At 38.4% G+C, this 72089-nt stretch overlaps 2 protein-coding genes across 2 annotated transcripts; both read left to right on the top strand.

Annotated features, from left to right (window-relative positions):
• Window positions 1-25516: 25516 nt before the first annotated feature.
• On the top strand, window positions 25517-29007 carry LOC120523306 (stromelysin-1-like). The gene is made up of 6 exons (XM_039744516.1): window positions 25517-25711; window positions 26163-26392; window positions 26567-26715; window positions 27459-27584; window positions 27926-28087; window positions 28821-29007. The coding sequence occupies exons 1-6, from the start codon at window positions 25568-25570 to the stop codon at window positions 28832-28834; spliced, it is 825 nt and encodes a 274-aa protein (XP_039600450.1). The 5' UTR covers window positions 25517-25567; the 3' UTR covers window positions 28835-29007.
• Window positions 29008-40306: 11299 nt separating this feature from the next.
• LOC120523304 (collagenase 3-like) lies at window positions 40307-70736 on the top strand. Its single transcript, XM_039744514.1, has 10 exons — window positions 40307-40476; window positions 41975-42225; window positions 44989-45137; window positions 45224-45349; window positions 49474-49635; window positions 51300-51492; window positions 53772-53902; window positions 59646-59805; window positions 66498-66601; window positions 69491-70736. Exons 1-10 carry the CDS (start codon window positions 40321-40323, stop codon window positions 69592-69594), a joined length of 1536 nt encoding a protein of 511 aa, XP_039600448.1. The 5' UTR covers window positions 40307-40320; the 3' UTR covers window positions 69595-70736.
• Window positions 70737-72089: the final 1353 nt, after the last annotated feature.

Below are 72089 nucleotides of genomic sequence, written 5' to 3'. Positions count from 1 at the left end.
AAGTATTCTAAAGGAGACTGTTTAACATCATAACCTTGGTTTATTGTTATTGTTATTATTGCATTAGGGTTTACTATGCTTATTTAGGGCCACTTTTTAACACCATTTCCTGGGTTTACTGTCTTAATATTTCAAGACTGTTGATGATTATAATTTATGCTTATAGTCTGTCGATGATTATATTTTATGCTTATAGTATTTAGACTTTATCGGCAATAGATATCTCTACTTTTTAATCCTCAAATGCCGCTAATTATAACTTCCAACGTAACAATAGGCTGCATGGCAATAACTTGTAGTAAAATTGGAAATTAAGGTTAAAGCTGTCTCACTTCCTGTTAAGACTACAAAATGACATCAAAAATTCATAATCAATGTCTCCATGATCGGACAGTTAACTTTGTGAGCTGGAATGTTAAAGGCCTGAATCACAAATTAAAGAGAAAGAAAGTATTCTCTCACCTGATAGGTCTACACAATAAAATAGTATTTTCATAGGAGACCCACTTATTAAGCAAAGATCAGTTCCGGCTGCAAAAAGACTGGACTGACCAAATGTTCCATTCCAGCTTTACAAAGAAAACTAGAGGTGAGGGAATTCTTATACATAGAACAGTCATATTTGTAACATCAGATGTAGTATTCCTGAAGGTAGATATGTAATTGTCATGGGCAACTTATTTAACTGTAAATTGATTTTGATAAATGTTTATGCACCCAATGTCGATGATAGGGAATTCATACAAACTGTATTTGCATCTATTCCCAATGTGAACACTCAGAAAATTATAATGGCTGGGAACTTTAATTGTGTTTTAAATCCACTCAGATAGGTCTCCTGTCACAGGGAGGATGACATGTAACACTGCAAAGACAATTACACAGTTTTTAACTGACCACACCCTATCAGACCCCTGGAGGTTTCTAAACTCAAACTCAAGAGCATATTCCTTCTACTCACCAGTGCATCATTGCTACTGAAGAATTGATTATTTCTTTATAGATACTAATTTCTTGCCAGCAATTAGAACTTGTAAGTACAACGCTATTGTTATTTCTGACCATGCCCCTCTGATCTTGGAGCTAAAATCATTATGCCCCACATGCTCATCTCACAGATGGCGTCTTAACCCACTTCTATTAGCAGATGAAAACTGTACAGAATTTATATCAAAACAAATCAGTTTCTTCCTACAGACAAATACATTCTCAGAGGTCTCTGCAGGAATACTCTGGGAAACTCTAAAGGCCTTCTTAAGAGGACAGATTATTTCAGATCTTTCCCACAGAAATAAATTAGAAACCAAGAAGGTATCAGAGCTAACCAGCAAAATTACTAGAATAGATCAAGAAAATGCCAGTTGTCCAAGTGAAGCTCTTCATAGGAAAAGACAGGGTCTGCATTCAGAGCTCAACCTCTTAACAACCAAAGAAACTGAACAACTCATTTTTAAATCAAGACATCATTACTATGAACACGGAGAGAAAGCTAATAAGCTCTTAGCTCAACAAATCCACAAGCAAGAAGTTTGAAATACAATCCCAGCAATCACCAACACGAACAAAGATAAAATCATTGACCATAAAAATATAACACACACATTTAGAGACTACTATAAATCCTTATATTCTAAAGAGTTAAAAGAAAACAAAACACAATCTAATGCATTTCTGGATACATTACAGATACCACAAATAGATACTTTTATTGCAGAGGAATTGGATACACCTCTGGTGCTATCAGAATTACTAGATGCTATAAAGTCACTTCAGAGCTGGAAAGCAGCAGGCCCTGATGGCTACCCTGTCAAATTTTATAAGAAACTAGCAAAATACCCGCGCTTCGCAGCGGAGAAGTAGTGTGTTAAAGAAGCAATGAAAAGAAAAAGAAACATTTTGAAAATAACGTAACCTGATTGTCAATGTAATTGTTTTGTCACTGTTGTGAGTGATGAGTGTTGTTGTCATATATATATATATTTACACACACACACACATAAACATATATATATATACATATCTATACATATACACATATATACATTGTGAACGCTGGCCCCGGCACAGACAGACGGACATCATATTTTGCACCCAACACACTTTATTTCCACTATTTACCACTACAAACAGTCACGTGCACTCACAAAACCCCAGTGCCTTCTGCACTGATTCCCCCAAGTCCAGGGCCCACAGTCCTGTGCCTTGCTTCCTGGCCGCCTCCTGTCCTCGCTCTCCAGCTCAGTCCTTCTGCCTCCCGACTTCCACCAATGACTGGAGGGAGGCGGCCCCTTAAATAATGCCCCGGATGAGCCCCAGGTGTTTCCGTCTCTAGCCACGCCCAAGCGTGGCGGAAGTATCGGCCGTCTTCCTGGCAGCTCTCCGGGCGCCACACAAAGCCCCCGGCACTTCCTGGTGTGGCGGAAGTGCCGGGCTCCCGGGATAATTAGGCACCGGGGCGCCGCCTGGCGGTGGCCACGGGTCCCTACAGGGCTGGGCTTCAAAGCCCTGTACCCAGGCCCCTGCCTAACCAGGACGGACGCCCCACTCTGTCTGGAGGAGGCACCGCCTCCTTCGGTTCTCTCAGCGCCCCGGCCGGGCTCCTGCCCCGACCGGCAACCGCGACGGGATAAACCGCATCGGGCGCCGCCTGGCGGTGACCACGGGCCCCTACAGGAAGGGCTTCCATGCCTCAACCCGTGGCCCCTAACAGAACCAGGACGGACGCAAGGGGTCTGGAGGAGGCACAAGCCCTCCTCACGCCCTCCTGGCGCCCCGCCGGGCTCCAGCCCGCCGGGGCCACAGTGCCCCACCGCTAGCGAGGACACGGGTCCGAACGGCACAACCCAAAGGGCAGCACGCCCCCAGCGAGGGTCCTACTATGTCCCCAGGGTCCAACACGGCACCCTGGGACATCTGTTCGGCACCTCGCCGGGCGCAAACGCCCCTGTGGTCTGCGCCGCCGCCTCGCTGTTCCCCAGCGGGTCACTGTAGGCCTCCCGGCGGGAGCACTCCGCTGAGCGCCCGCTCCAGGCGGGCAGGTCCTCGCCGACGCCGGCCTCAGCGCTCGCCGGGCTTCGGGCCTGTAAAATAAAGAAAAAGAGGGCCAGAAGCACAGCCAGGACACTCATCCCGAAGCGCCGGCCGGTCTCCGATCGCACCGTGATTCCTGCCCTCCGACAGCCCCCAACTTGCCTGCTGGAGTCCTCCGCCGCAGGTTCCATGCCGTCCGCTCGCCGGGCTCGCACCGCCTCGCAGGCAGCTCGCCCATCCGCCTAGGGATCTCCTCTGCCCGCACAGAGGACGGCCTTCTCCGACGCCGCACTCCAGCCAGTTCTTCCTAACGGAGGAACCGCATTCACCCTTCGTTCCTCCTTTCTTGACGCGCTGACGGTCTGGGTCTGAGCACAGCGAAGCTCAAATCCAGCCCCGCTGCGCCCAGGCAGAGCGCAGGTGGAGACAGCTGCAGGCTTGAGCGCAGGGCGCTAGGACCCAGGGCACTCAGCAGCCCCATCCTACCAGCCCCTGCATATTCAAGCTCCTCGCCGCTTAGCTGTCTGCGCGCCCAAGGCCCGCTGTTGGGAAGTTGCCTACTGAGCCGCCGTCCGTAATCGGTCACGCCATGTTCGCTAACCCCCACTTGCTCTACGGGACGGTAATACTCACCACCCCGCCGTGTTCTGCCGGCCTCCGTTCCAGCGCGCGCCGATCCTCCCCTCACGCTGGGCGCCTCTCCCGACGCGACTGCCTTCCCGCCAGCTGCTCACACTGAGCGCGAGAACACGCAGCAGTTCTAAGGACGGCTTGGCGGGCCGGGACTCCTCCGACACACGCCGAGCCGCTGGTGGAGAGAGAGACAGACGCCGGTGGGCTTACCTGTTCATCAGCTCCACGCGACGCTTGCCTCCTCTGGGCCACTCCTCTGGCCCAATCGGGTCTCGGTTTGGCACGACTGGCATTCCTTGGGCCCGCCTCTATCAATCATCGGCGGGCACGCAAGACACACCGCCAATCCGCGCCTGTCAGCTGGCGGGACATCCGCCCGCTGCCATCTTGCCTCCCTGTTCGAAAAGCGGAGACGCGGCTCTTCGCGCTGTGACTGCGGCGATTCCTGAGCCGCAGCGCTCCAACCGCAGCCTCTTCGCTGCCTCCGCCGCCGCTGCCGACAGCCCGTGGCCCGGCGTGCCTCGCCACGGACGCGGATCCGTTCGCCCCTCCCTGTCGAAACAAAGGTAAGTCCACCCGGCGGGCCGGCGATTGCAGGGCAGGGCACTCACCTCCCGAATCCCGCCATGCCTCGGCGTGGCCTTCAGCGAAGCAACGCCGGCCTGGCTGTCCGTCCCGACAGCGCGACTTTCGAGCCCGCTGGCGCCCGGGCGATGTCGGGTCCTCCTCCGCACCCGGGAAAGCTATTCCGCTGTCCGTGGCGGTTTCTGGGCGAACGCCCGCTGGGTTAGTGCGGCCGCCTCCCGCCAGTGTGTGGGGTCCGCTGCTGCGCCGGGCTGTTCACAGAAATTGAATGTTTGAACCCAGGTCCCCGCCTTGTCCCAGGCGGAGCATCCTGCCGACCACGCCACTGTGAACGCTGGCCCCGGCACAGACAGACGGACATCATATTTTGCACCCAACACACTTTATTTCCACTATTTACCACTACAAACAGTCACGTGCAGTCACAAAACCCCAGTGCCTTCTGCACTGATTCCCCCAAGTCCAGGGCCCACAGTCCTGTGCCTTGCTTCCTGGCCGCCTCCTGTCCTCGCCTCCAGCTCAGTCCTTCTGCCTCCCGACTTCCACCAATGACTGGAGGGAGGCGGCCCCTTTAAATAATGCCCCGGATGAGCCCCAGGTGTTTCGCTCTAGCCACGCCAAGCGCGGGCGGAAGTATCGCCGCCTTCCTGGCAGCTCTCCGGCGCCACACAAAGCCCCGCACTTCCTGGTGTGGCGGAAGTGCCGGGCTCCCCGATATACTAGCACCGGGCGCCGCCTGGCGGTGGCCACGGGTCCCTACAGGGCTGGGCTTCAAAGCCCTGTACCCAGGCCCCTGCCTAACCAGGACGGACGCCTTCACTCTGTCTGGAGGAGGCACTCGCCTCCTCCGTCCTCCTCCAAGCCCCGCCGGGCTCCTGCCCCACCGCAACCGCGACGGATAAACCGCATCGGGCGCCGCCTGGCGGTGACCACGGCCCCTACAGGAAGGGCTTCATGCCCTCAACCCGCGGGCCCCCAACAGAACCAGGACGGACGCCCCCTCGGTCTGGAGGAGGCACAAGCATACATATATATCTACATATATACACACATATACATACATACACACACATATATACACACAAATACATATATAAATATACATACATACATACACACACACATATATAAACATATATATACATATACATATATATCTACATATATACACACACAGCTATTTCGTATCAGTGCAATATGCTGTTTGTTAAAATGGTTGACTCGCCTACGCAATAACAAATCAAATCATTCAGTTGTCTTTGCTCATATGTCATTTTAGAGCTGGACGCCTGGCATCTTTTTTGGCCACAAGTTCGTTTCTGTTTGGTGTGAGGTTCTGTGTTGTGGAGATTCTCAGGATGGATTGCAGGTGCTCATCAGTGAGGCGACTCCTGTGTGCTGTTTTGTTAGTCTTTATCACTGAGAAGAGCTTCTCACACAGATATGTGCTACCAAACATGCACAAGGTTCGAGCCGCATGTAGACGGACTTTTTGTTCTTCAAAGTCACCAAAGCGCCCGTGCAAACTCAGTGCAATAACTCTAGTAAGCGGTAAGTGTTCGGCAAGGCAGCTGAAGCGCTGCATTATGGGATCTGTAGTTTATTGTGTTACCAGCGCTTCATATACCCGGCTTTAATAACAATAATACAGTATATAAAATGATCTCGGGTCGGATATAATTACACGCCGGGTCGGATGTGGCCCGCGCCCTTGAGTTTGACACATATGGACTAAATAGAACTTGAAAAGATATATTTTTCAAATGTGATCGCAATTCAGATAGAGTTGACGCAAGACTACAGCCTGCATGCCTCAATAAGTCATCCTCCCTCGCTCTTACTTTTTACCGCTCATCTAATGAATACACTGAGTATGGCTTTACCAAAACAATCATTGATGGCTAATAAAGTATCCATTATTCGAGTATGTAGAGGATATATATATATATACATATATATATACCCGCATCGCAGCGGAGAAGTAGTGTGTTAAAAAAGGTAGAAAAAGAAAAGGGAACATTTTAAAAATAACGTAACATGACTGTCAATATACAGTATTTGTTTTGTGAGTGTTACTGAGTGTTGCTGTCATCAAGGATTTGATTATCATTATTTCTTTCAATCAGGTTCGTATTTGTAGGATGTGTTGTGTTCAAGTTACATTCCGTGTTTGTCAATCGCTGTAAAGATGACAGGTTTCATTCATCGATTCGTTTCTTACTGCATCAATAAACAGCTCGTCTTCTTCTTTATCTGAGACCTGACACACTGCATGCACTGGTTTTTTACACTGTCTTCCTTTAGCGCACATTGACTTTTTCCACCGTGTGCTTTGTTTCCACAGTAGCTGCATTTATGAATATGCTTATCAGACGCTTCATATTTTTGCTGCCTTTTCAATTGTGTAATTCGGTTTTGTTCAGCTCTTTGGAACTGTTGCTTTTGTCTGTGCACTGCGCCAGTTCACGTGAGCCACTCGGTGTACTTGCATCGAAGGTTCCCAGCTGTGCTGGTGCCATCTCGTGCTATGTCCATAGCTTTATTTAATGTTACCTTAGTCCTGGCACTTAAAACTTTCTCTCGCAGTTTCGCTGAGTTTGTGTCAGACACCACCCTGACCATCTCATCTTCCTCTCCATAAGCACAGTCCTTCACCCGTGAATATTTACCCGTGGCAGTTTGCTATTGGATTGCCGCTGACGGACGGCCTTATATGGGCAGGCACTAAATTACAAACGCCAGCGCAGCCTGTCTATGAACTTAATTTAAAGTGTAGGTTTACATCGTGCTTTGTTTCCGAAGTAGCAGAACTCATGAATATGGTTGTATATGTCACTCGCTCGCTTCTTATTGTTTCGCTGCCTTCTCAATTATATAATGCATGTTTTCTTGAGCGCTTTTTTGAGGTCTTCCTGGTTTTCTATGTACCGCGTGATTACGTGGGAGGCGTGATGATGTCACACGAAACTCCGCCCCCACGGCGTTGAAGCTCATCTCCATTACAGTAAATGGAGAAAAACTGCTTCCAGTTATGACCATTACGCGTAGAATTTCGAAATGAAACCTGCCCAACTTTTGTAAGGAAGCTGTAAGGAATGAACCTGCCAAATTTCAGCCTTCCACCCACACGGGAAGTTGGAGAATTAGTGATGAGTCAGTGAGTGAGTGAGTCAGTGAGTGAGTGAGTGAGTGAGTGAGGGCTTTGCCTTTTATTAGTATAGATTCACCACTCAGCTAGGTCCACTCTTATTAGAAACATTTACAAAAGCTACAGACAATCAAATTCTACCTCAAACTCTTCGCCAAGCAATAATCACCGTCTTTCCTAAACAAAACAAGGACATATTACAGTATGCATCATACAGACCAATTTCACTTCTAAATAATGATGTTAAGATACTCTCCAAAGTTCTAGCTAGAAGGATGGAAAAACTGGATTTATTAAAGGCCAATACTTAGCTTCCAATCTCTGACGCCTGTTTAATGTAATATATTCACCTGCAAAGTCAAACATCCCAGAATTATTATTATCGTCGGATGCAAAAAAAGCATTTGATATGATTGAATGGAACTACCTTTTCACTACATTAGAGAAATTTGGGTTTGGCCTGAATATTTGTGCATGGATCAAACTACTGTATACCAATCCAGAAGATTCAGTTTGTATTAACAACATTTTCTCAGACTACTTTAAACCAGAATGTGCTACCAGACAAGGATGCCCCTTGTCACCACTGCTATTTGCAATCGCCATTGAACCACTGGCAGTCCACTGTCGAAATGCTTATCTGATAAAGGGGATCATCAGAGAAGGACTGAAACAGAAAATTTCTCTATATGCAGATAATATGGTTTTGTATATATCAGACCGACAAAATATTATGCCTGCAGTCTTAACAGCACTTACATAATTTCAAAAGATCTCTGGTCTCAGAATTCATTGGAATAAAAGTGTGCTCTTTCCAGTGAATTCTCAAGCATGCCATATTAAATTGGACACCTTCCCTTTGATTATTGCAGATCAGTTTAAATACCTTGGGGTAAATATCATAAGTAAAAATAAAGCTCTTTATCAACAAAATTTTGCCATCTGTATGGAAAAAATTAAGCAAGACTTGCATAGATGGTCAACCCTCCATCTCACTCTAGCTAGAAGAAATAACATTGTTAAGATGAATATCCTTCTTAAGCATTTTTTTTATTTCAAAACATTCCGATACACATGAATAAATCATTCTTTAAGCAATTCGATTCAACCATAACCTTATTTATTTGGAACCTAAAACATCCACGTATCCAAAGAGTGACTCTACAAAGACCTAAGACAGAACATGGCATGCCTCTAACTAACTTTCAGTTTTATTACTAGGCAGCAAACATACAAGCTATAACAACTTGGACACAAATAGATGAACATACACAGGCTTGGTCCGCAATAGAAATAAAATCCTGCAGTACTTCTCTATATTCCCTACTTTGTGCCCAATAAATTCAAGTTATCACCAATATACTAATAACCCAATTGTGCTTCACTCACTCTGAATATGGAACCAATGTAGAAAGCATTTTAAGATGGAGAATCTTTTATCTGTGACACCTCTGCATGAGAACCTCCTTTTTCAACCCTTGCAAACATATGCAGTTTTTAATATATGGAAAAAATTTGGGATTAAATTGCTTAGATATCTTCATATAGACAACATCTTTGCATCCTATGAACAATTACATTCCAAATTTAATTTCTTTCACTATTTTCAAATTTGAAACTTTGTCAAACAGAACCTGCCCAATTTTCCCCATCTCCCACCTTCCTGAATGCTGAAAAAATTATTGCTCAGTCTTGAGGACTCAGGCAGCATTTTTGCAATATATAAAAATATTTTACAGTCCCTCCCTTTCAAAGATCCAAGAGGACAATGGGAAAAGGATCTCTCACTCAACATATCAGAAAAGGAGTGGAAGGTAGCAATACAGAGAATTCATTTGAGCTCTATATGTGCAAAGCATACAATTATTCAACTCAAAATTATATATCGAGCACATCTGTCTCGCTTGAAATTATCCAAAATGTTTCCAGGGCAAGATCCTACCTGTGAATGCTGCAATCAAGCTCCAGCCTCACTGGGTACAATACAATACAATACAGTTTATTTTTGTATAGCCCAAAATCACACAGGAAGTGCCGCAATGGGCTTTAACAGGCCCTGCCTTTTGACAGCCCCCCAGCCTTGACTCTCTGAGAAGACAAGGAAAAACTCCCAATAAAAACCTTGTAGGGAAAATGGAAGAAACCTCGGGAAAGGCAGTTCAAAGAGAGACCCCTTTCCAGGTAGGTTGGGCGTGCAGTGGGTGTCAAAAGTAGGGGGTCAATACAATACAATATACAGAACAGAACAAATTCCTTAAGACAGCATAATAATAAAAATTTTAGAATTACGGTTTAACAGTAGATGATATGACATAATTAGGTTTGGATATTTTTAGAGTCCTGGAGACCTCATCCATCTAGCTGCCTCTCCATTTGGCCATGCCACGGCTGAAACGTTGCTCCGATGAAAGGACCCCTCTTTCCCATGATTCCTGTGATCCTCCATCAGGGATGACTTTACCATAGGCAGGCAAACAACTTGGCAGGTGGGCCGTGGCACCAATGGCCACATTTGGGTACCGAGAAAAGAAACAGAATAGGTGAGGGTTAGTATTCAAATATAATTATCATGTTACTTATGTTATAGTGCTAATGACTAACAACAGAGATGCAGTATGTACAGTTAATCAGCAGCTCTAGTCAGGATATGCTAAACTGAAGTAGTGAGTCTTCAGCCGGGATTTAAAGGCTGAGACCAAGGGGGCATCTCTTATGGAAGCAGGAAGACCATTCCACAGTTTAGGGGCCCTGTAACTAAAAGCTCGACCTCCCACTGTTATTTTATTAATCCTTGGAATCCTAAGCAGACCGGCATCTTGAGATCTTAATGTGCTCAGGTTTGTAAGTCATGATAAGTTCAGACAAGTAAGCGGACCTTGGCCATTTAATGCTTTATATGTTAAAAGGAGGATTTTGAAATCTGCCCTAAACTTAACTGGGAGCCAGTGTAAAGATTTAAGAACTGGGGTTATGTGTTCATATTTTCTTGTTCTTGTAATAATTCTTGCAGCGCATTTTGGATTAACTGGAGGCTGTATAGAGAACAGTTTGAACAGCCAGTGAACACCGCATTGCAGTAGTCAATCCTACTAGAGATAAATGCATGAATTAATTTCTCACAATCCTGTTTATTTAGAAAGCGCCTTAATTTCCTAATATTTTTAAGATGGAAAAACATGTTTTGGACGACTTTGTAATATGCTTTAAATGACATGCTAGAGTCAAAGATAACTCCTAGATTGCGGGCTGATTCAGTAAAATTAATTGGGATTCCAACTGAGTTAAATGACGACAAAATATTGCTGTGATCAGCGTCATTCCCTCCAACAATTAACATCTCTGTTTTATCTGTATTTAAAGACAAGTAGTTCTCATTCATCCATTCCTTTAATTCACTAACACAACTAATTAAAGACAACATCGGAGAAACTTCATTTGATTTAAATGAAAGGTATAACTGGGTGTCATCTGCATACGAGTGAAAATTAACATTATGTTTCCTAATGAGAGATCCCAGTGGAAGCATGTAAAGTGAAAACAGTAAAGGTCCCAGTACTGAGCCCTGCGGACACCATATTGAACTTCTGTGTATAATGATGGAGTACTGTCTGCACATTTCTGTACATACTGGAATCGATTTGATAAATAAGAACTGAACCAAGCGAGCACGGGCCTGTAAGCCCAACATCGTTTTCTAGCCTGTGCAGTAAAATAGAATGGTCAATGGTGTCAAATGCTGCACTTAAGTCCAACAACATAATTACAGTGGAATTTCCTTCATCAGAGGATATCAGAATGTCATTTACAACCCGTGTTAGTGCCGTTTCTGTACTATGACCAGTGCGAAAGCCAGACTGGAATTTCTCAAATAAATTGTAATGTGTAAGGTGTGACTGAAGCTGACTGGGACTACTTTTCTAGTATTTTAGAGAGAAATGGTAAATTTGAAATAGGCCTATAGTTATTTAGTATGTGTGGGTCTAGGTCTGACTTTTTAAGTAAAGGTTTAATGACTGACACTTTTAGTGCATCAGGTACGGTGCCATGCAGTAATGAACTATTGATAATGGTTAAAATAGGCTGCAAGAACATCCATTGCACTTTTACTAGTTTTGTTGGCACTGGATCTAGGGAACAAGTAGTGGGCTTCATTTTAGTAATTAAAGTTAAGACTTCCTGGTGAGTTACAGGATTAAAATTATTAAAGTGCTGAATGCAATGTGACACAGGGTCTGCTAAGCTAGTATTTGGTTTGTACTGTGATGCTGAGATCTGGGATCTTATATTTTTAATTTTCTCATTGAAGAAGTTCATAAAGTCTGTACTGCTAATATCTGTTGGTATTTTGCACTGTTGATCTGAATTCCCATTTGTTAATTTAGCCACTGCTCTAAAAGTACCCTAGGATTTTTATTATTGCTATCTATTAATGTAGAATAGTATTCTGAGCGAGCTTTAAAGAGGGCTTTTATATTTATTACACTCTCTGTCCATGCAATTTGAAAGACATGTAGCTTTGTTGTTCTCCATCTGCTCCAGTTTTCGACACTCTAATTTAAGAGCTCGAGTATTTTCATTAAACCAGGGAGAGTTTCTATGTGCTTTGATCACTTTTGTTTTAGGGAGCCACTGTGTCCAGAGCATCTCTCAAGGTCACATTATAATGTGATGTTAACTGATCTAAATGGTTTTCCACAATTACACTCGACTTACTCAAGGTATCTATAAATTTTGAAGCAGAATTACAATCTAGATGTCGCACTGTCTTTGTTTTAATCTGAGTGCTGGCATGGGCAGAACTAAATCAAACGTAATTAAGAAGTGATCGGAAATAACTACATTTAATGGAGTAATATTTAAATTTTGAATTTCAACTTTGTAAGTTATAATTAAATCTAATGTATGGTTATGATTATGAGTTGGACCTTTGACAATCTGACAAAATCCTACTGAATTTAACAAATAAGTAAAACATTTGCTAAAAGTGTCAGTTTCCACATCAATGTGTACATTAAAATCCCCATCAGAACTACGTGATCATAATTTATAGCCAAATCAGACAGAAGGTTGCTAAATTCAGTCATGAACAATGAATATGGCCCTGGTGGTCTGTAGACTAGCACTATAATTGTGTTGGAATCTGTTTTAATATTTAAAATGAATGCCTCAAAGGATGTAAAGTTGCCTAAATTTTTAGGAGTGATTTGCATTTTGTTACAATGAATTATTCCAAGGCCTCCTCCTCGACCAGAATCTCTAGACTTATGAAGGAACGAGTATCCATCTGGTGACGCCTCAGCTAGGGAACAGTGTCACATTTACTAAGCCAGGTTTCAGTAAGAAGACACAGATCAGATTTTGTACTTAATATATATCATTTACCAAAACAGCTTTAGTGCCAAGAGAGCGAATGTTCAATAAACAGCATTTAAAACTGCATGGTTCTTTCTGAACTGCTGATATATTTTTCGTTTTAATTTGAATTAAATTTCTATTACAGATGCCCCTGGTGGAGTGTCTGGTTTTATCCCTTGGTCTAATTATACACCTTATTTTTGGTTATCAATTAATTTATGGTTTGTATCAAGACTAAATTTACTGGATGCCCCACAACAGGGATTATGGGTAACAGCTTCAGGAAAATAACAGGTGGGATAAACAACAGCCTGTGATTTAAGATCACATGACTGCGGCCTGGATGGTGCTCTAATCAGTCAACCAGGCAGTTTTGCTGCCATATTTTGGGATAATACATAAGATCCCTCCAGTTAGGATGAAGACCATCTCTTCTGAAAAATCCAGGCCTTTCCCAAAAATCATCCCAATTGTTCACAAATGCTATGCTTTTATTTGCACACCAGGTTTCTAGCCAGCAGTGAAAGGAATGCAATCTACTATAAATCACATCCCCTCTATATAATCTTGGTAAGGGACCAGATACAATTAAATTCCGACATTTTGTTTTAGCTTTGGTGCATAGAGAGATGAAGTTCGCTTTAATACCTCAGATTGCTGTAAATAAATATCATTAGTGCCGACATGCAGCAATAAGGTAGATACTTCATCGCCGGCAACACGGTCCAATGCGGCCTTTATGCCAGAAATCTTGGCCCCTGCAAGGCACTTAACATTAACTGCTGGTTTAACATAGTTTGGAATTCTAACATTCCGCACTATGGAATCGCCAATTATGAGCACTTTATTATTCTCAGTTTCCACAGGCGCGCTGCGGAGAGCTGAGAACCTGTTCTGGGTCCGAATTGGTGACCTGGGTGCTGGGGACTAAATTTTGGATTCTTAGACCCCCGTCTTACTGTTACCCACTCGCCCTGTGGCTGAATTGGTGCTGCTGATTTCGGCCTCGCACTGACTACAGTGGGACCTGGAGAGACTGAAGCCGAATCAGATGTAGCCGAATTGTCTAAACAAACCGAGTCGATCCAATTTTCGGTTTGCCTAATCGCTATCAGATTCCTAACGCGGTCCTCCAATTTGCGTATTTTCCCGACCAACTCTAAATTAACTAAACATTTTTGGCAGGTGAAGCTATCTGCACCGTCGGCCGGAAAACCTGAGCTGTACATACTGCAGGACACACAACATATAAACGTGCCCTCGATGGGCAGAGAGCAGATAGAACTTACATTAAATGTTGAAGTCATCTTTGCCGTTTTTATAGGTGCTCCTGCGCTTTCCGTGTTGAGCTGAATCACCGTCGCTTTAAGTTTCCACCACCCGCTAAGCGATCGACTTTAATTTCTCACTGCCGGTTATTTCTACTGGTCAGCTGCCGGCTTTACCTCAGGTGAACTTGCTCGGGTGCTTTCGAAGGGCTACGTGCCTGTGGGAGACGCCGCCGCTCCTCTCTGCTTCCGCTCGCTGATCTGCTGATGGGTCACATGTTTTGGGCCTGCACCAAATTAACATCATTCTGGACAAAAATTTTTAAGTTCCTTTCAGACAGCCTTGGTGTCACAATCCCTCCTAATCCACTAACAGCTGTGTTTGGTGTTCTTCCAGATGGACTTAAAGTGGAGAAAGACAAACAAACTGTGATTGCCTTCACTACACTATTGGCACACAGACTTATTTTGCTAAACTGGAAGAATCCTAACTCTCCTCTTTTAAGTCAGTGGGTAACTGATGTTTTATATTATTTGAAATTGGAAAATATCAAATTCTCAAATTCTCACTTAGAGGATCTTTTTCAAAACCTGACAGGATCTAATCAATAATGTTTTAGAATAAGCTATTAAAGCACCGAGGAAGTAAATTCTCTCCCCATTTCTTTTTTTCTCCATTTATCTCTATCCACCTAATAAACTCATCAATTTATTCATATTTACTATTTTTAAGTTTTAGTCCATTGGCCATGCTATCTTTCTCGGGGTGGGGGCTGATTTCTTTTCAATCCTATGTTTTGTAAAAACTGATCTATTTGTATGGAATGATTACAATAAAATCAATAAAATTTAGGGCAGTACTCAATTAAGTCATCAGCACCAAATTAGAGTAGAGTTTTATAAAAAGTGAGAAGTCAAGGAAAATCACACCTTTTATTGGCTAACTAAAAATATTACAATATGCAAGCTTTCCAGACAACTCAGGCCCCTTCTTCAGGCAATACAAAAACTGGAGTTCCCTGTGTTTATACAGATACTAGGGCAGATACAACATTGGAAAACCTTTAAGTGAGACATCTTAAATGTAAAAAATTAATAGACCTCCTCAGGCTAAAATTCATTTAGCAAGTGAGAAGAACAATGTATTGGCAAGATCTTTGGATAAGATAACTGTCCAACAAAATCTTTTGAAGTTTCTGATGAGTTGTTCAAAGCAATGCAGGTCTGTAGTCAGGTTGTCTGTGTCAGTCCAAGAGATGCAAACAATCCTGATATCTGGCCATACAACTCTTGTCTCTGTTTAAACCATGTTGCAATGTTTTGAATTTTAGCATAAGTTTCACTTCCCATTCTTTTCTCTCTTGATATGTTCTGAAGTTGCCCATAAGCACTGTGACTTTAAAGTCCCTGCCACAGTGTCCATGACTGTTGAAGTGGGCTGCTACAGGAACATCTGTGTTGCCATGTTTGATATGGAACCTGTGTAAATTCATTCTTTGGAAGAGTGTTTGTCCAGTTTCTCCCATATAGAGTGCAGTGTCAGGACATTTCATACAGAGAAAGAGGTAGACTACATTAGGTCATACCACTGCACAGGACTTGGTGAGTGGGAGTTAGTGATGGTGAAAAACCGGAAAGGAAAGCACAGAAAAGTAAAGATTGCAAATTTATTGAAGTGTATGATAATTCTATGCATATGTACTATATTAAGGGTAGAACTAAAAAATACTTATGAAACAAATTAAAACAGTGGGTTTTTAGAAGTTTTTTTAAATGATCTACAGTGTTAGACTGGCACATCTCTGTTGGTCAAGTATTCCAGATTTTTGGTGCATAACAGCAGAAGGCCACAGCATCACTTCTTTTATGCTTTTCTCTTGGAACTGTAAACAGACATTTGTTAGAAGATCTAAGTTTATGACTTGGAACGTAGGGGAACAAGAACTCCAAAATATAAGAAGGAGCAAGGTTTAAAGCTTCATATACAATTAGTAAAATTTTAAAGTCAATTCTGAAAGACAATGGTAGCCAATGTAATGATGCTAACATCAATGTGATGTGCTCAGATATTCTGGCTACGATTCTTGCTGTTGCATTCGTGTTTGACTGCAACTGATTTGTGTCTTTATTAGGTAGGCTAGTTAGTAGTGCATAACTATACTGTACAATATATATTATTTTAAGGATTACATTTGAAAATATCTGTCATTTTTGTGCATTTCAGTATTTTTTTAAAATATGATAACCTCACATGAAAATGTGCAATAGATATCTTATAGTGGTTTCTTATATTGAGACACATGAGATCAAATCACACTGTGAAACAACACATATTTTAAACATATTATTAACCAGCCCCAGGGATGCACAAACCAGTGTGTTTCTTTGTGCCAGTCCCAAGCCCAGATAAAAGGGGAGGGTTACATCAGGAAGGGCATCCGGTGTAAAATTTTGCCAAATCAATATGCGGACAACAATACAAATTTCCATATCGGATTGGTTGAGCCCCGGATTAACAACAACCGCCACCAGTACTGTTAGCCAACAGGGTGCTGGTGGAAACTGGGCTACTGTTGGCCAATGAAGGAGAAGAGGGGGGAGACGTTGTCGGAGGCAGGAAGAGAGGAGAGAAAGTAAAGAGAGTGGAACTGAGGATAGGAACTTTGAATGTTGGCAGTATGACTGGTAAGGGGAAAGAGAGTTAGCAGATATAATGGAGAGAAGGAAGGTTGACATATTGTGCGTGCAAGAGACTAAATGGAAATGGAGTAATGCCAGGTGGATCAGAGGTGGATTCAATTTGTTCTATCACGGTGTGGATAGGAGGTGAAATGGGGTAGGAGTTATTCTGAAGGAACAGTATGACAAGAATGTTTTGGAGATGAAAAGAGTGTCAGACAGAGTAATGATTATGAAGCTGGAAATTGGAAGTGTGATGATGAATGTTGTTAGTGTATACGCACTGCAAGTTGGGTATGCAATGGGCGAGAAAGAAGATTTTTGGAGTGAGTTGGATGAAGTGATGAACAGTGTACCCAAGGGACAGAAAGTGGTGATTAGAGCAGATTTCAATGGGCATGCTGGAGAAGGGAACAGAGGAGAGGAGGAGGTGATGGACAGGTATGGTGTCAAGGAGAGGAATGAAGAAGGTCAGAGGATAGTGGATTTTGTTAAAATGATGGACATGGCTGTGGTGGATATGTATTTTAAGAAGAGGGAGGAACATAGGGATAGATTACATCCTATGCAGAAGAGTTGATCTGAAGGTGATTGAAGACTGAAAAGTGGTGGCAGGGGAAAGCATAGTTAAGCAGTATAGGATGGTGGCCTGTAGAATGACATTGGAGATCAAGAAGAGCAAGAGAGTGAGGGCAGGGCCAAGTATCAAATGGTTGAAGTTGAAAAAGGAAGACTGCAAGGTTGAGTTTAGGGAGGCGGAGAGACAGGCACTGGGTTGCAGCGAAGAGTTACAAGAGAGCTGGGAAACTACAGCAGATGTAGTAAGGGTGACAGCAAGAAGGGTGCTTGGCGTGACATCTGGAAAGAGGAAGGATGAAAAGGAAACCTGGTGGTGGAATGAGGAAATACAAGAAAGTATACAAAGGAAGAGGATGGCAAAGAAGAAGTCAGAGAGATGCAGAAAGTAGACAAGAGTACAAGGAGATAAGGCGCAAAGTGAAGAGAGAAGTGGCAAAGGCTAAGGAAAAGGCGTATGATGAGTTGTATGTGAGGTTGAACACTAAGGATGGGAGAAAAGGACCTTTACCAATTGGCTAGACAGAGGGACCGAGCTGAGATGTGCAGCAGGTTAGGGTGATAAAAGTTAAAGATGGAAACATACTCATAAACGAGGAGAGTGTGTTGAGCAGATGGAAAGAGTACTTTGAGAAGCTGATGAATGAAGAGAACAAGAGAGAGAAGAGGTAAGATGATGTGGAAATAGTGAACCAGGAAGTGCAATGGATTAGCAAGGAGTAAGTAAGGATAGCTATGAAGAGGATGAAAAATGGAAAGGCCGTTGGTCCAGATGACATACCTATGGAAGCATGGAGGTGTTTAGGAGAGATGGCAGTGGAGTTTTTAACCAGATTGTTTAATGGAATCTTGGAAAGTGAGAGGATGCCTGCGAAGTGGAGAAGAAGTGTACTGGTGCAGATATTTAAAAATAAGGGGGATGTTCAGGACAGCAGTAACTACTGGGGAATAAAATGCATGAGCCACAGCATGAAGTTATGTGAAAGAGTAGTGGAAGCTAGGTAAAGAAGTGAGGTGATGATTAGTGAGCAGCAATATGGTTTCATACCAAGAAAGAGCATCACAGATGCAATGCTTGCTCTGAGGATGTTGAAGGAGAAGTTTAGAGAAGGCCAGAAGGAGTTGTATTGCGTCTCTGTGGACCTGGAGAAAGCATATGACAGGGTGTCATTGAGAAGAGCTGTAGTATTGTATGAGGAAGTCGGGAGTGGCAGAGAAGTACATAAAAGTTGTACAGGATATGTACGAGGGAAGTGTGACAGTGGTGAGGTCGGCGGTAGGAGCGACGGATGCATTTAACAAGTAGGTGGGATTACATCAGGGATCAGCTCTGAGCCTGTTCTTATTTGCAGTGGTAAAGGACAGGTTGACAGACAAGATTAGACAGAAGTCACCATGGACTATGATGTTTGCTGATGACATTGTGATCTGTAGCGATAGTAGGGAGCAGGATGAGGAGACCCTGCAGAGGTGGAGATATGCTCTAGAGAGGAGAGGAATGAAGGTCAGTAGGACAAGACAGAATACATGTGTGTAAATGAGAGGGAGGTCATTGGAATGGTGCGGATGCAGGGAATAGAGTTGGCGAAGGTGGATAAGTTTAAATACTTGGGATCAACAGTACAGAGTAATGGGGATTGTGGAAGAGAAGTGAAAAAGAGAGTTCAGGCAGGGTGGAACAGTTGGAGAAGAGTGCCAGGAGTGATTTGTGACAGATGGATAACAGCAAGAGTGAAAGGGAAGGTCTACAGGACGGTAGTGAGACCAGCTATGCTATATGGGTTGGAGACAGTGGCACTGACCAGAAAGCTGGAGACAGAGCTGGAGGTAGCAGAGTTAAAGATGCTAAGATATGCAATGGCTGTGACAAGGATGGATAGGATTAGAAATTAGTACATTAGAGGGTCGGCTCAAGCTAGACGGTTAGGAAACAAAGTCAGAGAGGCGAGATTGCGTTGGTTTGGACATGTGCAGAGGAGAGATGCTGAGTATATTGGGAGTAGGATGCTAAGGATAAGGCTGCCAGGGAAGAGAATAAGAGGAAGGCATAAGAGAAAGTTTATGGATGTAGTGAGAGAGGACATGCAGGTGATGGGTATAACAGAAGAAGATGCAGAAGGCAGAAAGATATGGAAGAAGATGATCCGCTGTGGCAACCCCTAACGGGAACAGCTGAAAGAAGAAGAAGTAGATTAACATAGTACAAGTGAGTGATGACATTTTAAAGTGAAGTCAATGTATGCTGGCAGAGCTATTGATTTGCATTATTTCAGTGAGTTACAAGGAAGTAAACAGAAATTGGAATCATTGGGAAAACTGGGTTTAGTACCGGAAGTGACATCTTCATGGGCACCAGAAACGTGCGGGATTTCCCACGAATGGTCTGCAGAGTATCGATAGAGAGAAAGACAGTGCACTTCGCCATCCCCTGGTCTGGCGTGGAACTATCATTATTTAGGTCTTTTAGCTGATTCCCATGCGCACATGTGTGATAGAGTATATTGTATGTCTTTGCTAGGGAAGGTATGCTTCCATGTGTGATATGACAGACTGGCTCAGTCTCAGCTCTCTACTCTGGTGTGAGGCTGGACTTTTCACTCTCCAAATAAACATATTAAAATGGTAGTTCTTTGATACTACAGCATAATGTTCTAATGTTCTAAAGTACTCTACTAAATTATAGTTTTACATTTTCAAAGATGCAATTTAGACTCCCCAATCTGGGGACTTGCTCCTGGCACTCTTCCTTTTAATCCTCAGTCATTGTTGCCAGGTCTATGGTTTTCTCACTCAAATGAACTATTTTTGGTTGTCATCTGCGAGAAAAAAATGGGCTTTTGTGGGTTCCATTTCTTTGGGCTACTTTTTAAAAAACAGTGCACTATTTTTGTCTATTTTTACATCCCCCTCAATTAATTTTTACCTTGTTCTCCATCCATCTGGCCCCCTTTCCCCTTGTATTATATTATTTACCATTCTAAAATCCTCACTTCCCCCATTATATGATGGTATATACCCATTGTAGCACTCTGAAAATAGAGTTGCTAAGTCCATGGGTTTCCCACCTAATTGGGCTATTTTGAAAATACAGTTGCAGGTAAATATTATGAGGTCTGTGTTTCATGCTTCCTCTGGTCCTGTTCAGTCCATGAACTTCATGATATCCAAAGTGCATTCTGGTGCCACATTCCCGTTACACAGCATATCACAAGCTCACAGATAGATAGATAATGTCACACAGTTGGGAATCCTTATGGGGAAAATCATAAAACACTCAGACAAAGAAAATATCTGCAGACTTCACACAGACAGAGCCTTTTCCAGGATTCTGCACGTTACAGTATGCTCAATATGCTCAGTAAATAATACCCAAATTATATGCAATTGTGGAGTATAATTTATAAAAAAAAAATCAATTTTGATGCATAATGAGGATTTATCCCTGTATCATTTTAACTGTTTATTTATTTATGTATGTCTGTATATTTATTTATTTTACACTGACTTTTTTATTCCAGGAATATCAAATTCTGTGAAATGGGGATATGATAAATTTCACTACTTAAATGCCAGGACTAAAGAAAGTTTTAGTCACAAGCTACATGAGCGAACAGATGGCAGTGCCACCTACTTAAATAAAAGAATAATTAGCTGAGCAAGTCAAAATCACTATATATTTAGGAATACAGATCAGTGATCAATTAAAATATCACAACTTTGCCTATTTAAAAAAGCTAAATAAACTAAGTTTTCTGTATGAGTTTAGTGTAAACTGCTATATTCTCAAAAAATGCCTGTTTTGAAGTACATTTGCCCTAAAATTGCAACATATGAGTAAAGTGAAAAGCTTAGTCATTGGAGTTAGTCAAATGACTGAAACATCAGCATGCAAAAATATGACCTTCAGAAGCCTTCTTAAATCCTGTAATCATCCTTGTCATTCCATCAACTGTCAATTTAGATGTTTGATAAGCAATCCTATTGTGCAATGTAGAATAACAAGAGTGGCTATATAAGAGAGCATTTGTACAATCAGCAGATAAGTTGTTTATTGGTGAAAGACCTTAACTGATTAATTACATTAAATGTTCATGCGTTATAGATCAGCTATGGGTGAAGGTGTCAGAAGGAATGTGTATGGCTTACTGTACAGGTGGATTCTTTACCATTATTTCATGTTGTGTCTATCAACATTTAATACTCACAAGAAAATTATTTTCTCATTGTCCGATGAGGTCTCCCTTGTCCTTAACACTAGAATTACCAGAGCCTACGAAAAAACTTGTAAATCCGTCCCACCTTAAATGGCTTCTTAAAATCGTTCACAGCTCTCCACCAGCGTCTTTTGTCATCTAAATGTGCTGATAAAAATCAGGCTGCAAGCAGCTGTCTATTCCATTCCCCCACCGCCTTAGAACGTGCACAAGCTTCTCCCAGCTCATGCCTTGATTGATTTTCTGGGAGTGAAGTGGAGTTTTAGAGTGGAAATAATAGATCGTTGTTTGGAACACACGCATTTCATGTCTGTTCCGTTTCTACAGTAATCTTTGTAAACACATTTTTAAAACAGAAACATTTATATATTTTACTAGTAGATGACAAAATGTAGGCATAAACTATATAATGTATGAAGCCTGAAGTATCAAATAAATACTTTCACAAAAGGTACAAATCTAACACAGCAATTGCGCTTTTATTCAAAAATATAACTGCAGAAACAAAAAGCAGCCTTAACATGCAACATTGACACCTGTTTGTTATGACTGCGTCCGTGGCGCAATAGAATCAGCTGCTGCCTGGGAATCAAAAGGTCGCGAGTTTGATCCTGCACCACTCTGTTTTGAGAAGTAAACTGCTCTCAGTCTTACTATTTTAGAATAAAAACATACATTTGATTTCAGTCTGTAACAGCCGGTGTAATTTATGATACTTGTAAAGGTTAGCTCTGTTTTTTTTTAGTCAGTTTTATTATCTCAGCCACGTTCATGAGCCCAAACACACCCCAACCCCGCATCTGACACTGCTGTTTTCACATAGACGTGCTGTAACAGAGGTAAACTCAGCTCCCTTCTACATCGGAGCAAGAATGCACATACCATTGCTTGCATACTAAAGTGTCAGCAGGCACTTTTCGTGGCATTACACACAGTTTTGAGTATTCCCTCTGCACATTACTTGTGGCTTTAGGAAGTAAATAAATGAATAAAGGTAAATCGTGTCATAAAATGATTTCTTCAAAACGTTGAATGTTATTTATTTGGCACATACATGTCTGCATGCACTTTTTGTGGCATTACACATGTATTTTTTGAGCATGTCCGTGCCAAATAAATAACATTCTTTTTGGTCAGTAACATGGAGAAGAACGAGTTTACCAAGACATCAAAAGGAACAGAATCTGAATCAGTAATCCCACACTGACTAGAATTTCACAATCACATTGACAGTGTGCCTTTTCATTGTGAAAGGAGATACTTCAAACATGTGAACATTAAATAAGACACCTTATATGGCATTTTCTTGATGAACATCAATTGAAAACAACTGCTGAAACACCTCCCCCCAAAACAGAGAAATACCCAGCTGTTACCATACACCACAAAAACAAAAAAATTCCTGTGTCACTTAAATCGGCTCCTGGGTAGGATAACAATGGTCTTGAATTTCCTCCATTTGTACACAATCTGTCTGACTGTGGACTGGTGGAGACCAAACTCTTTAGAGATGGTTTTGTAACCTTTTCCAGCCTGATGAGCAGCAGCAACTCTTCTTCTGAGGTCCTCAGAAATCTCCTTTGTTTGTGCCATGATACACTTCCACAAACATGTGTTGTGAAGAACAGACTTTGATAGATCCCTGTTCTTTACATAACACAGGGTGCCCACTCACACCTGATTGTCATTCCATTGATTGAAAACACCTGACTCTAATTTAACCTTCAAACTAACTGCTAATTCTAGAGGTACTTTTGCCAGACACAAATATGTAATATCCGATCGTCTTCCTCAATAAATAAATGACCAAGTAAAATATTTTGTCTCATTTGTTTAACTGGTTTCTCTTTATCTGCTTTTAGGGCTTGAGTGAAAATATGATGATGTTTTAGGTCATCTTTATGCAGAAATATAGAAAATTCTAAAGGGTTCACAAACTTTCAAGCACAACTAGAAATGATAGTCAGCATTATTTAAAAATCACAAATAGATGCACATCAGCCACAGAAAAGGTTAATGCCTTCCTCAGGGACATCATACAACTGAAAACAATTAAAGCAGACATAATCCGTTTCGATAAATCTCGACTCATTAAAATTAGCCCATTATTTCCAGTCATCAACCTCATCATTACTAATTCTCAAGAATACATAAATAGACTGGCATATTTATATAAATCAGAAAGTATTGTCAGAGACTGGTCTCATTTTTCATTCTGAGAATGCATAAAATAACACTTAACGGGTTTACTGCAATAATCTTTTCATGGGTCTTCCTGCTAAAATTGATGGATTACAGTAGGTTCAAAATTCTGCAGCCAGCATTCTGTCTTCGACCAATGCAATAATCTCTGCATCCTTCAATTTGCTCTCTTAATTGTACCCTTATCAGACTATATCCAGTACAATCAGATCCCTAGATGTACATGAAATCTCACATTATTTGTTTCTCATAATCCACAAATCAAGTCATCAGGTCACATATTTACAACATGCAAAGGCATGCATTTTTTCTAAAATATTGTTAAATAAAGTATCTCCAGAAAATGAAAGTAGTCCATTGTTTTGCCAAAACAGAATGATTTTTATTTTGGGACCGGAAGATGAGATGAGAACAAAACAGAGCACCTGCTATTTAACCAAGCCAGAAAAGTGAAGTAATAATCAGAATTGTAAATCGGAAAGTAAGTCAGAAAACATAGAGCAAGAATGAAGAGAAGGGCATATTAAGTCTTTAGTTTTATCCAAAACATGGATACCCGTGCCATGCATTAATGACCTTCTTAAAGGGTCGCCCTGAAAACATCACACAAGCACACACCTGGGCACTTCTGGGAATCTGCTTCAGCAAAGGATGACACAAAAGTCACAAAATTGAGATGCCAGTCAATATTTAAAAATGGCACAATAAGACATTAAAAAAATACAACTTAGTTAGGAACCAAGACAGGATGAAATAAATGCTTTAATCAAATTCATTGACCATAGAAACCTCAGAATAGCCAACAAAAAGTTCCAAACCTCCACAGGAAAGTGTAAAAAAATTAATAAGGGACACCAATCACAATACCCACAAACACAGGATCATACTTTTGTTTTGAAGACAGGACTCTTGACCAATTAATGAGGAGGGGAGGTGGGACTCAAAACTCAAAAGTGTGAAAGGGCTTCCTGTTTGAGGACAACTTTTTTCATGGACATTTTTGATATTATTTGCTGTTGTCTAGTGTTATGTCACCTTCTATCAAACTCTCATGTCCATTCCTCTCAAAAATATGTGATTAAATGTTTTCTTGACCATCACTAGAAAGTGCATGGGATAGTAACATATAAAAATAATTTTTGGGTGGAGTAGTCCTTAATACTTTGTTTTTGTGTTTGTTTAGACTATATTCTTCTATGCTTTGCAGTATGTATTGTGATGGTATGCTTAGTAAGAGCCTCTAAATTGAGGAAACCTAATACTTTTTCTAAAGGCTGCTTTAAATTTATACTCTTCTTAGCAGTCAACCAAACATAAAATATCGAAGAGATATTTATTTGTAATAGTTTACACTGACTGCTTTGATTATTGTGTTTCAATCTGCATTTCAGAATTTTAGAATGCAAGTTACTGATAGAATCCAGACCTTGACATTGAATGTTTATTTTACAGTCTAATATTTTTGGAATTCAGATATTCAAGTGCATATCAATAGCTTGTTAATGGAGAAATGACAAATATTTATGAATTATTTATTGATATTGTAAAAGCAGTAAATTTTATCTAAGACATTAACACATTATATACTTTTATGAAATCATGCACTTTAATTAAATCTAACTTCTAGCATAATTATTTTTTCACTTGTGTTGAAACTTTTCAGTGATGTATTTGAGAATATTTGACTTCAGTCACTTCCATCTTCATTGTTTACTAATTTTGATAAAGTGATGTCATCAGCTGCAAAGAATTGCTCAAACAAGAAAAAAGTTTCCCCAAAGATCTGAGTCAGGCAAATAGGTTGACTAATCACAGTGAACAGACACACTGCACAATATATAAAAGGGTCTCCAAAAAGATATCAGGCTGGAGCTAAGATGTCAACTACTCCATTCAGGGCCATGAAAACTCTCCTGCTTGCAGCTGTCTTAATGCTTTCCTTCACCAAGCCAGCCAGGGCCATTCCTATTCAGGAACCTGCGCCAAATGAGGAAAGCCATAAAGACTTGGACATAGCAAGGGTAAGTGGAAACATCTTATCTGTTTAATTCACTAAATGACGTTCATTCAGGTATTTACAGAGGAAACAAAATAATTGAATTTAGTAATTTTATAACAGATTTCAATGAATAAAACAACCTGTAATTCAGAGCACTATCTCTATTAAAAGTATAATTATGAAGTGTGAGAACATTAGGAAATCTACTTCATTAATCTAAAATATAAATATTCTTTTCTATGTTTTCTTATTTTTCAGTAAATGTCTAGGCTTTAGTTATCCTTCTCAAAGATACTATTATACAGTATTATAATGGATGCAAATTCTAATGAAAATGAAGAATACCACTGTTAAACGTTTAGCCTCTTTAATAAAAAAAGATTAGAAAAGTTCTGAGCAAGAATAACAAGTTATAATTCATAATATTGGGAATGAGCAAATGACACATGTATACACCATTGTCTCCGAATTAGGAATACCTTCAGAACTTCTACAACCTGACAAGCACTACTATCAGAAATAAACATTTAATACATTCAAAAATTAAAGAAATGCAAGCTTTCCTTGGTCTTAAAGTGACCGGCAAATTGGATTCAGACACCATGGAAGTCATGAAGAAACCAAGATGTGGCATGGCTGATGTTGAAAATTTTAGAGCTGCAGGTCAAATGTCCAGATGGAACAAATACAGCTTAACGTACAGGTAAATCAAACAGCAGACTCATTCCATCTAGAGCATGGTGTTCCTATTGGTCTTTGGGTACCAAAGTACATTTGAAACAAACACAATACTGTCAACTCAAAGAAAAAAAACAACCTTCATATGAGTAGAGTTACCTTCATGCTTTACTGTATTTACTCTTGTTACTGACTACAGGATTGTGAACTACACCCCTGATTTGGATAGAGGAAGTGTAGACCAAGCAATTCGTAATGCCTTCCGAGTGTGGAGCAACGTCACTCCATTGAGGTTCACTAAAGTTTTCAGTGGGACTGCTGACATTATGATTATGTTTCAGGCAAGATGTAAGTGCTCTTTATTTATTTTTACTCAGTAAGAGTGAAAACAAACATTTCATGATGGTCAAATAATTTAGACAGTCTGTTAAGGAATGTTGTTTTTGAGTGGTGGTATATTGGTAATTTCAGTCCCAACTACTTTCTGTGTTAAAATCACTCCATGTCAGTACGGAATTTCTCGAGTTAGTCTAGTAACTTCCACAAATGTGTTTTAGATTAACTGACAATTCTGAACTGGCATGTTGTGTGAATGCAACATTATTTTCCGTTCAGAATTAGTTCCTGCCTAGAACTCTTGTTGCTGTGATAATGTCAATCTCCGAACAGTCCGATTGGCTTTATTATATGTTCCTAGAATTACTGTTGAGGAGGATTGGGTTTTCATGCACTGGGGAAAATGACATAAAACTGAACAACAGTTTTAATTTTTCAATAATAATAAATAAATCTATGCTACCTTTTGTGATCAGCATTTCAATATTTTATACCGGCACAATGCATATGCAGTGTTTTCAGATATGTTTACTTACATTTATAGACTGGTTTAGTTAAGTGACTTGCTGGGGGTCACAATGTGAATCAAGACTAGCAGCTGAACCTGTACCTTCAAGGCTACAAGTTTAACTCCCAACCCTCTATATTTTATTGCCAGCGTCAAAGATTAAATTACGCTAATTAAGATTCAATTGCATTATTTTGCAATTACAAAATGTCGACAAATAACAGATTACTATTGTTTTGGTTGCTAGATCATGGAGACAGTAATCTATTTGATGGACCCGGCAGAATTCTGGCCCATGCTTTTTTTCCTGGACCAGGCATTGGAGGTGATGCACACTTTGATGAAGATGAAACCTGGAGTGCTAATAGTCAAGGTGGGTCATTAACATGTGCACAACATGAAAGTGGGTAATAAAAGATGTAAAAAAAAAAAAAAAAGAAAATGGCAATATAACCTTTGTAGTCAGTGTAAGATTTGTACTAAATACCAAATATTTTATTCTGTTTGTTTCAGAATAGCAGAATGAACACTACTAAGATATTGAGTTGTAAATATAATAAAATGAAGCTTGAATGGAAATCTTTAAATAAATGCCATTATAAATATAATAAATATGTGTACCTACCTAAAACTTTTTACCATTCTATCAATAAACTAAACAAAAAGATTTTGAGTACTCTAATACACATGCCTGATTTCACAATACTTTTGCAGGAATAAACTTGTTCCTTGTGGCTGCACATGAAATTGGCCATTCTCTGGGTCTTACTCATTCTTCAGATCCTAATGCCTTAATGTATCCAACATACAGTTATAAAGACCCAAATAGATTTCAGCTTTCACAAAATGATGTCCGAAGGATTCAGGCTGTATATGGTAAGTCAATGAAGTTACGTATTTTTAGTTTCAACACTTATCTTTAATGATAGTTGATTAACTGTAAATGCTTAACAATTTGTATGCATTTTTTTGCAAAGACGTTTACACTAGGCACAAAAAAAATATATTTGTATTATAAAAGAAGACATCTTGCCTGAAGAAGGGGTCTGAGTTGCCTCGAAAGCTTGCATATTGTAATCTCTTTAGTTAGCCAATAAAAGGTGTCATTTTGCTTGGCTTTTATCTACATTCATAATGGCTAACACTGTACAACACCCTAGTACTATAAAAAAAAGATAAATTACAACAACTGTAAATGGGAGATAAAACAGTGAGGGAGACAGCAATATAATGAGTATTTTATTTGAGGTAGAAATTATTTGGTTTCCCTTAGGGCTAATTTTTTACTTTTGGCAAAGAAGCACAGTGAAAGTATTCTCAAAGTAAAAATTGTCCAATTACCATTGGGTAGTTGTTGAAATTGATATGGGGAGTTCATCTCTGAACTTTCTTTACAAATTAATATTAATCTTTCTGAATAGTCACTTATTATACATTCTTAAAAATGTGTTCAGCATAAAAAAACACTAAATGCTAATAAAACATCTTAAATAGATGTCAACATCCAGTATCTCTGTGAACTGGAACATTCATTAAGTATGTTCTTGTTCCTTAACTTTGTTCCAGAAACATTGTCTTGCTAATATGTTTTGCCTTCATTTAATTTCAGGGAGAAGAAAATGAAGTGCTGAAAAAGAAGGAGCAAGTCCCAAATGGAGCATATTAAAATTAAATGTTTCATTTCTACCTTTTATTTTACCTTTTTATTGCTTTGTATTGAATAAATTCCTTTGTAAACATCACCTAATAGTATGCATATTTGGTTAACAATGCAATAAACATTTTCATGAAGTAAACTCAGAGTTTCCAGTTTTTCAAATGAATAGATCTCACAAACTCAACAATTTATTGTGGTGTCACTTATGTCTTGACTTTTCTTTTCAAACATTATAAATAAAAAAATGGGTACTTTTCTTCTTGAGCAGGGTATTACTGTTTATTGTGCCTGCTTACATTCACATGACAGCTATAAGCAACTCAATTCTGAGTTTTCTGTTTGATTGTTCAAATTCAGTTTTGCATACAACCCAGATTGGATATGAATGTGTACAGATATCCATCCTGAATGTGCTTCTCATGCACACAATTAATAAAGACAAATAAATCAGGCTAATGTGACCTAATAGACAACTATAAATACCAACAACATGCAGGCTGATGTGCTACGCTACATGGTTTACAGTGCAATAAGTCTGTGAGATTGTCAGCTTATTATGGCAAGGAAGGGAAATGCAGTTTAAATGGGTGGTTTGAATGAAAAATAGATTGCCTGACAAATTCAGAATGTTGAATGGGGACATTTGATTATCTGTGACAATGTCTACGCACATAACTCTCATATAAAAATGTGTCCTTGAGATGAGTCTTAGCAATTGGTCTACCTTGGCACCTTAGTTTTTCCATTGGGGGGTTGTATAGGTGCTGCGGTGTAAACCATTTTGACACAGACACATAATAAAAGGTTATATTAATAGTGATGTAGTACTAGGGTGTTGTACCGTGTTAGCCATTATGAATGTAGAGAAAAGCCAAGCAAAATTACACCCTTTTATTGGCTAACTAAAAAGATTACAATATATAAGATGTAATCATATTACATCTTGCCTGAAGAAGGGGCCTAAGTTGCCTCAAAAGCTTGCATATTGTAATCTTTTTAGTTAGCCAATAAAAGGTGTCATTTTGCTTGGCTTTTCTCTATATTAACAGTGATGTAAAATTGTGTGAATTTGCAGACAATTTAAGTTCAAGTGTTCAAACACAAGTCATATTAAAGTCGCACATGTCTGTATTGGCTTTAGTACCACATACGGAAGTGGTCTACGTAAAGTCTGAAAAGATTTCATTCCATGTTGGTTTTTACAGCTCACACTTCTCCAAAAAGATCAGATCTGTGACATACACGAGTGAAAAATCAGAACTGAGCAGCAGTCTAAGCCTAAGCATAGCCTAGGTTGCTGCCTTACTATTCCTAGACCTAAACTTTGATTCTAGATCTAAGTGACTTCAACACGGAAGTTACCTCTCCAGACCCAGTCATGAGATATCGTGACTCGAGGCAGGTTGGGGTATCTGCTTTTATTCAAATATCACAGGTGGCTGCTGTTACGGCCTACCAAAAGTCCTAGAGTTATATAAATAGGCCGCACACAAGTGAGAGAGAGAGAGAGAGAGAGGGAAAAAAAAACAGAGACAAAAACTAAAACAGCAAACTAAAAAAAAACTCCATTAATTATCAAATAGAAAAAAAAAACCTCAAAATATGGAGAAAGTTACACAAACCAGAAACAAGACAGGAGGAAAACACTAACTTAGCTACCTAGCTAAACAAAGTTTACACACTATCCACATTTATCACATAGATGGCTAGCTAACAAAAATTACATTTCTTTAATAAACAATAAGAAACAAAAACCCAAAGCCAGGCCATCCAACCCTGACTCTCCATACCTTGCTCTGCAGAAACCCAAATCCTTCTCCTCACTCACACACTCCAACCTAAAATCCAAAGAAGCTTCTTTTATAATCTACACCCCACCCGCAACCCAGGTCATTTATTAACAATGGGCAATTCAACAGGTGGGTAATTAGGGCAGTACTCAATTAAGTCATCAGCACCAAACTAGAATAGAGTTTAACAAAAAGTGAGAAGTCAAGGAAAATCACACCTTTTATTGGCTAACTAAAAATATTACAATATGCAAGCTTTCCAGACAACTCAGGCCCCTTCTTCAGGCAATACAAAAACTGGAGTTCCCTGTGTTTATACAGATACTAGGGCAGATACAACATTGGAAAACCTTTAAGTGAGACATCTTAAATGTAAAAAATTAATAGACCTCCTCAGGCTAAAATTCATTAGCAAGTGAGGAGAACAATGTATGGTCAAGTTCTTTGGATAAGATAACTGTCCAACAAAGTCTTTTGAAGTTTCTGATGAGTTTTTCAATGCAATGTGGATCTGTAGACAGGTTGTCTGTGTCAGTCTGAGAGATGCAAACAATCCTCATATCTGGCCATAAAACTCTTTTCTCTGTTTAAACCATGTTGTAATGTGCTAAAGTTTCACTTCCCATTCTTTTCTCTCTTGCTGTGTTCTGAAGTTGCCCATAAGCACTGTGACTTTAAAGTCCCTCTCACAGTGTCCATGGCTGTTGAAGTGGGCCGCTACTGGAACATCTGTGTTACCATGCTTGATATGAAACCTGTGTATATTCATTGTCTGGCGGAGTGTTTGTCCAGTTTCTCCCACATAAAGTGCAGTGTCAGGACATTTCATGCAGAGAATTAGGTAGACTACATTAGGTTGGAACACTGAGCAGGACTTTGATCAGTTGGTGATGGTAAAAACCAGAAAGGAAAACACACAAAAGTAAAGGCTGCAAATCTATTGAAGTGTATGATAATTCTATGCATATGTAGTCTATTAAGGACAGAATTAAAATGTACTTATATAAGGGACAAATTAAAAAAGTGTGTTTTTAGAAATTTTTTAAAATAATAATAATAATACATTTTATTTATATAGCGCCTTTCCCATGCTCAAGGCAATACAGAATTTAGGAGACAATGGCAGGGTATACAGTATATAGTATTGTACAAACCAGATAAATAAATAAAGAAGATTAGGACAGTAAATTCATAGAAAAACCTAACAGACAACATAATTGGTTGGATGGTCTAGAACACACACACAGGTTACATAAGCATCTTGACAAAGAGATAGATAGATAGATAGATAGATAGATAGATAGATAGATAGATAGATAGATAGATAGATAGATAGATAGATAGATAGATACTTTATTAATCCCAAGGGGAAATTTTAAATTGTTTTTTAAAAGAATTCATGGAGTCAGCTGACCTGATTAATTTTGGTAGGTCATTCCAGAGTCTGGGCGCTACACAGCTGAAGGCCCTGTTACCCATGGAGTGTAGATTAGTGTGGGGCACAACAAGATTGCCAGAATCAGAGGACCTTAGTGGGCGGAAAGGCGCATAGTGATGGAGAGGGTCACTGATGTAGTTTGGCGCAAGGTCGTTTAAGGCTTTGTAGGTTATTACAGGATTTTATATTCGATTCTGTAAGACACAGGGAGCCAGTGAAGGCAGAGCAGGATGGGTGTGATGTGCTCACTGCTGGTGGTTCGAGTAAGGACTCTTTCAGCCGAGCTTTGAATAAGTTGGAGCTGTGATATAAGATGAGAACGGGCACCTGCCAGTAGGGAATTACAATAATCAATGTGGGATGTAATAAAAACATGAACAAGTTTCTCAGCGTTAGAAAAGGAGAGGAAGGAGCAAACACATGATATGTTATGTAGGTGTAAGTAAGAATGTTTCTTAATGTGATTTATGTGGGCGGAATAAGAAAGGGAGGAATCAAAAATGACACCAAGATTCTTTGCAGTAGAGGCAGGTCTGATGAGATAACCACCAAGATGGACTGGGAAAGAGCTCATTTAAGTTGCACTTTAGTCCCAATTTGCAGGAGTTCAGTTTTGTTGCAATTTCATTTTAAAGAGTTCTGCTCCATCCAGGTATTAATTTCACTGAGGCAGGTTGTGAACTGAGAAAGCTCTGATGAAGTTCCACTTTTAACATTGAAAGAGAGTTGAGTATCGTCTGCATAAAAATGATAACCCAGTCCATAGCTACGAATAATATGGCCAAGGGGAAGCATATAAATAACTCCTTGTGTGACTGGCATTGAGCTGGATTTGCTGTTGCCAAGACTAACAAACTCTTGCCTAACAGTCAGATAGGACTTGAACCACTGGAGGGCAGTGCCAGAGATACCCAGCATGTTCTCCATTCTGGACAGTCATGTCTGACAGTGTCAAATGCTGCACTGAGACCTAACAGAATTAATATGCTGGTTTGTCGAGTCTGCTGCCATAAGCAAATCATTGGTTACCCATAGCAGAGCAGTTTCACAGCTGTGCTGCACCCTGAAACCAGACTGGGAAAAGAAAATTAAGTGCTGAAAAAGAAGGAGCAAGTCCCAACTGGAGCATATTAAAATAAAATGTTTCATTTCTACCTTTTATTTTACCTTTTTATTGTTTTGCATTAAATAAATTCATTTGTAAACATCATGTAATAGTTTGCATATTCGGTTAACAATGCAATAAACATTTTCATGAAGTAAACTCAGATTTTCAGATTTTTCAAACGAATAGATCTCACAAACTCAACAATTTATTGTGGTGTCACTTATGTCTTAATTTTTCTTATCAAACATTATAAATAAAAAGTAGGGTATTACTGTTTATTGTGCTTGCTTACATTCACATGACAGCTATAAGCAACTCAATTCTGAGTTTTCTGTTTGATTGTTCAAATTCAGTTTTGCTTAAAACCCAGATTGGATTGTGTACAGATATCCATCCTGAATATACTTCTCATTCACAGAATTAATAAAGACAAATAAATCAGGCTAATGTGACCTAATAGACAACTATAAATACCAACAACATGCTGGCTGATGTGCTACGTTACATGATTTACAGTGCAGGAAGTCTATGAGTTTGTCATGAAAAAAGTTTTCCTTATGAGCTGGTGATTTCCTTGTATCTCCAATTCAGGCTCTCCACTCCATCTTATGTACTGTAAGAGATAAAAACTGATTTTCCTTAATAATTCTTAGTGTTTCTAATAAATTTAAAGAAAAAAATTGTATCTTGTGAATGGTTTTACTTGTACATCCAAGTCACATAATGGTTTTCTTAATTTTATCATACAAATTAATCACACAAATCTTCAATAACATTAAAGTTCAGACTGCAGTCACACTACAGTGCATGTTAAGCAGGTTTTTTTTTCCAGATGATGCAGTATAAACATCATTAAAAAGAAATATATATATATATTTCTAACATTTCTCTCATCTTTCTGTCTTTCACTATTTATGTAACGTTTTAGTTACAGACTTAGTCTGACTTATTTGAAAGAAAAAAAAATCATCAACTGATAAAACTAAAACTTTTGAACACTAGGAAAGGATAATGTTTGGTACGACTAGACTGCAGCTTTCCTGTTGGACAGAGAGTCCTACAGCTTACTGTTTGCATGATGGAATGGGATCTACTACCTCCTATAATCTGTAATAATTTCTTCATTGACAATTTCAGTTTTAATATTTAATCCCAGCCTCTCATTCGTGTTGAAATAACAAATATCTAATCTCTGGCACATTCATGATATTGACATCCTTTAAAACTTAAGCCAGCATCACATTACTTGACTTCCAGCTGGGAAGGATGTCAAACTTGATGACTGTGGTTGCTGATCTTGTTGCCAGAGATTGTCAGATTATACGATTGAAAACTGCAGGTGCTGACAAACTACACAACTCTGTTATGACTTTCCAACACAGTTTCACATTTCTAAAACTATCATGAGCTCGTTTCTTTTTCTGAAAGCCAATAACATGATGTCTGACAGAGCTGGTGCTGTATAAACTCCTTCCAGATAAGGCAAGTTCAGTCATAACTGTGCCCCAGTTTTTCTCTTTCCAATCTTTTGTATTATGTAAAATATGAGATATCAGACCGACAGGCCACTTTTCTGTTTGTAAGGTCCAAAACACCCTCACATATATTCCTCATAGCTGCATTATATCCATTGTCCTTCCAGGTGAGCATTATTGGTTATCAGTTCTCGCAGCACAAACCCCACCCGTACAACTTAAGACCAGGGTGAGTCACAGACTGGTTGGACTGATAGTTAAGGAAGCATACTGCAACCATTTTGATTCATGGAAAAATTCTTCAAATGCTTCAAAATATGAGATTTTCTTCATTTTATATATATAGCCTCCCTACACAGAAGCACAGAGAATATTTTTACAGCCTCATTTTAGAACTGTTTCAGTGCTTACAAGACAGCGCCCTTTAAAATATCCTAAAGCAGCCCTGGAAACAGCATTTCATAGTTAAATTCACTGACAAGGAGACTTTAAAGTGTGTACTCTTCCCTAATCAGTGCTGCATGCAGATTAATCCACCTTAATAAAAGGATAATTGTGTGTCTGTCTGTGTGTCCGTTCAGATGCTATGTCTATTTCATTCCAAAAGATAATGCATCACAAACATTTTAAGTGATAAAATGCATTACTACAAAAGTTTGTGATGTGCCACTTGGAATGACTGTTGCAATGCATTACTACAAATGTTTGTGATGCACCATCTGTAGGAATTACAAATACAATGCATTTTATTACTGCATGCATTACAAAATACATTCCAAAAGGTGGTGCACTGCAAACGTTAATGCTGAGGTCTACAATGATTACTTAGATTTACTTAGATGGGAAGCAGATCCACAATAATCGTACAATATTGTAATTCTTTAAACAAAACAGAGAGAATACTGTAATGTGTTATGGATGAGCCGGATGCCCCATTTTATGGTGAAACTGAAACTAATAGCATGAAAGGTCTTAGCTTAAGCTTCTCCATTGAAGAGTTCTGCTATCTAGATTAGTGTGGTCTGAAAGGGCACCGTTGTTTAAATAGCTCCCAGAGCAGAAGGGGCAGGTCCTCCGCAAGTGACATTACAGCCCATCCCGGGATTCATCCTGTTCTGCCGGTACGATAGAAATGGTGGTTAACGATTGCTTTTGCCTGTGTCCTGTGGTCAGTGTTCTTATGTTAGTTGGGCTGTTCAGATGCTCCCCAAGTATATAGTATATGCTGTAAAATGTAATCAAGGTGAGGCAGAACTAGACAACTGTCTGCCTTTCCCTTTTTGGCTTTGCCACTGACACACGCACTTATATTTTTTTTCTTTTATTATTTATTATTACGCTGATCAATTTACGCTGGACAGACCCAATTTACTCAGTGATCAGTGTAATTTTTTTGTTTTTAATAAAATAATCATGTTGAATCAACTGAAATCAGTCCATAAACACATTTTGTCAATGACTTAGGCATGTACTTTATTATTTGAAAAATCAAAATGTACTCAATGGGACTTAGCCCACTTTTTATTAATAAATACAGCCTTCTTCTATCCACTTTCCACTCTGTGCTTTATACATTCTGAATGTTTTTCACCTCATTTCAGATGGAGTAAAGACAGGATGAATTTTGGCCAGGAGATTAGATAAAGAAAGCTCTTTGGCAGAGGTAGTCACCACTTTTTAGTTTTTTGTCATCACCCTATCATTGTTCATCAATACCATAGGAGTGGGCCAGTAGGTCCCTGTGGAAACTGTTGGGAAATTTAGGAGGTTTGTTATCTGTGAATTAAAAATTGATAACAGTGCTCATGTGCATTAACATAAGAGGCATGGATTACTGTGATGTTCATAGATAGGCTCAAGCAAGTCATCCAGTACATAAGGATTACCACATTTACAAAAAAAACTAACCAAATACAATAAACAGCTTTCCCATTTTACCCAAAACATTTTAGATTAGCTACTACCTATACTGCTATGTAACATGACACTAACAAAGGCTTCTTTTTGTATTAGTCAAACTTAAAAAGTATTAATAAAGTTGTTATTCATCTCTGCTTTACAGTGATGTAGTAAAATCACTTTGGTGGCTCAAGTAGGACATAATATGTCTCTTAATATTGCATACTTCAGTATATGGCTTGTCAATCTTTTATTAATGCTTAATACGTCCAAATGAAGCTCTCATATTGACAAAGAAGATTTTACTAGTGTTTGACAACCTCTTAATATACCACACTGCACAGAAATGAATAACTGGTTTACTGATGCATTAGAATTGTTTTTAGGGCCAAAATAAGTCTTATTACATAACAGTCAGTCAGTCATTTTCCGACCCGCTATATCCTAACACAGGATCACAGGGGTCTGCTGGAGCCAATCCCAGCCAACACAGGGCGCAAGGCAGGAACAAATCCCAAGCAGGGCGCCAGCCCACTGCAGGACACACACCCACACACCAAGCACACACTAGGGACAATTTAGGGCCGCCAATGCACCTAAACTGTATGTCTTTAGACTGTCAGAGGAAACCGGAGAACCCGGAGGAAACCCATGCAGACACGGGGAAAACATGCAAACTCCATTCAGGGAGGACCTGGGAAGCGAACCCAGGTCTCCTTACTGCGAGGAAGCAGCGGTACCAGTATGCCACCGTGCTGCCCTATTACATAACACTTTATGACTAATAGATACATTATTGGTAATACCTAATCTAAAGTGTTACTCATTCAATCTGCTGAGAAAACAAAGTGCTTAAGATTAGATTTTAGATATACTGTTGGTTAATAGTGGTCACTTGTTCTTGGGTCCAAATCCTCAGTTCAGGCACTACCTACAAGGTATTTCCACTTTCTCCACATGCCTTTCTAAGTTTCTCTTCAAATGCTTTAACTTCCATCCCACATCCAACAGATGCAAAGGTTAGGATAATTGGTGCTTACAAATTGGCCTGACATGAGTGGGTGAATGTGCTTACAATGAACTGATGAAATGTGAAAAGTGATTTTTTTTCCCACCTTACATTTAAGGCTGCCAGCAGAGAACCTCCTCCTGTGTGACCCTGAACTGAATAAGGAGGTTATGAAAATGGATGCACAGCTTTTTTTACAATTATTCTTAATATACTTGCCTAGACTATTGACCTGAATAAACGGAATCTGAAAATGTATACATCTTTTGAATTATGTTTGTCCATTACAGACTTTCTGTTACAGGTGTCAGCAGAATTGGGCACAGGGCATGTTCAGGACACGGCTAGGATGTCAGTTCATTGCTGGGCACATTCTCTCACACACTAGCCAATAAAGAGCCCCCAGTCATTAATCAATGCATCTTTCACATGTGATTAGACAACATGAGCACGAGGAGAAAAAAACACACAGATACTGAAAGAACATTTACGTAGCACAGACTTTGAAGAGGCCAGGATGTAAAACCAGTTTAAGGAAACTGTAAGTCAGGCATGGATTTTTAGTTATTTTATTGCATCTGGTTTTGCAATAAAATAACTAAACGTTATTAGTTTACTTTTATTTCTATTTATTTTTATCATTTAACTAGCTTTCCCCAGTGGTTCCACCCATGTAGTGGTGAAACAGGACAAACTTTAAAAATCAAAAAAAAAATAATATGTAAGTCTGGTCAAGCGGAAGGTAGGTACACTCCAGCATCAAACGTTGGCATTATATCTGATCATGTTCAGCTCTGACAGGAGATCGTTCCCTGTGTGGGAAGAAAAGAACGTGGCCGTGATATCTCTGGTCAGATCTGATCGCTCTCTCAAAAATTTCAATGTTACTCCATAACAATCTCTAGATGATAATACCTGCTGAACAAACAGGTATTGCTAGCTAAGCGGAGGCAAGGTATGATATTTATAAACTATGATATTTAGCGGGATGAGAGAGAGAGAGAGGTTAGGAGCATGTGTTGATACAGCACATTGCCACACCCACCACATGACAAACCAACTCAGGATCACGATTAGGACCTGAGTGCAGCCACACGATGGGTGATGGATGAGAGAAGTCGCAAAATCAACCAGAATGTTCAAGCAAATTATAGAAAAAACCCAATCTAAATCTGAGAGAAGTCGCAAAACTCAACTGAAATGTTCAAGCAAATTATAGAAAAAACCCAATCTAAATCCATTAAGTAGATCTCTCGTGAAAATTATGGGTGGAGTGGTGGCTCTGAGGCTAGGGATGTGCACTGGCAATTGTTTTTACAGTTCAAATCCCATAAATGCCAAAAGTTACTCTATTTCATTGGGCCTTTGAGCAAGGCCCTTAACCTGCAATTGCTCTGCCCTAGGTATGATGTTAATCTGCATCCATCCCTGTATGTAGGCCCTCCAACCTGCAAGGAAAAACTTGGGGGTTGGTGGCAGAATTGGCACTCCAGGCACCATAAAAAACCTCACACTGTTTCACTCCATCAGAACTAGTGTGGTGCTGAGGTGTCACCCATTGCATGGCTGCACTCGGGTCCTAATCTAAATCCTGAGTTGGTTTGTCGTGTGGTGGGTGCGGCAATGCGCTGTATCAGCGCATGCTCCTAACCTCTCATGAAAAGCATACAGACATACAGACAGACAGGCATGGGATTTTATATATATATATATATATGTATATATATATATATATAGAGAGAGAGAGAGAGTTATTATTTTTATCATTAAAGCATGTAAAGTATCTCCTAGCTTCTGAACTTTACATGATAGAGGAAAACGCGAAAAAAATACCAAAAGACTACAAATTAACAAAATACATATTGATAAAGATTGTGGGTTTGAATTTTATTTTGTTTCAACTATAACTTTGGTATTGTCCTTAAAAGATCTTAGTGAAAAGGTTAATGAATCTTTATGTAACAACCTTAGCTAAAGACAATGACAATTCTTCTTGTTTTGCCATTTTAAAAAGACTGGCTTAGATCTGGGCCACACTTAATTAATAAATCTGTCCAATTAGATGTGCTTTTAATTCTGTTACACCAAACACTGTACGACCGTAGTGCTAACTACTAAATTATGAAGAAGTTAATCTTGAGTGTTTACTTTTACTCTATCAATGTTGCTTTGTCTTACCTGCAGGTTTGAAATTTCTCCATCAAATGTGTGTGTGACATAACAACTGGAAATTAGCTTACTTGGCTTTGGTGTTGTGTAAATATCAGAAAAAATTATAGAGATGATGGAACATATCCAATTAAATAATAAACCCTGAGGGACAACTTACTGTCATTGAAACTCCTTTCCTGCTGGGATGTTTTTGTGAGGCATAACACAACAACTGAGAGCATTTCAAAAACTAAGAGATGAATATCCTTATTGACTGCTCTTAGCCTGGGGGGGGGGGCGTTTGGAGGGGTTCGTATAAGGAATAGGAATGCAGATGCTTTCTATAGACTTCAATGGCCGGGCAAGTGGGCACACATCAAAGAATGTGCATCCTTTAGCACGCATTACAGTAAATAATGGCCATCTCTACATCTCAAAGCCTGCATACATCTGCTTTTTTTGTCTGTTAAATATTTCTTTCAATTCTTTAGTGATTTCATCACGCAGGGTACGCCTACCTGTAACACTTTATATAGAATCTACACCAAAAGAGCTTACTTGAGTTTGACACAGCAGATAGAGATGGATGCTGTCACAGCTTTCATCTTTCTTGTTTTAACCAATTCAGCCACAGTTTTTTCTGCCCCTGTGTATGCAAGTCACCTTTCAGAAGAAGAAGGCTCCATTTGGCCTGGTGGAGACAGCCAACTAAGCAATGAAACGTTCAACCAAGCAAAGGTACTGTAAAGACAGCTTACATACATTTTAACTATACTATTCATAAAACAGAAAAATGCAGTAAGTCTGGATTTTTTTTATACATGAAAAATGGTCCTTATAAAAGTTACACTGCAAAATACACAGAAAATATGCGGACATATCATTGAATATAATGTGACATAAATTAAATATATATTTTAAAATTAAATCTGAAATATGAAGAAACATATTTTTCCTTAGTAACATATTTTCTAATGCATTGTGTTTAAGACACGTAATATTCTGTGTGCCCACAGATTATTCTTGCCTTATCTTTTCACCTTTGTATTAGGTTTATAATGAGTTTATAAATTGTGCTGTTTCATGGTGTGATTTAGTCTTGAATGCATATGAATATAAGAAACAACAGCTGTTGGATTATATTTTCATTGTAAGGTTAATGTGTATTTTTAAAATATACTGCAGTATAGAAAAGTGACAGGTATCTTGAAATGTAAATTCAAAACTTTATCACACAGCATATTATAACTAGAATTTAAAACATATTGCAATACTTTTCTCAAGTATATTTTACAGTATGTCATTACTAACATTTTAAAATAAATTAAGATATAAATATTTTATATTTCAGAAAATATATTGTAATATGCAAAAATGGCAGTAATTTCTGTATTTTACATAAATAATATATTTGTATATATTTGTAATATATTTGTCCTTGAAGTATTTTATAACATATTTTTAATATATAATTTTTTTAAATATATTTTCATATTTGTAAGTTTTTTTTTACACAGCAAAATTTAAGACAGACTTTCAAACGTTTATTTAAGCTCATAATTCACTGAGGGAAACCCTCATTTGCAATGTGGTCAAGTATTACAATAAATTAAAAAAAAATGACAAATAAAAATAAAATCAAGTTAATAAAAACAGTTACAAGCATGAAACATAAAACTATTGCACATTAAAGAAAAGTGATTAGAAATTAAAAATGTAATGGTGCAAGCATTTTTACTTACTTATATCAATCAGTAAGTCTATAGTCATATTCTTTTCTTGATGCTGACATGATTATGTATTAAAATGTTCTTTATTGTTCTTCTTTGTCTCATATTTAAAGGATTTTATGAATTTTTTTAAAATTAATTTAACTGTAATAACCATGTCCACTGCCTCTTTAGAATTTGCATGTTGTCCCCAAGTCCAAATACATTTTCTTAAACTTCATGTAAGGTTAATGAATGTTAGGTTAATAGACACCTCTACGTTGGCCCAGGGTAGGTTTATGCATGAATGGGCTTTGTGATATACTTGCCTCCTTTAAAACTGGTTTCTGCCTTTCACCTAATTATGTTCAGATAGGCACCAGCCTCCTCATAATCCGGAAATTGAATGAACAAAAGCATAGTCTGCAAATGTACAATAAACTGACTGGCTACAACTGACTCTCTCTACAGGGACATTAGCCATGTCTTGGTAAAATGGTTTTCACTCTTTTTTTTTTCTTGCCCAGGGTTTTCTGACGCGCTACTTTGGTGATTCTTCAGCGGAGATGCCCACTTCTAAGTTTCGAAAGTTGGTGAAAACGTCTTTGAGGAACAAACTGGAGAAAATGCAAGAGTTTTTCGGGCTTAAGGTCACAGGAAACTTAGACAAAACAACACTAGATGTGATGAAGAAACCCAGATGTGGTGTCCCTGATATTAATAGATACGGGCACTTTTATGGGCAGCCCAAATGGGGAAAGACTGACATCACCTACAGGTACAGGCCAAAGGTCGCATAATAAATATTTGTTGTTACTTATTCACCCACCTATCCATTTTCTAATTTTCGTATATTTTACAGGGTTGATGGGATTCAGATGCTCATTCAGGCACACAAGGGGCAAAGCACACTGAATGGAGTGGTAATCCCTTATAAGATACCCACTTATAAAGAGTCAATTTAGAATGACCTAAAATTAACACATTTGAGAACCCCACTGGGAGAAGAGACAGAGCCCAAGTTGCAGGCCTGTAGATATTGACTATCAGAACTACCACAAATGGAATATAAATAAGCATAAGATACTCAATTTTACAACAACTTAGCCTTTGCATGCCAAGCAGCTTTAACTTTCAATATGGTCATTTAGCTAAAGAAACAGCTTTGTATCTTTATGGAAAAAACAAAATGTTTTGCTCATCATTGCTGACTATTTTAGATTATAAGAAGGAATGTCACAATCCCTTAAATGTGCATATACTTTATTTTCCTAATATAACACATCTTAATAAGACTAAAGAGCAAATAAAAGAATATCCATCTAGTTCCATGGAATATCACAGGAACTTCCAAGAACTATAACAGAAAGAGTTCACGTCAAATCAAAACTTTTTTCCTTTCATTGTGGGTCAAATATTTTGGAAGCTGATAGAACCAATGATCTGGACCATATATCACCATTCTTTCTTGTGCATTAGACTCTCAACACAGAAAGGTAAAATTAATACAATCACGAAGTCTGAACTAAAATGTTAAATGATTTTAAATACTACAGTATAGAGTATGTTTTAAGATCTTTCAGTAAGAAAAAAAACTCAAAAAGTTTATACAACTCTTTTTCTTTCTATGTGTTGTCAACTTTTGGGTTTTATAGCAAACATTTTCCATTCAGATCACATTTTGATAGGTTGCGATGACTTGAATTTTATTAGTGGTGATATCGTTCTTGGTAAATCAAATCAGTGAGTCATTTTTTTGTCCACATAAATTTCGAAATTGAGTTCAGTAGTTGCTGTTGATATACACAATGTGGCACTGATTTTCAGCAATTGAAACAATGCTGGAAACACTAAATTAGCATCAAACCCAGTGAACATACCAAGTATTTCTTAGGTCCTGTTCTTTGGGCAGGTATTTGCAGAATGAAACACTCTCAGCCCCGTCAGTAGACCCAACCCAACCGAGCTGAAATGATGCTTCCTCTGTTTTCTTTTTAGATCGAGCAGGCACACATGCTTTTTTACGATGCTTTGCTTGTTTGCAATGTGTTTGAATTGATAGGTATAAAATGCTGTGCTGTGAAAAACGATTACTGTATAAATCTACAATATTTCGAAAGTGAGAAGCAGTTGATTAACTATGGTGGACAGAACAGGATGGCGTGACATAAGCAAAGTGAATATGTGTGGCTTGTGTGCAACCACTTTCAATGTCAAACGTGATACAAACCAATACAAACAACACACAAATATGTTTAATAAATTTTTGCAGCGTTAACAACAGGAAATCCACATTGAGTAGTAAACAGTAGCCTGTCTGGCTTGAAAGGTGTAAAGGACATTGTGGTATCAGTATAGTAGGCTTAAATCATATGTGTCTCACAACATTTGGAAAGAAAATATTTGAAATTGTATTCTAATTTTAACACTTTTCATGTTATTCATCAAGAGAAAGTGTTCAATGTGTCATTTGTTGCAATTTATATGTAATACCAACTTTTACTACAGCTACATAGAGCTACATACTCTTTTTCATTTGCTTATAGAAATCTGTCTTGAAACACAACAGTGTGTTTTAACACATGTGTCATAAGGGTAATTAAAACTTGCAAAAAATGATTAAAGATCTCTCACACACTGAAGAAAAGTTGAAGAAAAGAATCTAAACTTTTTGCTTTTAGCAAGTAGCTCATTTAGTATATCTTTTACATAAGTGCCTGTTCTATTAATTTTCTCTTCAATATTTGTCCATCTATACATTCTTGCATATCAGACCTGTTTCATCCTGGGATACAGGGAGCCAGAGTGTATCCTACAACATTGGACACAAAGCAGAAACCAACTCCAGACAGACAGCAATTCATTGCAAAGTACAGTTATAGTATTCCTGTGGGGTCCACATAGAATTATTAGCCAACCCAACTTGCATATGTTGGGGAAGTAGGAGGAAAAGTAGCAAAACCATAAAAAAAACCCATGCAGACACGGGAAGAACATACAAATTCCATGAAAACAGATGACTAAATGAGGACATTAAATTTCTTTAAAAGAAATACAGCTACTGTAAATGATGCAAGAAATAATTAATTTCATCTTTCCACAAACCAACTAAAGATGGTAGAACATAAGATATAAAATATCGACACTTGAAATCCAATTGAAACCTTTCTCTACTGCACTGAGATTATATGCTGGGGTTTCAAGCCAGCAAATTTAAACAAATCCATAATTTATACACTGCGGTGGGCTGGCGCCCTGCCTGGGATTTGTTTCCTGCCTTGTGCCCTGTGTTGGCTGGGATTGGCTCCAGCAGACTGCTGTGACCCTGTGTTAGGATATAGCAGGTTGGAAAATGGATGGATGGATGGATAATTGATCCCAGCATTCTGTAAGGATTGAAGTACTGAATACAAAGTATTGTAATACACTTTAGAATTTTTAAAAATAGATTTCTCCTTCTAAAGGGTTATACTGTATTGCCCTCTGAATCAGCCATTCCAATTTAATGTAAGCCATTTTTCTTTACCATTTCTCTTAACAGAATCACCCAGTATACCACAGATTTGAATAAAAGAGACGTGGATACTGCCATCGCTCAAGCATTCAAATTATATAGTGATGTTATTCCACTAAACTTCATTCAGATCTACAGTGGCACTGCAGACATCATGATCCTTTTTAAGGCAGGAGGTGTGTATTAAAAAAAAAATCCTATTAGGAACCTGAAAGCTTTTTTAGTAGTTTTAATTAGTAATTTTTTTAATTGTTTTGGGCAGCTCATGGAGATTTCTATCCTTTTGATGGGCCTCATGGAACGCTGGCACATGCTAATTCACCTGGACCTAGTGAAGGTGGTGATACTCATTTCGATGAAGATGAAACATGGACTTTGACTCCTCGAGGTAGGAGCTGTGTATTGTATAACATAAACTGATTCACTTATTTAAAAAATTTGACTGCATTTTGGAATGTAAAAAGGTGCTTGGAGAACATAAATAGTTAAAAATTAAAGATGATGTTCAAAACAGCATACTGTGAATATTAATCATGATAGCTGCTTTCACGACCCCAAACTGGATTAAGGGTACTGGATGAATGCTAGCTCTGTTCTGCAATTCATTTCAGAACCTACTTAATCATCAGTTTATTCACACACTTCTAGTGGACAACAAAGATTTTGCTTCCTGAACCCATGTGGAGGTTATTTTATAATTTTTGGCCTGCTAATTACAAAAGTTACCTTTAAATTTCCCTATTATGTATTGTTTTATTGCAATCATCCATTTTTGTGAGTTTCTCTCACATTATAGACATACATATATAGTAAAACAACTATTTCTGGCACATCTGTGGTGATCTGAAAATAGTGACACGGCTACTAGGAACACAGCTCAGATATATCAGTGTACTCTTGTTTCATTTGGGAATGAGACTGCCATGCTAAACAATCTCATTACATTAAGAAAACCTGGCTGCTCCATACGCATTTTGTTCCAGGGCAGAACATAAACCACTTGTTGAACCCCACAAAGATATTTTTACTTCCTCTTTATATAAAACTTGAACTGATGACAATTTTTGAAAATGCAATGAACCAGGAAGGTGAAAGATTTTGATATCTGAGTCAGATGTTTCCAAGAATAACTAATGCCAAGATTAAGAGAGGCATATTTGTTGGTCCACAAATCAGACACGTCATCACTGGCAAGCAGTTCAAAGATCTGCTGGTGTGACCAGAAGAAATCATATGGGAGGCATTCAGGGATATTGTTGAGGGTGTTTCTAGCAACTGCAGAGCACCAAACTACATCCGGCTGGTTAAGAACATGTCTGAAACACACAAAACTAGGAAGTGCAACATGTTGCTAAAAATTTCATTTTCTGCATTCGCTCTTGGACTTCTTAAGAGCAGACAGTGATGGACGTGGTGAAAGATTTCACCAGGACATTGCAATGATGGAAAAGCAGTATTGGGACAAGTGGGATACATAAGTGATGGTCGACTATTAGTGGACAATGAAATACGAAAAAACAACACCAAAGCATTTTAGCTCAGTACAACTAATGTAATGCATCAGCATAATTAACTGATTTAACACTCTAAACCAAATAAAAGTTAATTTAATACTTCTCTAAATTCCTTCATAATACGGTCAGTCTCAGTTACATTTACATATTGGATTACATTTGTTTTTAGCCTTAAACTGCCTATCATAATCACTAAAAATATCTTCAGGAAGCAAATCTTTTGAAAAAATGTGTTGTCCAGTATTATCAGTTGATTTGTATTTCCATCCATCCATCCATTTTCCAACCCGTTGAATCCAAACACAGGGTCACGGGGTTCTGCTGGAGCCAATCCCAGCCAACACAGGGAACAAGGCAGGAATCAATCCCGGGCAGGGCGCCAACCCATCGCAGTGATTTGTATTTCAAAAATTCTAATTAAAAAAGGTAATTAAAAAAAAAATAAGTTCATTTCATACTTCTCTAAATTCCTATGTGATACAATCAATCTAAATTACATTTATATACTGGATTACAATTGTATTTAGCCTCAAGCTATCTAGCATAATCATTAACAAATCTTCAGGAAGCAAATCTTTTGAAAAAATGTGTTGTCCAGTATTATCAGTTGGTTTTTATTTTAAAATAATAACGGCTAATTTTACCCCTGTTTAGTTAAAACCAAATTTAAACAACATTTAAATGATATTCTAAATAATTCTCAACCATCATTTTTGAAATATGCTGTATTAGAGTTGAGGCAGAGCACAGGCCAATCCTGACAGCATCTGATGCAAGTGAAGATTATAAGCATGGACGGAGTACTAGTCCATTACAGGGTCCACTCATCTTTACACATACAGTACATAGGGCCATTTAGGCTCACCAGTTAATCTAATTCTGGGAACTGGGTACATTTAAACCCCAGGGCTCTGGCGCTGTGTGGTAACATTTACATGATGTTTCAGCTCTCTGAAATATGAGGCGGGTGACACAAAGGTGAGCAATCCTATCTCACAGGAATCAGAATATATCCCAGTGGCATCAAATGCAAGTCAAAGATCCAACCCTCAATGGGATGCAACTCTAGCAGGGACACTCATTCTGGTTCAGTTTACCATCATCAATTGATCTAACACACATGCCTTTGGGATGAGGGAGGAAAACTGGAGAACCAGCAAAAAACACAACACAACAGACTTCAACAAATCTGCAAACTCCACAAAGACAACAATCAGAAGAGCACTAGTCAATGCGTCAGCCTGCCTCCCCTAAGCCAACATTGTGCATTACAGTTTTAATACCATACCATACCATATTTATTTGTTGAGCGCTTAAAAACACAGCATTACAACTGACCGAAGCGCTGTACAGTTACAACAAGCAGGACTAAAAGCAAAATATTAAAAACAAACATTAAGAGAGAATTAAAACAGAGATACTAAAAACAGGTCAGGGGACCTGAAGTGCGTTTTTAGGCGAGATTTGAATGTGGCGACTGAAGCGGCTTACCTAACCACTAAGGGCAGGGAGTTCCAGAGCCTGGGTGCACAGACGGAGAAAGCTCTTTCACCACGAGCTTTAAAACGTGCCTTGGGAACGGTTAGGAGCAGCTGATCTGCGGATCTAAGAGCACGAGGGGGATTGTGACAATGGAGCAAGCCACTCAAATAGGCGGGGGCTAGACCGTTTAATGCCTTATAGGTTAGGAGGAGAATCTTAAAATCGATTCTAAATCTAACCGGCAGCCAGTGTAGGGTTTTTAAAATCGGTGAAATGTGTTGGATTCTGCTATTTCCAGTTAGAAGCCTTGCAGCCGCATTTTGAGCTAGTTGGAGTCTAGAAAGAGTGGCTTTACTGATACCAAAAAGGCAGGAATTAGAGTAGTCAAGCCGGGACGTAATGAATGCATGGATTACTGATTCCAGGAGGTGGTTAGACAGAATAGGCTTGAGTTTGGAAAAAGCAGTAGAGATAGCTAGAGATGCTTGAAAACATAGCTCAAAAGGCTTAGATGGAGTTAAAGAAGACATGCAGTGAGAGGAAAAAAAAGAAAAAAACCTTACAGTACGATTCAAGGAGCTTGCACTTGTTTTTAGTGATGAATTAATCTGTATTATTAATTTACTCCTCTGTAAATTGAAGGAAGTGTCAGTGCTTTGCAAGCTCATAGACACAGCAAAACAAAAAATAAACACTCTGGTATTTAAGGATCATAAGCGTCTGTCTAGCAATGTGGTTATGCTGAAGCGCTTCATAGATGTTATGATAAAGTCCACACCACCCACCACGCAATATGCAGTAGTAAAATGCAATAAAAGAAACTATTAAGTATTTAGTTATTATTATTAAGGAAATAAATTTTAATCAACCGCCAAAAGTTTAAATACTGTAAATGCTTCTTCTGAGTTATACTTTAATTTTGTAAAATCCAATTATGCATAATTTGAAAAAATATGGTATTTTTAAGGCCTAATCAGAAAAGCTTTCAGTTTAAACATAGTATAAAAAAATAAACCTTTTCAACATGTGTCTTCCCCCTTCAAGTTCCAGTCATACATTTATGGCAGCAGGCTACCTCAAATATGATATGCCATAGCTTAAAAACCTCTCTCCAAACTCAAATATGAATAGTTGGGTCACTATCTGCATGAAGTTTGTGTTTGCATGAGGTTTCTTCCATGTACTCCATTTCTCCCCACAAGCACTTAAGGGGGTTTGTATGATGACATTTTTTTGAATGGTGACCCAGCCATGTTTAGTTCCTGACTTGCATCCAGGATCAATCTTGGCTCTCACTGCCATGAGCTGGATTAAGCTAGTTTAATAATCCATTAATGGATAATAATTGTTGTCCTTTTTTGAAAGATCTTTGTAAATAATCCATCGACAAATTTGCTTAGCTGCTTAATTCTATGCTGGGTTACAGCTCAAAAAGAAAGTTGAATTACTATCCTCACTAAAATCCTACTTTTCTGACTCATTGTTCCTTTTCAATTTTTTTTGTTCATCTTTTCAGGAATAAACTTGCTTCTTGTGGCAGCTCATGAATTTGGTCATGCACTTGGACTGGATCATTCTAGGGATCCATCAGCACTAATGTATCCCACTTATCAATACGTGGACACACGTGGCTATCAGCTGCCCAGAGATGATAGGCTTGGTGTGCAAGCTTTATATGGTACCTATATTTTTTTTCTTATTACAATTAATGATGTACAGAAAGAGGTACAGGCACAGCAGTGATAGGGAAGGTAAGAGATGCATGGAAGAGGTTGAGGGAGCTGTCCCCCATTCTGATTTCTAAACGAGCCTTGCTGATATTAAAGGCAAACGTTTCTGAAAGCTGTTTGAGGAGAAGTATCTTCTGGGAGTTATATGTGTTTGTTTAAGGTAGAAAATGAAGCAAAGCTGAAAAGAGATGGGAATGAACAGGTGGATAAGTAGAGTGACCGGGAGATGACTGCTCCAGGTGCACCAAACCAGCTGATATTGTTGCACTTTTTGAGAAAACATCTAGTTTTCCCTGGAAGATAGAGAGAGAGACTATATGTTGTGGAACGAGCTCAGGACACAGACATGTAGACATCGTATTATGCACAACCACACGTTTATTTACTAATTTACTAGCAAATAGTTACTATTTACAGGTTCAATAAGTGCACGCACAGAACACCAAGACTTCCCCAAAGTCCAGGCCTCTCACACTCTTTGCCTTTCTTCAGACCGCCTCCACTCTCTTCTCCAAGCTCTAGTCCTCTCCTCTCTCCCGACTCTAGCCCTGAATGAAGGGAGGCAGCCCCTTTTATAGTCACCCGGATGTGCTCCAGGTGCTTCTCGGCAATCTTCCATCGGCATTCCGCAGTGTGGCGGTCCCAGTCCCAGTCCCTGGTCCTCTTCCCACCAGCAATTCCGGGTGTGGTGGAAGTGCTGAGGTCCAGGGCTCCAACGGCAGCAGGGCGCACCCTGGTGGTGACCATGGGCCCGTACAGGATTGAGCTTCCAAGCCCTGCACCTGTGGTCCCCAAAGCAACCAGGGCAGTCGCCCCCTCGTGGTCTGGAGGAGGTGCAAGCCCTCCTCCGGTCCTCTTGGGTGTCCCGGCTGGGCAACAGCCCCAGCCATTCGCCACAATGTTAATATTTATTTCTGATAACGGAATGGGGCTAACTATTTTAGGGCAAGCCTGGAAGAATGCCGATAATTTCAGACAGTATGGGGTAGCATGCAGTCCCAAGCTTGGAGGATTAAGCTCATGATTTTCTTTAAAATAATGAACATTTTAGTAACTGCTTTAGATACCTGACCCTTTATAATAGAGAGATTCTAGCGATTACAAGAAAGAGTCATCCCTAAACATTCAAAATATGGTCTATAGATGCCTTAATATAGAGGGCCTACTAAGTCTATGGGAATTGTGAGAGATAAGTTGGTAAGGAGGAAGAATGGTCAGAATAATATTCAGAGTAACTGATGGATTGTTAGGGAGACACGTTTTGACAGTAATTGGAAGGTGGTTAAGTGGATGATTCATTCATCTTTATAGACGGGGACATCCTATAACATGAAGATCTGGAGAGAGGGCATTTCATTAATTTATATTTCCTAAATATTTTGAGTTCTCCTACCTTCCTATGTGTGTTTAATTTTCTAAAAGAAAACACCATTTTTGATTATGTGACTCCAGTGAAATTGTGATGTGGTAAGAAGGCAGTGTTAATGTACAAGGGCTGATCATTAAGTCATAATCCTTAGAAAAATAATATAAAAATTGTGTTCAAATATTAACAGAAAATATAAAAAGCAAAGGAAAATGACTTAATAAATATTTGAATTTTTCTCCCAAGGTTCCCGGCAGCCAAATAGGCCTGAACCAGCAAGACCAACTGAGAAGCCTAAACCTCAGCCAAATCCTAAACCTAATCCCAACCCAGGGGACCCAGCTTCAACTCTGCCAGCAGTGCCAGAACAGTGTAATAGGGACCTCGTCTTTGATGCTGCAACAAGCATTAGAAGAGAGCTTTATTTCTTTAAAAATGGGTAACTATTACTTACTGTTATTGCAATAATATCATTGGCTGCATGGAATTTTCTCAATACAATAAAATATCAATACAAAAATACAGCATAACAACATCAAACTCACCATCACCCCGGAACAGGGTTGTAATTCATATACGAATATCTCTTGGCTACTTGGAAGATTCATGATCCCAGAAAAACAGATATGGGACTATGCTTCCCTTATCTCTGACTTGGCATCTATAGAGATACCATACATTATGGGTGCAGAAGCATTAAGGCAACAAGAAAGAACTCTAGAATGGTGTTCCTGCAGCACCAGCCCCTGAAAGAAATTCTGGAAATGTTTCTAAAGTAACACTGGGATGGGGTCTAAGAACATCACAAAGCAAGAAGTTTGCGTGTGTAAAGGTGTAAGGACGGCTATGACAATAGCTCAATTTGGGGGACAAAGAGAGTTCAGGACAAGAAGAATGAGAAAGATAAGAAAGGTAGAGAAAATGCCATTCTTTCAGGTAGTCAGGAAATTAAACTCAAAGAGATAGCAGCATAGTGAATGCAACATTGGTGTTTTTCTTTTTTCCTTTTTATTTGCTTAATTGGTTTTCTCCTCCATTGATTATTTTGACAAATAAAAGCATTTTATTTTGGAATATCAACAGAGTATTTCATGAAGCACACTTAATGAAACAGAGTTAGCTGAGTAAATGTCACTTGAATTAGCCTTGTCTTTTAATCAATGCTGAGAATGTTCCATTAGTGGTCCTAGTTAACTGCAGATTGACTTAGACAATCTTTAATTACATGCACACTTGTGATGTTTAAGTAGCCCCCTCCCAAAAAAAAAATAAAAATAAATAATTCTGTTATGGCTCTGGACACAGAGGAAAGTGTAACATTTAAAGATTGAGTGTGTGTGACATGAAACTGCTGAAATGTGTTGTGTATTCAGGGATAGCTTGGAAACATAAAGGATACACAATACAGACCTTTCTGCTGTTTTTTAATGGATGTAAAATAGAACATATAACAAAGAGGGTGGTGGTATTTTCATCCCCTGAACAAATGTGTTACTTGAGTTCCTTTGAGTGTAAACAGTACAAACTTGCAATTACACAAAAAGGAAATTTGTCAGCTATTAAGAAGGCAAGACAGGCTGTGTGGAAATCTATAGTAGAACAGTAAGTTCATTATAGTTCTAAGAAGGTGCATTAAATAATTTAAATGCATTGCCATTAAGCAAATTAAAAACTTTGTTCATCTGTAAGCTTACTAGACTGTAAATGTCATACAACTAGATACTAAAAATTCATGAAGTGTGCCATTTTTTTTACTGACTTATAATTAATGCTTTCTTTAATCAATGCTTTTAGTTTCATGGAACACACCTATTTTGGTGTACTATTTTACATATTTTTTACATTTTCTCTCATTGACAAAAAAAACCCAATAAGGATATATGATAAGTAATTGAAATTATTTCTTGTCATTTCCAATGAAGAGTATAGCTTTTAATGTTTTACCATTTTGTATCAAATACGTCTTACACTTCCTGAATTACCAAACCTCAACCCTATGCTTAGCTACAGGGAGAGGATGCAAACCCTACAGAGACAATATCCTACCTCTGGATTTAAACCTAAAAATCTCAAGGTCTTGCTCATGAGACAGGAAAGAAGAGAGTAGTAGATCAACAGTGGCATTTAAGTCATGGAGATGTTGTACTAGTTACTCATGGTGAAGGGAAGAAAGAGCCGAAAGTCAAAGCTTTTGATCTACCGGTTGATATACACTCCTGCCATCACTTATGGTTATGAGCTTCGGGTAGTGACCAAAACACCTAGATTGCGGATACAAGTGGCAGAATTTAGCTTCCTTTGCAGGTTGCCTGGGCTCAGCCTTAGAGTTGGGTAAGAAGCATAGATATTCAAGAGGAGCTCAAAATAGAGCCGCTAGTTCTCCATATTGAAAAGAGCCGGTTCAGGAGGTTTGGGCATCAGATTAAGGTGATTCTTAGATACCTCCCTGGAGGGATGTTTTAAGCATGTCCAACCTAGAGGAGAGCTTGGGGCAGACTGAAAAGATACTAGAGAGATTAAATCTCCCATCTGGCCAGAGAAAGCCTTGGTATCCCCCCTGGAGGAGTTGATGGAGGTGTGGAAGGGAAAAAAGATATCTGGGAATCGTTGTACTCTGTATAGTGAGCAATAAAATGTGTATATCATAAAAATATTTTAAGGTTGTATTATTTGAAAAGTATAGTACTATGCCAAATAACTTTCTTGTTCATTCTACAGATACTTTTGGAAAAAAAGTACTTTACTTAATGGAATTCAGTTGAACACTGTTAAATCTGTTTGGCCTCAGATCAATGCTGTTGATGCTGCATATGAAGTCCCTTTTAAAGATACTACATTTCTTTTCCAAGGTAATGCTTAATCCAATTATCTATCCTTTTTCTGGATCTACTTTATCCATTAGATGATCTTTAGGAGGTGCTATCATAGCCCACGGTTGGTTGTATCAACTGTAAATGGAATGGCAGCACATCTCATGATATACTCACCCACATCTTAGTCATATTGGAACAATCTGGTACCTGGAATTCATTTAACTAATATGTGAGAAGGAACAACAAGCAGAGAAGGCCTATCCAGACACTGGTATTGGCTAGGGTTTGGCAAACAAACCCTAGTCCCTGGAGATGTGAGCAGTACGTCTCCTATGTTATACCCAGGTGTAGTGAAAGCTATTGAGTTGTCTCTATGTTCTTTCTCTTTGAAGAAGCATAGATTTTGAAATGTTGTTTTAGATATTCTAGAACATAATTTACCAATGATCATTTACATTATACATTATATTCATCATAATGCTACCTTGTGATAAATGAAAAGACTCGCGCAAAGCTGAATTTGCAGCAAAACTTACAGTTTCAATGTTTGCAAAGAAAAAACATCATGAAATAAGTTATGTTTTGTAACTAACAAAATTCATGCCATTACCACATAAAGTTTCCACCTCACCTACAACCTTCTTCTCAATATGCAAAAGCACAGGAAATTTATTCCGGTCAAGAGTTTGGAAACTTGATCACAGATAGAGAGCACTTACCTACGCACTTTTTGGTGGTACATCTTCTCTGCTAAAAATCACTGGCCTGGGTGCGAGGCCTCCAGCAAATCCCCAGAGGGTTCCAGACTTGGATAATCAGTTTAAAGATAGGGAAATTTATTGCAGATGGTAGTGGATCTGCATGAAAGGAGCTCTGTTAGATTGGATGGCAGGCCAGGATACAGAATAACACTTAGGAGACAATATTCCTTTCGTTTCACCCCAAACAACTTTAGAAAACTCAAAAATATAATTTGGGTGAGTTTTGTGTTTCATATTTTCAAAATTGCAAGTGAAATTAACTTTGGTGCAATTTTATAAAACTATGTCAAGAGAAACTCTGCTGTTTTGCTCATCACTAATGGGAATTCACTTTCTGTGTTATACCAGTTGCCTTATCCCGGATAGTCTGCTGGACCACAGCATAGGCTTAGCCCACTTGCTTTTTTTGTTCCAACCGGACCCTGTGAATTGCTTGCTGGCTAGAGGAAAAGTTGCTACCTGCAGGGGAAGAATAACCAGACAGGAAGATATGCGTTTGTTGAGGAAACCTTAGTGAGGGATAATATCGAAGGTCAGAGAAACTAAACTGAATTTTAAAGCTGCTCACATTATGAAAAGATGAACAGCCAAAAGTCTGTTACAAAAGACTCAAAATTTAAAAGCAAAACTGATAGCAAAGGTGAAAGGGGAACTGCCACAAGACAAAAAAGTGCTCTCACCAAAATTAGGTCCAAAACTGCAAGGAGAGTCAAGAGTGGAATTGCTTATGAAGTTTGCTAAAAGTCAAAAGCCAAATGACCTTCAATACTAAGAGTACACACACTGGTTATTCCAGGAATGAATCAAACTGGAGAAGCCATAATAAAAGCCAGTCATTCTGAAATCATATTGGCATAACTATAAGCGCAAATGACAAATACGTAAAATATAATAATTTTTATTCTGTTGAATAAATGTTGAAAATTCAGGGAATACCCATTGGCTATAATGTATCCTGCTTGCTACACTTTTGGGTCATTTACCAAAGATAACCTAAAAATAAGTATGGCAGTACATATGGTGCCAATTCATGCCAGTACAGTTTCATTTGAGGACAAATTGATAGCAAATACTTAACTAGATGAAAAAAAAGTATTTTACATTTGATGCAATTAATGTTAGCTTGGACGGTTGGCCAATCTATTTTGTGTGATGACAGTGTGACCACTAGGATGCATTGCAGCACCCCGTATCCCAAAACACAACCACCACGACACAAATCCCAGGTTCAAAATAAAAGGTTTATTCACACAAATACCGTACAAAAGGTTTTGAAAGCAACAAAGCACACACATTCTTCTCCTTCTCCTTCAACCCCTCCAACTGCTTCTTTTGTCTTAGATTGTACTTCCGGTGTTAAGGCATTGCTTGTTGGTAGCACTTCTGGGTCAAATACAGTCCTGCAAAATAGGGATCACAAATTCCCGCAGCACCCCCTAGCAGTACCCATAGAATCTTTCAAAGTAGCCCAATGGGACTATAGTTCCTAGCATGCTTTGCAGGTGTCTGTACAGGTGGCGTCATCCAAGGATGCTGTCTCCTACCATTTCTGAGGAGCATGCAGTTCTGAGAGGTTGTGTCACGCTGTTCTTCCATTATACTAGCCTCGCAGCCAGGTATTGTTCCTTGGTCCAACCCTGTTTGCACAGCAGTGTACCCACTTCCATATTGGCATCTCCTGCCTGATTCCTGGTTGAGCCCAAACGATCCTTTGCCCTTCATCTTGTGCTTTCAAAGGGCTCACCTCCCATCAAGGTAAGGAAACTTGGCCCATCCTATGTGTGCCGTCCATCACAATAGTTAGCCTATCGCTTTTTGAATGACTGAGTCATTGACAATATCTCAGGAAACCACACTTTACAATTTTGTGAACAAATTATCACTTGTCAAGAATTAAAATCTAGTACTAAACAGCATGACAAATATGTTGGTCAATAGCAGCAGCAGTAATGTATTAGAAGGTTTTTTTTTTCCCATTGAGGCTGACCTAAACAAGCTGAACTAACTTTAGTACTTTAAAGTAAATATTTCAAGTTAAGTGGTAGTCTCCATATGCCATGCTTTCCTGGAATAATTTGGTTGTTTTTCTCTGCATTAGTGCAGTTATGTCCTGCTTATAATATGAATGTTAAAATTGTTTGTTATATTTCAAATGTGATGCATTTTTGTACCTTAAGAATAACTTGGTGTACCATATTGCCTAGCATCCACTCCTGTCCGTTTTCCATGTGAACTGTGATTAACCTTTTATAGTGTTATGTCCTTTCCATATGGTGTGCTTTCTAACTTTAAATCACGTATTGTTTAGCAGTATTAAATTTTATATTTCTTTATATTATAATTCACATTAAACATGAATTTCCAGATATCAGCCTCAATACGATTTCTGTATAAGTTCATCGGTAAGGATTTGACTGATTTTAGTTCATTTCAGAGTATTTTAATACATTCGCTAAACATTTGAGGGCATTCGTCTCTACTGTCTTTATAATGGCTATCAAAAACAAGTGTCCCGCTGATACTGCATGTTTTTGTTATTTTCTCATAAAATTCCAGTGCACGATTAAAAGAGGACATCTCCTGTCTGGGCCTGTATCAGTTGCGTGTTAAGACACCTGGAGTTGACTTTCAATCATGTTTTTTTTTTATATTTCCTTTAATGCAAATGGGCTACAGGTTAAAAAGAATAACCTATAATTACTGCGAACTCTCCTTCTTAATAAAATGGTTCAAAGTTGGCTAGCATCCAGTTGTTGGCTTTGTTCCCAGTTTATTTTGCAACTTGAAAAATGAATGTTAAGCATTTTTGTGTATTTGTATAAGAGCTATATACCGTATATACGGTGTCTATAAAAAATATTCACCTTCTTTGAAGTTTTCACATTTTACTTATATTGTTATACAACTTTGAATCACATTTAATTTAAGTTGCCATTTATGACACTGACTAAAGACTCACTTTAATGTCAAAGAGAAAAAATGTCTCTGCAAAGTGATCTAAATTAATTACAAATATAAACACAATATAACTGATCACACCCTTTAAGTCAGCATTTAATAGCTGCATGTTTGGCAACCATGACAGTCTTCAGTCTGTGTCAGCCCGTTCTTCTTCTTCATAAAATTGTTCAAGCTCTGTCAGGTTGCATGATGAACACTAAGTGAACAGCCTTCTGCATTCAATGATAATAATATCTCCGGGGTGTTAGACTTTGTGAGTGAATATATTATATTAAACAGGTGTCAAAGTTTCAAAGCTAAGTGTCTGCCTTTAATAAGTCCAGTTTGGTCTTGTGATATTACCGAAGGAAGCACTTTTTCAGTCCTTCTAGCAAGTCCTTATTTTGCTTAGGAAAGACAGCAATTAATGCTTGGTGAAAAGTTGGAGGTAGAATTTTATTGTCTCTAGCTTATGTAAATGTTGCCAATAAAAGGGGAGACAGCTTAATTGAGAATTGTTTATAAAATTCGGCAAGGTAGCCATCAGAGCCTACTGATTTCCCTCTCTGAAGTGAGTTTATAGCATCTAGTAATTCTGATAGTCCCAGAGGTTTATCCAATTCCTCTGCACTGAGAGTATCTACTTGTGGTATCTGTAATGCATCCAGAAAAGCGTTAGATTGTGTCTTGTCTTCTTTATTTGTGGATTTGTAGAGTTAAGATCTTATTAACTTTCTCTCCGTGTTCATAGTAATGATGTCTTGATTTAAAAAGAGTTGTTTTGTTTCTTTAATTGTCAAGAGTTTGAGTTTTGAATGCAGAGCCTGCCTTTTCCTATGAAGTGCCAAATTTGGACACCTGGCATATTCTTGATCTATTCTAGTAATTTCACTGATTAGCTCTGTTACCTTCTTGGTTTCCAATTTACTTCTGTGGGAAATATATGAGATAATCTGTCCTCTTAAGAAAGCCTTCAGGGTTCCCCAGAGTATTCCTACAGAAGCCAAGTGGGTCTCCTGTAAAATTGCTATTTTAGCGTTTAGACCTATTATGAGAGAATACTTTCTTTCTCTTTAATTCGTGATTCAGACCTTTAACATTCCAGCTCACAAAGTTAACTGTTTGGTCATGGAGACATTGCTTCTGAACTTTTCTTGTCATTTTTTAGTCTTAACTTAAGATAAGACAACTTTGACCTTAATTTCCAATTTTCCCAGGAGTTACTGACATGAAACCTATTGTTGCGTTGGCACTTACAAGGATTAAAAGGAAAGATTAGAGATAGCTTGTTCTCTCCCCCCTACTCCCCCCTCCCTCATTTAGCCTCCCTCTCCACGTGAGGCTAGACCCCTCTTCACAAAGTCTCAGTCCTCTGACATACCTAGAGACAGAGCACGTCCAAAACAAAAAAGCCCTCCAGCAGAGGCGTATGAGGAGTAAAATTGAGATATCTATTGACAATACAGTCCAAATACAATTAGCATTAAATATAATCTTAAACAGTCTTCAGAGACTAAACCCAGAGAATGATGTTAAAGAGTAGTCCTGGAAAAGTATAGTAAGCCCTAATACAAAAAACCAATGATATGATTTTAAACAGTCTCCTTAAAAAATAAATAAATGACAGTGGTAACACAAGCAATGGTATGTGGAACTGAGACATGGGCAGTACAGAGACCACTTAGAAGTTAAATGTGACTGAAATGAGAATGTTGAGATGGATGTTTTGGAGTTACAAAACAGGACAGAAGAAGAAATTAGACAATAAGAGGTGCAATTTATAGGAAAGCAGGCTGAATTGGTTTGGACATGTGATGAGGAGAGACAATGAATATGGGGGCAAAAGAATGATGGGAATGGAAGTGCAGGGAAAGAAGACCAAGGCAGAGGTGGATGGATAAAGTAAAAGAAGATCTAAAGGAAAAGGGAATTGACTGGTGAGGAGGTGCAGGACCAAGCTGTATGGAGAAGATTGATCAAGCACATAAAAGTGGGAAAAGATGAAAAGAAAGAAGAATATATACATATTTTCTTTTGATGAAAGTTTAATATTTTATTCTCTTTATTTTTTTATATAGGACACCAGTACTGGGCTACTAGAGGTTATTATAGCTTATCTGGATATCCAAAGGAAATTTATGATCTGGGCTTTCCACACAGTGTAAGAAAGATTGATGCTGCTGTGTATGTAGCAGACATTAAAAGAACACTTTTCTTTGTGAGATCAAGATACTGGAGGTAAGCAATGTTTTTTTCAAGTTGAAGCATTGGCTGTTTCTAACATTTAAATAACTACTATGTGTTTTTTCTGGATATAAATATATCATTATATTTTCATATGAGAATGAAAGTATAATACTATATGATTAGCCTTCCACACTGTTTTTCGAATCTTAAGATACATGTAGAAAAATTGAAATTAGCAAAGAATGATCATTCAGTTACATTTTAAAACAAAGAAAAGTAATTTCACCAAACCATTCATGAAAAATGGCATGGAAGGTCGGCATGAACAGGTTTGCAACTGGAACCAGAGCCTATCCCGCTAGCAGCAGATACACAGTTGTTCGGGTTGGATCTGCCAGTCAACCTAATTACTGTACATCTGTTTGAGCTGAGCAAGAAAACTGAAGTGTCAAGAGTAAAGCCATGCAAGCATGAATACAACTGTGGAAAATAAAATGTACCCCTGAGATGTCTCCTAACTGTATGCCACTGATGCCAAATACATGCAAAAAAGGCATGTCAATTTTAAAAGTAAAACACCAGAGGAGGGATAAACACTAGAGGTGAGAATAAGTAAAAAATAAAGCAAAAAAAGCCCATTCACAAGTACCACAACTATCATTAGTTTTCCTTACCATCCAACTGTGGTATAGCAGGTCCACGGCTCCCATCAAAAAGGCCAGTTTTAATAAATAATCACCGCACTCGCGGCTTAGCGAGGGGGTGTGGTGGTTGTGTGGCTGAAGCGGTTCCCGGGATGATTCGTGATGTGGGCGTTTCTCACCTAAGTGCATAGGTGAGAAACCGCTCACATCCGTGATTGTTCTCGGGGCTGCTGATTTGCCACAGCTGCCACGTCCTCTTCATAAATAGAAGCACGAGGCAGCTAAGAGGGAATGAAAAGAAGGAAACGGAGGTTGCAAGTGTGTGGAGGAAGAAAGTAGGCAGGAAGCAGCAGCAGCAGCAGGAGAAAGCCGGTACAGGAGAGCGAGCGAGTGCAGCTGAGCAGGGAGCCTGGGTGTTCGGCTGACACCCGAGGTGGAGAAGTAGTGGTCACTCTCGCTGAGTTTATTTTGAAGAGCGGGAGTGACCGGAAGGCGGATGACTCTCCGCGGAAGGCAGCAGGAGTCGGAACTTGGGATATGCATTCCCCAGCGTGGGCGCCCTGGTCACTGTGGAACCCAAGTCACTGTTTGGAGTAGCCTACCAGAGCCAGGGGTCGGTGAGGCGATCCGATCAGCTGAAGCAGGCAGAGCAAGCCAGCTGCAGGTAGGGCAACTCCCCTGTTGAGAAGCCCAGATGGGAGAAGCAGGGGAGCTGCCAGGTAAAGAAGTCACCTGGCTTGTTTTTAAAAGACTGTGTCCTGCATTGTTTTAACCTCGTTGTTTTTAAGAGTTTTTTTTCTTTTGGATTTTAACCTCCAAGTTTCAGTTTTATAGGATTATTTATTTATTGAAGGATTCTGGAGGCACTGCACTTTATTTTATTTGAACATTGTTTTTGATTGTTGTTTTAATAAAAGCACTTCGCACTTTTATACACCATCCCCTTGCTCCATTGTTGTGCCTCACTGCAAGCTCATCAGTGACATTACCGATGGTGTTGGGTTAAAGGGCTCCAGGACAGAAGATGGGAGCATGCAGCGAACCTGCATCGTCACACCAACCTGTCTATCAATACTTCTCATCTGGCTTGCTCTCAAAAGTAAAGCTGTTGCCACCAGCAATTTCCCTGACTCCAAGCTTAGTGATGGGTTGGAGAGAAACTTTTAAGTTTTGTCCAGGTATCCCAAAAAAATAACTTACAAGCACAAGAATGCTCTCTGGGACTTACATGGCCAACCTTCTGGCCCTTTGTCAAGTGATGCCGGGTTTATTTGTAGGGCTGAGTCACAACTCCTATTTAAAGAGCCAGGCTAATCACAGGTAGCCTGTCCATGATAAAATATTCCAAATGGATATGTATACAGTAGCCACCTATCAGACTGGGGGATCTTCCCTTAGCAACTTGAAAGTCCTTTCCCTGTTTTTGTGCTCCCTTACTTCAGAGGTACTCTTCACATGCATAGGAGGCATACATTTTAAACAGGCACGAGGCGATACACTAAATAAACATTCAATACATATTATGATACAGGCTTCACAACAAAATACTCCCATGATACAGTCATTTTTATAACAACGGACAAAGAAAACTATGCATTATTTTTGGAAAAATAATTGAAAGAATTAGCTTTTTAAAAATAAAAAAACACAAAATAGATAAAAAACAATAATGTAATATATTCCTCACTGCTTCTGTTTGACCCCGTAAAATATTTTTATTCATTTTTGAAAATGCAAAATGTGTTATGTGAAATTTGAAACTTTTCCAATGAAAATATTCAAAGATCCATTTCTTATTTTTGTCAGGGCCACATAAAGCCCCATTCCTATCACATATCATCCCCCTGTTTTCTGCATCTGCAATATGGGTTCTTATCTCTACAATTCCTACTTCAGAGCAAGAAGAACAATGCTAAGCACCAGAAGAAGTGCACACCTAGTGTCTGTGATGTGGGAACCTTAAAAGGAGCTCCTTAATAGAAAAGGAAAGACAGAATAAGCCCATTGTCAAACTAATTTGATCTTACCTCCATGATAATGCTACTGGCAACCCTAAAATTTTATGTTTTTTTTTCAGAGCCTCAATTGTATTTAAAGAAGGTGTAGACCTTTGCCACCTCTTTCTGTTCTGACAACAGAGGGAAACGTAGAAATGGTTGTTTGAATAACACCGGAAGGTGTTGCATAGTCAAATAAATATGTGAAGGTCAAAATCAAGTAACTGTTCAATGTTTTGTCAATACAAAAATGCTAATCAAAATCACAGACAGACAGTACTAAATACATTCACCAGGAAAACTATCAATTGAAAGAATCACTAGTTAAGTGCTGAGTTTATGGGTCAGTCAATGCATAATGAAGACATTTTATGGTGTACCAGCGGTGACATCATGTGGCATGAAAGTTTTCATGAAAGGACTTGAAAAACATAACAGTGCTCACAAGAAACAAAAGGTCATCTAGATAAAATGGAACTTGAGTAAATTTGCAAAATGAACACCAAATTTGAATTTAAAATCCCTAAGAGAAAGTAGAAATCTAATAATTTACCAAAACAAGGTGGAGGCAAAATGTATACACAGACTGAATTATAGCACCTACTAATACCATCAGTTAGCATTGCCCCCCTCCAAAGACTCATCAAACTTGGCATCAATATTCAAGCAACTGCTGGCCTTCTATCATCAAATATTCCACCCTCTCCAATAATTAAACATGGAAATGGATACCCTTTTGTTACATGATGTAACAGCTCAGGCTTCAGGAATGACCCTGAGCTGTTAGAGAGTTATAGCCACAGATGCTTGTTTACCTGAAGACTTTAATGTTGGGTAAGGGATACTGGAACACTAGTTTCCTTAACCTCCATTATAAATGAAAACTCAGGCTATTTTTTTTTTAATTTGTTAAAAAATTTTCATTTTAGAATGCGGTTTAATGTGGCAAATGAATATATTGTAAAAGGATTTCACTTGACACACTTCAAAAAGGTTTGGGGTAGCCACCCGTATATTATTTCTGGCTGCAAAAGAGTCTTTGAAAATACAGAGATGTTGTCTATACCGAGTCCAAAACAGAACTGAAGAAGGGTTGACAAGATGGGATAGGACAGGAAGTGATGTAAGGGGACCGGAAGTGATGTTTCTTCATTAGTCAGCTGTAACTGGAAGTGATATTCTTCTAGGCGCCAGAACCGGAAGTGATATTCTTCTTGGCCGGAACCGGAAGAGGCGTCATCTGTTTTAAATCAGACAGGTTTTCCCGCGGCTGGTCTGTAGAGGTAACAAGAGAAGGTTTAGTGCACCCCGCCACCCCCTGGCCTGGCGTGGAATTACCTTTGCTTGGTCCATACAATGTCTTCCTAGTCGCACGTGTGTGAGATATATATATATATATATATATATATATATATATATATATATATATATATATATATACATACAGTGATCCTCGCTATATCACGCTTCGACTTTCGCGGCTTCACTCTATCGTGATTTTTTTCTCATACACGCTTACGTCACTACGCATGCACTTTCTGAGAACTTTTATCTAAGCCCTACAATAGCTCCTAAACGTACTATTTTTTCTAATCCTTCTGACAATAAAACTAAGCGCCGGAGGAAGATGCATACTATCCAGGAGAAGGTGAAACTCTTGGATATGATTAAAGATGGCAATACCCTACAAAAGCCTCCTCACGCATATGAAAAGACAGTGCCAGCAACTGCCTATCAAGATGTTCTTCAGCCGCGCACCCAGACACCTACTGCCTAGTACTTCTTCACTGAAGACAACAACGCACCTGCTGAATATACTGCACCACCTCTGAAGACTCTCCTACTGAGGTCGTGCCTTCATAGGTTAATGGTTGTGTGCAATTAAATGTACAGTACAATAATCTACTATAAAAAAGCGTTCGGGATTGTCCTTCCGTCCCATGAGTGCAAAGCGTAGCGGTATTCCGCTTATTACAGACTTACTACTTGCGGCGAGGCGAGGCGGCGATGTGAGAAGAGTTCTAGTGCTCTCATCGTTCCCTTGCTTTTGTGCGCGATGCGCTGGAAAAATAGACAAAATTATGTCTCTGGAAATAATTAATGTTGATGGAGTACAAATGCCTCACGTAGTAAATATCAGGGGAGATGGTGCTTGCTTATTCTCATCTATAGCTTATTTAGTGCATGAAACTCCGTCTTTAGTGGTACAGATTCAGGCTGACATTGTACGACTTTGGACAGGCACTTGAGGGGATAAAAAAAACGTAGGTTTTCGGGAGATGATATGAATGGGCACTTTGATGTTCTCATTCTCTACACTTACATGCCTGATGTACACATGGAGCGCACAAAAATTGAGGATAAAAGTCGGTCGCCTTAAAAGGCGAGTGCGCCTAGTAATATGATATTTGTAACGTCTAATATGTCTTATGTTCTCTTATTTTGTCTAATATATTGGGTAATACGAGTGTAATGGTGACTAAAGGGTGTTATTTCATGTCTAGAGGGCTCTAATAATGTTAAAAAACGTATTTAGAAGGTCGTAAACAGGTTTTCTATATTCTAACTGCAAAAATATTCGATTTATAAATAAGGAATCCTACTTCGTGAAAATTCATTTATCACGGTAGAGTCTGGAACGAATTAACCGTGATAAACGAGAGTTCACTGTATATATATATATATATTTATATATATACTGTACCATGATCATGAAAAAATAACTTCAATTTTAAAAATAATAAACATATCCTTTAAGGGTGATTTTCAGTCCATGCAGTAATTTTTTTCAAAAATGGTTGTAGTATAAAACATTCCGAAAATGTCACCTACTGATATGAGCATCTGATAGGTTCCTACTCCTAATATATATTTTTCCTTGTTGTCTGCCTTAGCACCCTCAAGAATGTATAACTTGTACCCTGAATCTATTATAGCCAGCAAAAGAGCCAGTGATCTTAGTAGGATGCTCATTATTCCAATGTGTCCCCAATTCACCTTGGTATGGTACTATTAAGTATAAAAACTTTAAAAAAATCAATAACAAATTTTTTTTTTGAACATTTGAAGTTAATTTATTACCGATTTCACAGAAGATGAAAGTATAAACTAATTAGCTAAAAGGTTTAACTTTATGCAGCTATGTAATGTAACTCTTCTTCATTTTCAAACTTAATTCAACATTTTCCAAATATAATGCATCAGTGATGATAAATTTTATATTAAAAATAGAAAAATATGGTGCCAGAACATCCAAAACAGAGAACAGTAGCTCAGTCATCAAACCAAAAGCTAAAAGCTAAAAGGAAAAAAATGACAAAATAGGTTGGGAGAGCCACATATCATGTACAGCTAACCACACAGTTCTTAACCATTTGTATAACTGATAGCCAAGGCCTGATTCTAGCGATAGATGACCTCTTAAAGTGCACCTTGGAGAGTTTAGAAAAAAAGTCATTCAAAAGTTTGTAGTTAGCTTCATAGAAATAGAGCCCAGGGAGAAAAGTCTAAGCCAAAGTGAGAACGAAAGTATAAAGGTCCAGAAACAGATGAATGTAAAGGGAAAATAAATTGGCAATAGAACGGATCAAGAAAAAAGAGCCTTAGACAAAGGAGCAGAAGGTGGTGGTGGTGTAATTCCAAAACATATGGAGGAAAGAATCTGAGATACTGAGGGGACAGATAAGGTAGTAAAGGTCAATAACCAGACCCATAGGATAAAGCCTGCTGGATGTTCAGTATGAGCTGTGTATAAACTTAAATTTTATTTGTTTTTAAATATAGGATATAAGGGGGATAACAAGAGGTCACTCTTGAAAATTGAGAATAATTTTAGGGATCAGCAAGTTGCTTTGAGCAGAAAAGCACAAACAGTAGTGACTTGTTTCTTAGCAAGAGATAAAGAATAGAAGAATTCATATACAGGGATGGAAAGGAGTAGTGGCTCTCCAGCACATCACTGAAACTAGAAATAGATTTCAATTAAAGATTTATTAAATGTTTCAGGTAGAAGTTATTAATTGAGCTAATGATTGTATCTGATAATTAACAACTAAGTGTTCACAGTTTATACTCAGTAACCATATGTTTTGTTTTGTGTTAGTTACAATGAAGAGAAAAGAACAATGGACAGAGGCTATCCCAGACACATCAAACAAGATTTTCCAGGAATCGATGGAAATATAGATTCAGCTTTTGAAAACTATGGTTAGTATAAGCCACAATTCAGAAAAATGATCTGAGATTGAGATGTGGTGCCTTTGGTCTCCAATCCATTTTGGGAATTTAGGTAGAAAAGATTTTAAAGAGAGAGGGAATTTAAAGCAGGGAAAACATTTCTAATTTTAACTCTAAATTGTGTAGGAAAGGGTTGAAATGATCAGTTAGTTAATTATTTAAAAACAATTAACAATACATCCACACCAGGCAAGCCAAATTAATGTTGGCTGAGTGGGGGATCTCTGTGTCACTTTACAGCTCTAGTATGCCAGAAATATGAGTAGATCTATGCAATTTATGAATCACATTCATAAATCAGCAAAAGCCTACATTAAATGTTTTCATTTCTGTTGTGATCCAAATGTAGCGATAGACTTATTTTCAACAAATAAGCAATAAACAAAATAATTACATTTATAAAATAAGGATAATAACAAATGGATATACAGTACAGGCCAAAAGTTTGGACACACCTCCTCACTCAATGTGCTTTCTTTATTTTCATGACCATTTACATTGGTAGATTCTCACTGAAGGCATCAAAACTATGAATGAACACATGTGGAGTTATGTACTTAACAAAAAAAGGTGAAATAACTGAAAACATGTTTTATATTCTAGTTTCTTCAAAATAGCCACCCTTTGCTGTGATTACTGCTTTGCACACTCTTGGCATTCTCTCGATGAGCTTCAACAGGTAGTCACCTGAAATAAAACCAGCAAAGGGTGGCTATTTTTTATAGATCTGCTCATATTTCTGGCATACTAGAGCTTTATCAATGTAAATGGTCATGAAAATAAAGAAAACACATTGAATGAGGAGGTGTGTCCAAACTTTTGGCCTGTACTGTATGTAAGTATATAAATTTACAACATATATATATAGATAAAAAACAATAACAAAGAACACAAAACAAAAACTTATGACAGTTTAGCTGTTTTTTTTCTCTCTTATAGAAAAAGGCACACAACCTTTGAATTCTAATCTTTCAGTTCATGTGGTTAGCTAGCTACTAAGCTTTTCATGCCTGCATTCAATTGCTCACACTGGGCCTGCACTGGCTTACCTTACAATAGTTTCTGGGTGTGAGTGAATGCGTGTGTGTGTTTGAGAAGCTGTTCTGCACATTTTTATGGGTTTAGTAAGAAACTTATAACAGCTAGAACGTATCCTCCTCAAAGTTATTACCTTTAAATTACAGTGATGCCAACACCATAATACATTAGCTGGCTTTATCCTCACTACTAACTTACAATTAATAGTTCTCGGAATCAAAGTAGGTGTACTTATGGTTTAATGTAAGTGATGCTTTATTCCTTTCCTTGGCTTTTCCAGATATGTGGAAGAATCTTCTGCACATTTTTTCTTGGTTGTCCAGGGGCTCTTCTTCTTTGTCGCTTTGGTCACACCTTCTGGTTGTGAGCGGTACTGCAGTTTCTCTTTGAGGTTCAGACAAATGGTGTCTGTTCTTTTGTTGCTAGCAAAATAATGTCTTACATATGGTCTTCCTCTGCTCGGGCACTGGCTATCTTAGCAAGGTTTGAACTAGTTTGGACTAATGGCACCATTCGTTCCATTTTTCCAGTCCAACACTGGTAACCCTTTGAGGTAGAAGCAATTGCTCTAGTCTTTGTTACTGCCACACCCTAAAAGCACTGGTGTCTCTGCTGTCAGGCAGACATTAGAGCCAGTTTCAGAGCAGTGAGCTAATAGAAGAAACTCAGATCTGGGGTTTGCAAAGGTTTTTAAAGGAAGGAATAGAGGTCTTGCCATTTTTTTTTAATTTTATTGATTTTATTGTAATCATTCCATACAAACAGATCAATTTTTACAAAAAATAGGACTGAAAACAAATCAACCCCCACCCCTGAGAAAGACAGCATAGCCAACGGAATAAAGCTTAAAACAAGTAAAAATAACTAAATTGATGAGTTTAATAGGCGGATATAGATAAATGGAAAAGAAAAAAAAAGGAAATGGGAAGAAAATCTACTTCCTCAGTGCTTTAAGAGTTTATTCTAAAATATTATTGATTAGATCCTGCCAGATTTTGAAAACGTTCTGCACAGATCCTCTAAGTGAGAATTAGATTTTTTCCAATTTCAAATAATATAGAACATCAGTTACCCACTGACTTAAAAGAGGAGAGTTGGGATTCTTCCAGTTTAGGAGAATAATTCTGCGTGCCAATAGTATAGTGAAGGCACTCACAGTTTGTTTGTCCTTCTCCACCAACTGGAAGAACACCAAACACAGCTGTTAATGTGTTTGGAAGGATTGTGAGAGGTTTTGCCATTGGTTTATTGGGTGCACATAAGCCCATCCTTTTTGGTTTACCATTGGAGCAAAGTTTGTCCATCAATGTTACCCATCATTGAATTATGGTCCTTTGTCTCTGATCAAGTATTTAGCTGGTGGCTCCTAGAGTCATCTCTGAGGTGTCACAGGGTGATTGATTATTTTATTAGATAAGGCACAGAAGCTGCATTCCAAAGAGAGGTCCAGCCAAGAAGAAAATGATATTAAGGGTGTCTAGCAACAGCTTGCTAAGCCAAGGACTTGTGTTCCAGGCATAGAATTGGAAGCAGCATACACACTTGTGTATGTGCTCTCAGAAAGTGGAAGGAACACAAAAAAGCAGACAATTGTTGCATGTCAATTTTTAACAAATGTATAACAATTTTTTTAAAATTTTTAAAATTTAAAATGTCACAATTTTTAACAAACATAAAAATAAACTATTCACTATCTTTTTAAAAATACTTGCCTCTGTTCTACCTTCCAAGATGAGGTAAGCAGGTTTAATGTTGTTTTACAAATATTGAATTAGATATCAAAATACAGTATGAAGCTCTCTTTTTGTGTTTGCTTTGCAGGTTTCCTGTACTTTTCCAATGGACCTCGTCAGAGTGAATATGATTATAAGAGACAAAAAGTGGTTCGGGTCCTATTGAATTATGGTTGGCTGGATTGCTATTAGTAAGCTGTGGATCTACACAACCCTGCATCCTTGGCGTAGGCTTAGAAAAACGAATAAACAAATTGCTTTTAATCTTATTCAGTTAGTCTTGAAGAATTATAAATAGTACATAGTCACAATACAATCTGGAAAGAGTGGCACCAATCGTGTAGGATTTTAATGATATCTCTACTTTGATCTTTTACTGAAAAATGTTCTTGTTAAGTTGATTGGCAGCTTTTAATTGGCCCTGTGGTTGTGTGAGTGTGCTCTCCACATTCAAAGCAGCCTGTTAGGGTAGGCTCCACCTCCCTGTGACCTTTAACTGGAATAAGTAGGCTTGGACAATGAATGACTGTTTCTGCAGTGTGTGTGTGTGTGCGTGTGTTTGTGTGTGTGTGTGTGTCAGCTGGTTCCTGACTTGAACCTGATGCTAATTAAGCTTTGGATTTCTGCAAGCCTGTAACAGGAATGCAGTTGTGTGGAAAAAAAAATGGAAAGATGAAAAATGTTCTCTTTTTGGATTTTATTATGTTCAGAATTTTAAACAATACATATTTTCAATACATTTTAACTGCTGTTGAGCACCACATGCTATAAAGTATTTTACTTTTACTTCATATGGCCTAATAATGAATTAATTTTGCTGTAATTATTATTTTAATTGTGGAAAAAAATAAGATCTACAAGTATTTTGGTGAAACACAGAATATTATCAAAACTAATCAGCTCTATTTAAGTTATAAATATAATTTTAAATAATCTTTTATAAACTCTTCATCTGATTTTTTTTTAAACAGAGTACAATTTATTTTCATTAGTAATTTGTAAAACTTATTTTCTGCACCGAAATATGGTAGCCCCATATATATTATTATGGTAATTTTTTTTTATACTGTTTAACTCTTTATAGTATTAATTTTATTTGAAAATGTAAAGTTGAGTCATTGTCAATGTTCAAATTATATTTTAAAAGTATTACTTAATAAATGATACTTTAATAAGCTATTCGATAGTAACTTTTAGGCTTTACTTAACTGTTACTATTATTACCGCTTTAAAGGGCTGTGAGTTTGATTATTTTGCTATTTGTATATGATGTCTGAATGTAATAAAGTCTAATTAAGGTGTAAGAGAGCTGAAATTACAGTTTGTTCAAAAAATTCTGTGTTCTTTGAATTTTAATTTAAACCATCACTTCTGTTTTATCCCAACACATATTGGACTAACCTAAAATAACAACAATTTATTTCTTCCATGGCCCAAAATTCCACAAGGAATGCCTCATTGGGCTTTAACATATCTTGTTTTTTGACAGCCCCCCAGCCTTAACTCAAAATGTAATAGAGTGTACATCTGATTTATTTAAATAAATCTTTAATTTCTTTTAAAATGTGTGCATGCATTCAACTTGACTAGAATCTGATGTGCCCTATTGCAAAAAAACTTCAGGTAAGGATAGCATTTTGCCCAATGTGTAATTCAATTAAATCCTATTAGAAATGATTGTCATCAATGACATATGTCAACTACACCAGCTAACTAAAAGGTCAATAGTCATAATCATTATTTATTAAATTGTCTAAATGACAAAACCATTACCTTTTAATTTTTGATATCAAATAGGCAAGCATGTGAATATTAAAGTTTGTGAAACAACAACCATAAAGTCATCATGCACCATCCACCTCCATGTGGTCTAGTGCAACTGGCCCACTAGTGTTACCTATAGTTATGCCACTGTACTGTATGTGTCTAATGTGTACTGACGTCTGATTTGCAGCTAGCAAGAGAGCCATTTGTCAAATAATGTCTGTCAGTATTAAAATGTGGGTGGCACAATCATTAACTCTACTGCCTCACAAATCAAGAAGTACGCCCAGGTAGCATTATATTGTATATGTCCAATATGTGTCCATCTCAAAGGCACTTGTTATTAACTTAAATTAAACCCACATATCTACAGTAACTTTTTTACCTTTTGCATTTATATTTAACTATTGTTTATGCCCATATGTAAAAAAATTAATGTATCAAAATCAAACTGAATTTCCAAGCTTTTTAAATTAATACATGTAGTCTCTCCTTTGTACAAACTGACAGATGCTACCTTTGGACACTCCGTTACTTTGCCAAGTTATTGGAAAACCCCTCCACTTTATCTGGAGCTTTTACCACTGCTTGGCTGGAAGTCTGCTGCTTGAGTCCCTCCTATGCTGCTTGGACAGCTCACCACTCCACACTTATTAAAAAAAAAAACTGCTACTGAAATGAAATTTTCATATTACTATGAACCACACTAAAATTACTTTTGGCCATGGAAAAAATATTATTTTTAAAAATTATTTTCTTAGTCATGATTGTGAGATTTCAAATTATGCCTTCATCAAACTGTAAATTTGTTTGAATCCAGTGGTGTTGGTGTAGCGCTGTGTTCATAAGCATCTGTAAAGGAAAAAAAGGTTAATGGTTATTTCCACAATGAAAAGGAAAAAAGTTTTAAGACACAATATGGC

This window comes from Polypterus senegalus, chromosome 2 (assembly GCF_016835505.1).
Source record: "Polypterus senegalus isolate Bchr_013 chromosome 2, ASM1683550v1, whole genome shotgun sequence".
NCBI lineage: Eukaryota > Metazoa > Chordata > Cladistia > Polypteriformes > Polypteridae > Polypterus > Polypterus senegalus.
The sequence above is the reverse complement of the archived record's forward strand: the minus strand, read 5'-3'. Positions and strand labels throughout refer to the sequence as shown.

Bases quoted from the DNA above. Each gene is read 5' to 3' on its own strand.
- LOC120523306 (XM_039744516.1), top strand. From the start codon at position 25,568: ATGTCAACTACTCCATTCAGGGCCATGAAAACTCTCCTGCTTGCAGCT. The intron at 26,393-26,566 runs GTAAATCAAACA...TACTGACTACAG, and splicing joins AAATACAGCTTAACGTACAG to GATTGTGAACTACACCCCTG. The intron at 27,585-27,925 runs GTGGGTCATTAA...ATACTTTTGCAG, and splicing joins CTGGAGTGCTAATAGTCAAG to GAATAAACTTGTTCCTTGTG.
- LOC120523304 (XM_039744514.1), top strand. From the start codon at position 40,321: ATGGATGCTGTCACAGCTTTCATCTTTCTTGTTTTAACCAATTCAGCC. The intron at 45,138-45,223 runs GTGTGTATTAAA...TGTTTTGGGCAG, and splicing joins GATCCTTTTTAAGGCAGGAG to CTCATGGAGATTTCTATCCT. The intron at 49,636-51,299 runs GTACCTATATTT...TTTTCTCCCAAG, and splicing joins TGGTGTGCAAGCTTTATATG to GTTCCCGGCAGCCAAATAGG.